General features: G+C 31.1%; 8 protein-coding genes across 8 annotated transcripts in view; 5 read left to right on the top strand and 3 right to left on the bottom strand.

Moving 5' to 3' along the window:
• Nucleotides 1–5,269, top strand: part of LOC139425392 (zinc finger protein 888-like) — a 5,350-nt gene extending 81 nt beyond the window's left edge. The window contains exon 1 of the mRNA XM_071180107.1: nt 1–5,269. This exon is cut by the window's left edge and continues 81 nt beyond it. Coding sequence (XP_071036208.1) covers nt 558–1,973 — 1,416 coding nt within the window. The 5' untranslated portion in view covers nt 1–557 and the 3' untranslated portion in view covers nt 1,974–5,269.
• A 3,820-nt stretch (nt 5,270–9,089) lies between these two features.
• On the top strand, nt 9,090–9,875 carry LOC107437894 (zinc finger protein 708-like). Its single transcript, XM_071180395.1, has one exon. It carries the CDS (start codon nt 9,090–9,092, stop codon nt 9,873–9,875), a length of 786 nt encoding a protein of 261 aa, XP_071036496.1.
• A 5,179-nt stretch (nt 9,876–15,054) lies between these two features.
• LOC107437893 (zinc finger protein 888-like) lies at nt 15,055–19,308 on the top strand. Its single transcript, XM_071180110.1, has one exon. The coding sequence runs from the start codon at nt 15,861–15,863 to the stop codon at nt 17,181–17,183; it is 1,323 nt and encodes a 440-aa protein (XP_071036211.1). The 5' UTR covers nt 15,055–15,860; the 3' UTR covers nt 17,184–19,308.
• Nucleotides 17,663–19,308, top strand: LOC107437892 (zinc finger protein 665-like). Its single transcript, XM_016050026.4, has one exon. It carries the CDS (start codon nt 17,663–17,665, stop codon nt 19,061–19,063), a length of 1,401 nt encoding a protein of 466 aa, XP_015905512.2. The 3' UTR covers nt 19,064–19,308.
• Nucleotides 19,309–23,474: 4,166 nt separating this feature from the next.
• LOC107437889 (malonate--CoA ligase ACSF3, mitochondrial) lies at nt 23,475–26,631 on the bottom strand. The gene has a single exon (XM_016050024.4). The coding sequence runs from the start codon at nt 26,278–26,280 to the stop codon at nt 24,604–24,606; it is 1,677 nt and encodes a 558-aa protein (XP_015905510.2). The 5' UTR covers nt 26,281–26,631; the 3' UTR covers nt 23,475–24,603.
• Nucleotides 26,632–26,780: 149 nt separating this feature from the next.
• On the top strand, nt 26,781–27,843 carry LOC107437891 (homologous-pairing protein 2 homolog). The gene has a single exon (XM_016050025.4). It carries the CDS (start codon nt 26,962–26,964, stop codon nt 27,556–27,558), a length of 597 nt encoding a protein of 198 aa, XP_015905511.2. The 5' UTR covers nt 26,781–26,961; the 3' UTR covers nt 27,559–27,843.
• Nucleotides 27,844–39,619: 11,776 nt separating this feature from the next.
• On the bottom strand, nt 39,620–67,075 carry LOC107437887 (pancreatic lipase-related protein 2). The gene is made up of 10 exons (XM_043041547.2): nt 66,759–67,075; nt 63,055–63,326; nt 62,513–62,659; nt 61,826–61,934; nt 60,176–60,292; nt 58,899–59,015; nt 57,200–57,460; nt 55,669–55,792; nt 49,472–49,657; nt 39,620–39,780 (listed from the first exon to the last, which is right to left on the bottom strand). The coding sequence occupies exons 1-10, from the start codon at nt 66,874–66,876 to the stop codon at nt 39,678–39,680; spliced, it is 1,554 nt and encodes a 517-aa protein (XP_042897481.1). The 5' UTR covers nt 66,877–67,075; the 3' UTR covers nt 39,620–39,677.
• Nucleotides 40,894–42,110, bottom strand: LOC107437888 (uncharacterized). The gene has a single exon (XM_016050023.3). It carries the CDS (start codon nt 41,972–41,974, stop codon nt 40,991–40,993), a length of 984 nt encoding a protein of 327 aa, XP_015905509.2. The 5' UTR covers nt 41,975–42,110; the 3' UTR covers nt 40,894–40,990.
• Nucleotides 67,076–72,089: the final 5,014 nt, after the last annotated feature.

The following is a 72,089-nucleotide window of genomic DNA, read 5'->3' as shown; positions in this document are numbered from 1 at the left end:
CTTGTTATTGTTTACATTAGGCCACCCATCCATACGCTTTTGTCACTAATCTACACAAGCTACAAGCAAATACAGTTAATGTCATTGCTGTTAGAAGACTTGTTTACATGCATTCCGAAGATCCGTCTGTATTTCTGGGGTTTTGTTTTGAAACGATCTCGATAACAATTGATAAATCCATATATTATAATGGTGATATTATTTATTTGAAACCTTTTTTATCTGATGTTATCTAAAACATTTATTTAAAATGTCTTACTTTCTCCATTCAATACTGGAGAAAATAATAGTACCATATTAGTTCCTACAAATAAGCATTTGCTAGTAATAATCTAAATAAACACATTCCTTTTTATTCTAAAAATAATCCAAAATGGTTCTCTGAGTGTGATTAAACTTGCTCATAGTGGAAAAAGTCTTTATGCGGAGTGTGTGCTTCAATTTCGCAAAGTTTTATTCAGGGGGGAAAAAAGAGAAAGAAATATAAAAAAAGCATTAAAATTTACATACAGAAATATAAAACGATTCATTCTGAAGAATAGACATAATAGTGCAGTATGTTTAACGAAACATTCACGTGTGGTGAGAGTTCAAATAAACATTCTCTTGTTTGTAACAAAGATAAAAAGAATTCATGCTGGAAGTGCAATAAAACATTCAAACGGAAAGCCAGTTTAACGAAACACTATCTTATTCATACAGGAGATAAACGATTTTCTTGTAGTGTGTGCAGTAAAATATTCACACAAAAATCCAGTTTAATTACTCACTATCTTACTCATACCGGAGAAAAACCTTTTTCATGCAGTGTATGTGATAAAACATTCACACGGAAAGCTTATTTAAATAAGCACTATGTTACACATACCGGGGAAAAACCTTATTCTTGCAGTGAGTGTGATAAAGCATTCACTCAGAAAAGAGGTTTAGATATTCATCTTCTTACTCATACTGGAGAAAAACCTCATACATGCAATGTATGTGATAAAACTTTTGCTCTGAAAACTAATTTGAACAGACACCACCTAGTTCATATTGGGGAAAAACTTTATTCATGCAGTGTATGCAATAAGACATTCTCACAGAAAATACAAGCAACTAAACATGCTCTTGTTCATGCTGAAGAAACTCCTTATTCCTGCAATATAGAGGATAAAACATTCTCAAATCAAAGAAGTTTAAATGAACACCATGCTACTAAAGAAAAGCCTCATTCATGTGGACAGTGTGATAAATCTTTTACAAAAAAATCTAATTTAATGAGACATTATCTCATTCATACTGGAGAAAAACCTCATTCTTGTAGTATTTGTGGTAAATCTTTCACAGAGAAAAGAAGTTTGAATGAACATTATCTTGTTCATACTGGAGAGAAACCCTATCCATGTAATGTGTGTGATAAATCTTTTAAGAAAAACTCTCATTTAATTCGACATTATACTATTCATACTGGCGAAAAGTCTTTTTCGTGCAGTATGTGTAATAAAACATTCTCTCAGAAAATCAATTTAAATAAACACTATATTGTTCATACTGGTGAAAAACCTTACTCATGCAGCTTTTGTGATAAAACATTCACACAGAAAAGTAGTTTAAATAAACATATTCGTGTTCATACTGAAGAGAAACCTTATTCATGCAACATTTGTGGTAAATCTTTCGCAGAAGAGAGAAATTTAAATGAACACTATATTGATCATGCTAAAAATAAACCTTATTCGTGCAATGTGTGTGATAAATCTTTTATGAAAAAATCTGAACTAATTAGACATGAACGTGTTCATACTGGAGAAAAGCCTTATCCATGCACTATTTGCAGTAAAAAATTCTCTCAGAAAAGTGCTTTAAAAAAGCACTATTTTGTTCATACTGGAGAAAAACCCTATCCATGCAGTATATGCGATAAAGCGTTCACTCAGATAGGTCATTTAAGGTCACACTCTCTTATTCATGCAGTATCTGCGGCTTATTGAAATCACATTCATTTTGCAGATATTTGATTTCATAAAGTGACTGATTTTGCAAACTTGTATATATCTACACTTACAAAAAAAAAGGATTTCAAAATTCAATGAAAGCTAAATTGATTGTTATTTTATTGTAATTGTTTATATTTGCACTTGACATTTTAATTAAACCTTAACTACTTCTTTTGATTATTGAATGGTCTAAAAATATCAGCATATTGTTTGCTTATTAATAGTATTTTAACTAAAAATTTAATAATATTATTTATTTGTTTTTGTAATTTTCATTTAATAAAGTTTTTGTAACTGTCATTGAGGGTCAAAGAGAAATTGAAATATGTTACAAATTTATCTATATGTTACAATATGTTACAAATCTTGTCATTTTGACTGTCTGCTAGCTAACAAATTAAACTTAAATTAATTTTAAAATATAAACTTAATGTTTATTCTTGCTGAATAACAGTGAAACCTCTCGAAAGCATTCTCAGGGGTTACCTCCATTGACTTCAAAATTTTGTCGAAGGTACATTATTTTTACAATGGATTTTAATTTCATTCTGTGTCAGTTCCATGGTGTGGAAATGCCATTAGTGTTGGCATCGTGAAAACTGGATTGATGAATAAAATTTAGCTTCAATAAAAATTATCCTTACTGATATAATTTAGGAAAAAATAAATTTACTAATTATGAATATAAGAACTATTGTGAATAAATGAACAATTGTGTTTTTTTGTTTAAGTTTGCATTTAATTTATATCATAAAAATTAGTTATCTTTAAAAAAGGAGAAGAGGTTTGTTTGAGATGCTAGTTTTTTCTAAAATATAACTTTTTTTTTTTCTTACTTAACTTTTAATTTTAAAAATTAATCATTGATGTCATCGTCTTTAGTGCAGTCTGACTGCTACACAAGATTGTAGTTCTCTTTCAGATATCGACAAAATGAGCTCTCTAAAAAAGAACCTCACACAAATACTTTGAATACATTTTAACTTACTTTTTTGTTTTGTTACTATTTCTTGTTTTGATATTTTTTCTGACGCTCGGTGACTGAGTGGTAGTGGTCCTGGGTTCGATCCTCCGGCCGGGCAAGTTTGACTCAGTTTTTCATCCCTTTAGTGGGTCGATAAATGAGTACCAAGCATGCTTGGGAACTAAACACTGGGGGTTCTGCGTATGGCTGACCACCTGACCGGAACACCTGCTCCTGTACCCCAGAGCCCAAGCTCAGGAAAACTGAGATGGGTACAGTAGGCAATGGCTCTCCATAGGCTGTCGCGCCTCTGAGTTTAGTTTAGATATTTTATCTGGCCTCCTTATTAGACATTTTCCTTATTTGGTGCAGAGGTTTGCCCGGTTGCTGGGAGTGGTTTTAATGGTCCCTCGTAAAGGTTTTTTTTAAACACAAAGTCTATGGAAAAAATTCTGTGCCTACCAAAAATGGTAGTAAATGGAGGTGGTCTTTCCTGGAGGTTTTACTGTATAACATAACCGTGAATTGGTTTAAAATTGCTCGCACATATTCTGGTTTCACTTTTTTTTTTTTAAATAAGTAACAGAATGCATATAGTTTTTCTCATTGAATATATAAGGCATTCAATCTATTCTTTAGTTTTTTACATTTGAAATATTTTTTACCCTTCTGTGGCTGCTTCATTCTATATTTAACTGTATTTAGTAAATGATTATAATTGACATTAAGTAACTTTCATTAATTCATGCACAGTTTTTGCTTGAATTTTTTCACAGTTCTCTTTCTTGTTTCATTTTTTTTCCAACTTTGCTTCTTAAATTTTACATACTAGGTAATGAAACTTATAACCTCCTTATGGGTTTCAGTCTAGAATTATTTGTATGCTACACATCTTTCAAAATGAAAAAAAAAGAAAATTCCAATCAAGAAAAAAAAACATGATTTTTTGAACATAGGATGTCCAAAATATTGATTTTATAAAACAACAGTAAATATTTTATTTATGAACGTTTTTAGCGTGTATTGATATAATGATTCTGCTCTTGCAGATTTGATTTTAAAAAGCAAAATATTTTATAAATTAGTGATTTTATAAGCGGCAGTCACTGAACTTGATCAAAGGTTATTTTTGCACTATATTATGAGTCTTCTCACAGAAAAAGACTTGAAATATTGTATTTTTAACATCCAAAAACGTCATTCATATTGGAAGGAAGCTTTACTCGTGCAGTATGTGCAATAAAACATTTTCAGAGAAATCTTATTTATATGAATTCTCCCTTATTCATATTGAAATCAATTATTTATTAAATATCTATAATTATAATGTTACATATTATAATTTATTATCAAATATATGTAATTATAAACTTTCTTAATGTTTGGTAATTTTTTTTAACATTCTATATCTTTATTTAATTATGGCACAAAGTTTTAACCGTATAATTTTAAATACAATTCATATTGTGTCTACGTGTAAGTTGATAACTCAGATTGTAAAATGATGAATTTATTTGTGAAATGTGTAACTTTATACTTTTATTGTTGAAATATTTATGATTGAAACTATGAAAAGTTTGCTGTTTTTTTAAGAGAATTTCTATTTCATATATTGTTAACTGAAGTTTTACAATTTTATAGAGGCAGAGTTTTGCTCTGGTTAGGTTTGTGAGATTTATTATCCATAGGACCGTTCTCGCTGCATGCAAAATTTTTGCCTGCAGGGAGAATGGTTCCTAGCCTAAAAGAAACTTTATTGTATAAAATTGCAATAACATTCTAATACCTTGTTGACCAAGCTTAGAATTTTTTCTTTTTAAAAAAGTCTTGAGCCATGCAGATTGTTATTTTTTGGACATTTTATGAAATGGCCATAGTGCTCAGCTTTTATTTCTGATGGCCGTCTGCATGAATCTTATATTAGGCAAAATCTCAGTGATTGAGTTCTTATACTAGAAAAAAAAATAATTTCAAGTTAATAATTATATAATAATTGTCTTGTTGGGTAGAAGACATCTGATCAAATTTTTAGTGTTTTATTCCAATGGAAAGGTAATTGGTATGTACTAAGGTATTCTATATTGTCAATTGAACCAATACACTCTTGCCACAAAGTGTGGAGTCGTTTACTCCTATGTCATTCCATAGTATTTGACTTCTCAGCTTTGAAAAAATAATGTTTTAATATGATATAATGTGTTTTAAAGCTAGAAATCTCTTCTATTAAAGTTTATTGTCTGAATATTTTTATTCTTAATTGAGAAAGATTACAGCATAATTCATCCCATTTAAAAAAAGCCAAAATAATAAAATATTAAAACCATTACTGTCATGTCCTGGATTTTAATTAAAAAAAATTTTTGTTAAAAAGCTTTGTTGATTGATTCACATCACTACTCGCACCAAGTTATTCAGATCAGTGATTTGAATCAAGCAATTTGGATCTGTGACTTGAGTAAAATAATTCAAGTCTCTAATAAGTGAATCGGATCACTAATTCAAAACAGGCGAATTGGATGATTAATTTGAATTAAGTAATTCAATTAATTTGTTCGTAAATTCGTTTAAATCAATAAATTTGGATCAGTAAATCAAATTAGGTGATCCAGATCACTGATTCAAATCACTTTTTCAAATCAAAAGCATCAGTAGAGTGATGCAAATCACTGATCTGATTGAAACAATTATCTATCTTATATTAATATATGGTAGTGAAACCTCTACTTCGGTGAATAAAGATAAAAATAACTTATTAATTTAAAAGAAAAACTTTATAAAAAATAAATTTAGCTTATTCAAATTTACAATTCACAGTGAAGAAGAATTCGAGATAATAGTGAACTTGGCTCTTTAATTAACAAAAATATCTTTAATTGATTTATAAAAATTAAGGTGCCTGGCTTGGCTGTGCAGAAAGAGTTAATGAAAATATAAGGCTGAGAAAATCCAATTATAAAAATCAAGGCATATGGTATGGCTGTACAGAAAGAGTTAATGAAAATATAAGACTGAGAAAATGCAATGAACTCAAGATCCGAAACGAGATAGTTACATGATGTTACAAAAGATGAAAACCACATAAAAAATTACCATCTGGGAACCCAAGGCTATGTACAAGAAGGTTCAGAACAACACTGCTTAGCAAGCCAAGGCTCACAATGGGCTGTAACGCCATAAAAGAAGAAGTAAAACTACTACTTTTACAAAATCAGATAGTTAAGCTATGAAATATTTTTTAACTCTAACTAAAATTTTGAAAGTACCGAAAAGGGGCTATAACCTCAGACATCCAGCGAAAAAGAAAATTCAATTTCCATTAGCTAAGAATCCTATTTTGGCTATACTTGTGTAAATTATCACCGTCAGTTACTGTTTGGGAGGTATATACATCGTGGAGGGTATAACATGCTTACGGAGTCTTCCAAATTCATATGTTTTTTGTTTCTTTTACATTTAAATTAAAAGAACTTGTTATATTATATAAACACTACAAATATAATAATATTGAATGGTGCATTTCCTCTAGCTTAAGCTTAAAAATGAATCGGAAGTTTTACGACAAATTTTAACCCCTAGCGCCATCTGTGCTTAGCTTTACATGGTCTTTCATCATCCATCCATACAAAACAAGCCACTCACGCAAAAATTGTTCCGAAAAGCTACGCGCCGCTAGTATACTTCACTCGTGGGGCTAGTAGTTGGTGTAGTCCTAATTCCATCCATTTTCCAATGGATGGTGTTTTCTACACTTGAGAACGCTGCAAGCTCCATACCGCCTATACTTCCGGGTTACTGTTTACGGTGTATTTTAAAGCCATTTGGCTCACAACGTGATCATTGTGCTATGAGATTCTTGCGAAAAGATCTTTGAGATTTGATTACTTAATACTTGTGTTTACACTGCTAACAATAATTGTGTTAACAATGCTAAAGGTGCTAGCACTAATGTAACATGGTGCACAGCTTGCAAGAAGAACAAACAGTAATAAACAAATGGAAAGAGACCAAATCAGGACTGCCAAAAAAGCGAGTTATTCAAAATCTAGCAACCATGTCACCTTTTTTAATAATAAATAACTGAAACAAATTTTCACTCCAAACTCCCCAGAATTACATAATAACATTAATATCATATGAAATACGGCAGATTAGAGCTCAGAAATTATCTAATTTATTTATTTTATTGAAAACAAAATTATTCGTTTGAAAACATCGCCTATCAGAATAACATGTAGTAAGCAGCTGCAAACTTTTTAACCGGAACTAGAGTAGGTGCCGAGCTCGAGATTGTTTACATTCCTACTGAAAGCACCATCCATAATAGAAGTAAGTTAAATAATTTATGAGCTCAAATCTGCCGTATTTCGTAAGATATTGATGTTATTAAGTAATTCTGATGAGTTCCATGAAGTCAAAATTTATTTTAGTTTTTTTTATTGTTGTTGTTATTGTTCATTTACGTCGCACTAGAGTTGCACAATGGGCTATTGGCGACGGTCTGGGAAACATCCCTGAGAATGATCCGAAGATACGCCATCACAATTTTGATCCTCTGCAGAGGGGATGGCACTCCCGCTTCGGTAGCCCGACGACCTGCACGCGAAGTCGAGCACTTTACGGTACCACAGTTTAACGAGGACCAATACCGCACACCCTCGGTCCCTACGCAGACTGATCCAAGTGGTCACCCACCCGCACACTGACCGCAGCCAGTGATGCTTGACTTCGGTGATCTGATGGGAACCGCGTCTGAACGATCAGTCCACTGCGGGACAAACATTTTTGAGATGTATTGTTAATAAAGGTGGAATGGTTGCTAGACTTTGAATAACTCGCTTTTTTAGCTGTCCTGATTTGGCTTCTTTTCATTGGTTTATTACTGTTAGTTCCTTTGCAAGCTGTGCACCATCTTACGTTAGTGTTAGCACCTTTTGCATTGTAAACATAAGTATTGTTAACATTGTAAACACAAGTAATAAGTAATCAAATAACTCGTTTGAAAGAATCTCAAAACACAATGATCACGTTGTGAGCCAAATGGCTTTAAAATACACCAGTAACCCGGAAGTATAGGCGGAACTGTAGAAAACACCATCCATATCGCCTCCTAGAATGAGCAGTTGCAAACTTTCTAACCGGAACTAGAGCAGGTATTGCACTCGAGATTGTTATTGTTTACATTATGGGAGCCAATTTACATTTAACGCCATCCATTACTCTTTGATTGAATCACTCATCCATCAGCCTATGACAGTGGTCGGCAAACTTATTAGCCAAAGAGCCAAATATGAACATTACAGCAATTTTTAAAAAAATTGGGAGCCAAATCTGCTTCTTTCGTCAGCTTTTATTACACTAAATAAGTAGTACACTAAATAAAACTAAATTTAATACTTAATAAGTATTTATTAATGCGAACAATGTGCTTGCATCTCCTTGGAAAGTTTGAGTAAGTCAGGTTTGTATGTTGTTGTTCTTAATTTTAGGCATGGATCCAAGTTCTGATCAATAGGACGACTTCTCAGTTTACTCTTGATAATGTTCATGCTTGAAAAAGATTNCGCCCTCCGTGGATATTTGTGCCAGAGCCGCACTTAAGGAGTCAAAGAGCCACATGCGGCTCTGGAGCCGCACTTTGCCGACCACTGGCCTATGAGATTTATCTATTTAATAATCTGCCGTTGCTAAGTTTAAACCAATCCGGAAAAAGCATGGTCAGTTAAGTAATAATCTTTTGACATGCATTCTTCTTTATAAGCTAAAAGCAAATAAAGTAATTTTTGTTACTGAGGGGAGTGTTAATACTAAGCAATAAGCGTAAACAATGATTAGATAATGTTATTGACAATGTTAAATTTAATTTTAATAATATTTTTGTATCAGTTTTTGTTTCTAATTTTTGATTGATGTATTTAAATTTGTTCTTTAACTGAACTCTGAAAGATTTACTTTTATCATTTAAGATAAAACTTTCACAATTAAAACGGCATATTCAATATTTAATCTCCCCTTATTTTTTGCTGAATAATCATATATAATATCGATGACGAAAACTCCTCTACAAAAAGTTGTATTTATATTATCTATTTCATTCTTAAATAAACAGTTGTTCACACAGTGCTCGAACATACAGAAATTAATGCAATATGTGTAACAAAGCAATTACATTTAAAGGTAGTTTAATTAAGCATTCCCTTCTAAGTAATGGAGATAAATCTTATGTATGCAATGTATGTAATAAAACATTCACACGAAACAACAGTTTAAAAAGACACTATCTTATTCATACTGGACTTAAACCTCATGTATGCAGTGTGTGTGAAAGAACATTTACGCAGAAAACTAGTTTAAACAAACACTATCTAACTCATTCTGAAAAAAAAACTTTGACTGTTACTGCGGATAAACTGTATTCATGTAGTGTCTGTCATAAATCTTTAACGAAAAAATCTCATTTACTTAGACACTATCTTGTGCATACTGGAGAGAAGCCTTATTCATGCAGTGTGTGTAAGAAAACATTTTCACAGACAGCCAGTTTAAAAAAGCACGTTGTAATTCATACCGGTGAAAAACCTTATTCATGTGGTGTATGTAATAAAACATTTTCTCTGAAAGCTCATTTAGACAAGCACTCTTTTGTACATACTGGCGAAAAACCTTATGAATGCAGCGTATGTAATAAAACGTTCTCCCTGAAAACTAATTTGAGTAGACATTCTATTGTTCATACTGGAGAAAAGCCTTATTCGTGCAATGTATGTGATAAGACCTTCACACGCAAAACTCATTTAGATAAACACTATTTTGTTCATACAGGAGAAAAACCTTTTCCATGCAGTGTATGTGATAAAGCATTCAGACAAAAGAGAAGTTTAAATAAACACTCTCTTGTTCATACGGAAGAGAAAATTTTTCCAAGCAGTATGTGAAATAAGTTATTTGTATAGTAAAGGAGTTAAATGTTTATTATTATATTGTTATTATTTAGTTATTATATTCTTATTCTTTAGTTATATTGTTACATGTTATTAAATTTTTTTTTCAAAAAGAAAAAAATATTTGAGTTATTAAAAAGAATATAAATGACAATTCAGAAAATGTGTATTGTTACAATTATGATGAAATATGTAATTTTGTGGGGAAAATAAACCAGATTTAAACATGACGTCTAAAATCGAAGGAAAAAAGAAGGAACAGCATACCATCCATTTACATTGATTTCTAATTGGGATTACTACTGATCTATTACTGATAAATATTTAATAGTCCTCCATTAGTTTGAGTCCTGAGAAGCATTCTGCCTAAACGATTGTTGAAGTAAACTCTACTTTGCACAAATTGTAGATAAGCTTTTCTATGCAGTATACATGAGATAGAACATTTAAGAAGAAAAAAAAGTTTAAATAAACACTTTATTTTCATATTTGAGAGTATATTTGATAACTTTGTAATGAAAAAGAAACCTCAAATGAGAAAAAAGAAAGTGTATAAAAAGAAAATTGATATAGAAACAACGTAGTAAACCTACGATTGTTGAAAGTCAAAGATATGGTAAAAGAAGTCAATTTGTTCTAGTTTCGTATGTAGTAAACATTTTATTAGTTTTTATTGAAATATTAAGATTAAATGTTTACTCTTTTCGTAAGTCAGATTTAATATGACACAGAGCAGGAATTATTTGTAATTGCTTTAAAATACAAAAAAGGAAAATATTATTTTTAATTTAATCTATACTCAGAGGGGATACAAGTGTATCCTCCTTACTCCAATGCTAGCACCCATGCTGAGGTCAAAAAATGCCAACCTACATGTTGCACGATTTGTTACAGTTAGGGTGCACAACAAGTGGCCTACCAACTGTTGATGTGTGACCCGCTGGAGCTTCGGAATGAAATGAAAATTTTTTTTACTTTGTTTATTATTTAAACATTATAAATTTTCTTTAATTAAAATATTTCATTTAAATTCATATTACTCTATAAAAAAAATGCATATATTTTTTGCACTTTCGTTCTGTAAGCTTATAATGCATTATAGCCTTTTATGTTCTGTAAGCTTCTTTAAGAATTTATATTCCCCCCCCCCAATATTTATGTATATATATATATATTTCATAAATTAATTATTGTGAAAAATGGAAACAGTTTCTTATACAAAGTATCAGTTGTTTTAGTTTTAAATAAATTCAAATAATTAAAAGTGTTAAATTTTCTGCAAATATGTTATTAAATTTATTGATAAAAATATTTTGTGATTCATAATATTTATATAAACTTTGCCATGTTTGCCGCTAACATGACGAAATGGGCGTGCAGCTCTTTGTTACTCTACCTGCTGTGCAAGTGGCCCTTCAGTCAAAAAGGTTGTGCACCCCTATGTTTCAGGCTAGGGTACTGACTGTCATCCATCAAGGCATGCTCACCTTTGAGCCGATCAACATCGAATTAAAATGTGGTAACTAGTTTGAATGACCACCATTTAGCAGGGTATATATTTGAAAACATACAAGGACTGATCCAACATTCTATGCAAAACCGATTGAGATAGCACAAGAGCAACAGGACCTGTTGGATGAGACATCTCAACTGCATACTTTTTATTGTTGTTCAAAGAGTTAAAGTAAATATTGTTTGTTATAAAAATTTGATTTATTGAATAAAGATGTTCTTTGTTTGATTATCAACTTAGTAACATTAAAAAAAGAATACATTGTCTCTTTCTTTGTGATTAAAATTTATTTCACAACAAGACTGATTTAGATAGGTCAGCTAAATAAATCATGATTTATTAAAATCTGTGGATTAATAACAACAACAATTAACAATGGATGAATAGTCAATATTTAAACCAATAAAAATGGGGAAATATGCTAAATTATGAATAAAAATGGCTCTATCAACACGTCAAATTTTAACTCCATTTTTGCATTTCAACCAGTTACAGACTGATCATACAGATTGATCTTACTACAAGTTTAACCATTGGTAATTTTCTAACTTTTTATTCTGTTGTACATTTTAAGTCTTATGCACAGAGGCAGACCCTGCGATTGTTTATTATAGTTAGAGTAAGGTTTTAAATTAAAAAAAATAATCATGATGATAATAAAATTTCAATTATTTGTTATGATCATTATTATGCTAATGAAAATGTTCTATTAAAAAATTTCTTAAAAATGTGTAACTGATTTCTAAATGTGTTTCAGTTATACATTTTAACTCTCTCTATATATATATATTATAATTTTATGTTAGAATATTTTGTTGATAAGTTAATCATAGAAAAATGAATGTGATTAATTGGATTTGAAATAAAATCAACTATATTTAAAAAAAATTGAATTTAAGCAGATAGAATGTAGGTCATAATGAGAAGTTATAAATTAGAAGTACTTTTAATTGTTAACAATATGTAATGATAACCTTATATTAAAAAGGAAATTGATAAGTATAACTTTATAATTTAATGATCATTTTATATAAAATTGGAAATTATTTTTATCTGTTGAGTCTCTTAAATTTTTTAATATTTATAAATAATTGAAGTGGAAGATACAGGTAAGTGACATTTTCAGAGGTATTTATTAATCACGGAAAATAATACCACAGATTGGTCGCATCAATATTGGCTTGTTAACTGCAACGGAACTGTTTTTTTTTTTCACTTTAATTTTAACTTAACTATACCACATTAGTTTTGAGTATCCTTCCATGATTTTTATATCAAATTTAATAGGGGTAAATAAAATAAGACAAACAATTATTAGCCCTGACTTCTAAAATATCAATAAAATATTTCAGATACCACTTCTTTTCTTCTTATCCTGACTACCTGAAAATATCACTTACCATTAGGGTCTTAAAATGTTCAGTGACATCTAATGTCTTTCACTCTTTTTTATTTTATTTTATCAAATAAAGCGCGAGCTCTTAAAATTTAAATCTGGAGAAAGAAAACTTTTAATTTTTAACAACAATTGATAATTAATTATTTATCTAAAAAAATATTGAAAAAAAATCACTTAAATTTGCGATCGAAATGGGCTGCAGGTGGCGTAGAGCAGAACTCTCTACCTATGGCAACACTTCACATGCTCTCCCCATAAGCGTGTGGAAAGTCATAGAGAAAGGAAGTACGTTAGTTTCTCTCTTGATTTTCATATGGATTAAAATCTTTAAAGTTGGAAAACTATATAGAACTGAGAACTACATTAAACATAGTTCTAAAGAAAAGTATCACGGAAATTTTAAAAAATATTTTTATTAAATAAAAAGGAAAAATATTAAGAAAAGGGAAAATATCGTAGTACATTCCTATACAACTAAAAAGAGGAGGAGAAGGGCATGAAACCGGTCTCTCCCCAGATGGCGTATTCGAGTGCTGCGATCGCCAATAACTTTCGAAAAAAAGAATTATATTTAAAAAGAAACCTGTCATAAAGGAAAATAACCGTTTCATTTAGCATGTCAAATTGATACTCTGTAATTGCCTTTCGCCAGGCAGTAGATCAGCACGCATGGTAATTTTTACTGCAGTTGAAAATTCTTGAACTAATAATTGAATATTAATTAATTTTTTTATCTCCTTGCACTTCTTTTGCATTAATGCAAAAGCAATTGCATTATACTTCTTATGCATTATTTCTATAGAAAAAAAACATCAGAAGGTTTTTCTATGACTCCGACTACCCCCTCTACTCACAAAGCATATGTAGTAAAAAACCAACTGCCAATGACCTTTTTTTTTTTTTTTTTTGGTGGTTAAACAAAAGAAGGATTGATGAATGATACATTAAACAGCTTTAAAATGTAAACAACAATGTTTAAAACAGGTTAATTAAATTTTTGAGGACTTAGTATGAATGGTGTTTTCAATATAAATGTAAACAACAATCTCGAACTCTTGACTTGCCTTACTTCCGGTTTGAAAGTATACAGCTGGTTACTACAGCTTATTCTGCTAGGTGATATTTTAAAAGAGATAATTTTGTTTGAAAAAATAAATAAATGATTTAATTTCTGAGTTAAAATCTGCTGTATTTCATAAGATATTATTAATATTTTGTAATTCTGGTGTGTTTGTTGATTTCGAAATAACTCGCTTTTCTGGCAGTTTTGATTTGGCAGTATTAATATATTTGTTTTTGGTGCAATCCATTATTGTCCGAGCAGCAAGGTTAATTTCATTTTTCAAAATATCATTTAGGTTTCAAATCATTTCAAATCAAAATATCATTTAGGTTAGGTTAAAATATCATTAGGAAGTTGGTATATTGTTATAATGTTGGTATAGTGTTAATTAAGAAAAACAATGATTTAAAAAAGAAATCAATTTCAAATATATATTAATGAAATTCGATAAATTTTTTAGTTCCAATTTAACAAAATAAAGTAAAATTTAATTTATTATTATTTATTTTAATTTTAAATATGCTTTCTTAAATGTTAAGATGTATAAATACTTTTATACATGAATAAATAAAAAATATACGAGAAAAAAATTTAATCTAAGGGCTCCAAAAATTTTAACGACCTAGGGCCCTGCGTACGCTTAATCCGCCCCTGACGACAGATCTTCAAATGACGATTCTTATTATGATTTTTCTTTTAAACACGTCCCGCAGTGGACTGATCGTTAAGACACGGTTCCCAGCAGATCACCGAAGTCAAGCATCACTGGCTGCGGTCAGTGTGCGGGTGGGTGACCACTTGGATCAATCTGCGTAGGGACCGAGGGTGTGCGGTATTGGTCCTCGTTAAACTGTTCTACCGTAAAGTGCACGACTTCGCGTGCAGGTCATTGGGCTACCGAAGCAGGGGTGCCATCCCCTCTGCAGAGGATCAAAATTGTGATGGCTTGTCTTCGGATCATCCTCAGGGATGCTTCCCAGACCATCGCCAATAGCTCATTGTGCAGCTCTAGTGCGACGTAAATTAACTACAACAACAATCTTTTAAACACAAATAATAAATCAGTTAACAAATACATGAATGCAAGAAATACTATACTCAAGATAGTCTCATAACACAATGATAATGTGGTGAGTCAAATGGCTTCAGAACACACAACAAACAATGATCCGGAAGTATAGGCGGCCAAGCTCTCTGGTGTAGAAAACACAATCCATAAATCAGTTCTTCTACGTAAGCTAAAAGCAGCAAAGCTATCATACTGGTAAAATTCCTAAGTAATGAGCATGGACCCTTATACTCTAGACTCCATGGTAATAAGTAAATAAATTTCGTATTTGCTCTGAATGAATTTTGTTAGTGATATCATTTCTTTTTTAATTAAATCATTTTTTAATCAGTCTTTGTTTGTAATTATTGACTGATGCACATTCATTCTTAATGTTGAGGATATCTCATCTATCATCTTCAGGTTAGACCAAAAACTTTTCTACAATTGAGCTTACTCTCTTCTTTTAATTCTATAGCAAAAAAATATTACCTCAATGGATTCTCGAACAAACGTATGCAAGCAAATGTAATTTAAATTAAATTATTACTGTTTAATCTGACAATAAACAGTATTCATGTTCTGAGTGGATAAGAACTTGATTTTCACGAAGTGTTTGCAATAATTTCACTAAAAGATTATTTTGCAATAATTTCACTAAAGGATTATTTTAAAACAAATCACTTTAAAGTTTAAAAGAATGTCGAAATTCAACAAATATCATCATGTCAGCGGTAGAAAAGTGGTTTAAACTATACATCTGTATCTGTATAAACTGTAATCTTTAAACTGTAGAGAAGCCTTGCTTATGCTATATATGTGAAAAGTCTTAAACAAAAAATTTTATTTAAACAAGCACTCTCCCTTTTGCTACAGTGATAATTCTGAGGCATTCATACATGTATCAAGCTTAACAAATTGTATTTTATTCTAAAGAACATCCTTATTCATGCTATATGTGTGATAAAACATTTGCATTGAACGCCAGTTTAAATTCCCATGATCTTATTGATACTGTTTATGAACCTTATGTATGCAGTATATGTGATAAAACATTTTTACATGAAGAAAATTTTAAGAAACATTCTCTTGTTCATACTGAAAAGAAGATTTATTCTTGCAGTGTGTGTAATAAAACTTTCTCTGAGAAAATTTATTTGAATGAACACTCACTTGTTCATTCTGGTAAAAAAACGTATGCATGTCATGTATGTAATAAAACATTCACACAGAAAAGTACTTTAAATGAACACTCTCTTATTCATACTCAAGAAAAGTTTCATTCATGCAGTGTGTGTAATAAATCTTTTATAAAAAAATTTAACTTAACTAGACACTTTCTTGTTCATACTAGAGAAAAATCTTATTCATGTAGTGTATGTGAGAAGACATTCTCACAGAAAATTCAATTAGTAAAGCACTCTCTTGTTCATGCTGGCAAAAAACCATATGCATGCACTGTGTGTGATAAAACATTCATACACCAAAGAAGTTTAAATGAACACTCTCTGATTCATACGAAAGAGAGACCTCATTCATGCAGAGTGTGTAATAAGTCTTTTACAAAAAAATCTAGTTTAATTCGACACTGTCTTATCCATACGGGCGAAAAGCCTCATTTTTGTAATGTTTGTAATAAATCCTTCACAGAGAAACGAAGTCTAAATGAACATTATCTTGTTCATACTGGAGAAAAGCCTTATAAATGCAGTGTATGTGATAAAACATTTTCTCAGAGAACTAATTTAAACACACACTCTCTTATTCATACTGGACAAAAACCTTATTCATGCAGTGCATGTGATAAGACATTTACACGAAAAAGTAGTTTAAGTGAGCACTCTCTTGTTCATACCAGAGAAAAACCTTATCCGTGCAATGTATGTGGCAAAACATTCACCCAAAAAGGTAGTTTAATTAAACACTCTCTTATTCATTCTGAAGAGAAACCTTATTCATGTAGTATTTGTAATAAATCTTTTACTGAGAAAAGAAGTTTAACTGTACATAATAGTGTTCATACAGGAGAAAAGCCTTATAGATGCAGTGTATGTAATAAGACTTTCTCTCAGAAAAGTAATTTAAAAACACACTCCCTTGTTCATACAGGAGAAAAACCTTATTCTTGTAGTGTATGTGCTAAGAAATTCTCCCTTAAAGATCATTTAACTAAACACTTTCTTGTTCATACAGGAGAAAAACCTTATTCTTGCAGAGTATGTGATAAAAGTTTCTCGCAGAAAAGAAGTTTAAATAAGCACTCTCTTCTTCATAGTTGAGAAAAATCTTACGTACTGTGTAGGTGATAAATCTTTACATAGAAAAAGAGATTCAATTAGCATATTTATGATGAGCATAATAATATTTATAAAGGAGAGAGTTAACGTTATTTTTGTACCTCAGTCTCGGTGAGTTAACATCACAATATCAGCTTGTCATAGTCATGATAATCTTTGTAATTTAATATAGTGGATATCTTAGATATTATAAAAGCTAAGTGTGAATGAACTTTCACATCCAAAATTACATTCTTTTCTCCTTCAAAACCAAATTAAAAAAATTATGCTCATTAGTTTCTTGTAGTAAACATTTCGGAATAAACATATTTTAAATATTATACTAAAGAACAAAATTTATATTCCGATTGTGGTTTATCTTTTATTCAGAAAATCCTTGTGCAATAATCTTAAAGCAAGGTTTTTTTTACAGGGAATAAAAAAAAATTGTTCACAATAGATAGAAATTTTATTAACACAATATGTGCGATAAAATAATCACAGTACAAGCAAGTTTAAATCAACAATCTATAACTCGTACTTTAGATAAACCATATAAATGTAGTGTATGTGATAAAACATTCTTACATAACGGAAATTTGAATGAACACTCTCGAATACATACTCGAGAGAAGCCTTATTATTGCAACGTGTGTGATAAAACATTCAGACAGAAATCAAATTTCAATCGACACTCCATTTTTCATACTAAAGAAAAACCTTTCTCATGTAATGTATGTAAAAAAGCATTCATGGAGAGAAGTCATTTGAATGAACATTCTCTTGTTCATACGAAAGAAAAGCTTTATTCATGCAGTGTGTGTAATATGTCTTATACAAAAAGATTTCATTTAAAAAGGCATAGTCTTGCTCATAATCAAGAGAGACCTTATTCATGCAGTGTTTGTAAGAAAACATTCAAACTTTCAGACACTTTAAAAAGACATTATCTTATTCATTCTGGGGAAAAGCTATATTCATGCGGTGTGTGTGAAAAAAAATTTGCTAAGAAATGTCATTTAATTAGGCACTCTCTTATTCATACTGGAGAAAGACCTTATTCATGCAGTGTTTGTGAAAGAACTTTCACACAGACAGCTAGCTTAAAAAAACATTACCTTGTTCATACCGGAGAGAAGCCTTATTCGTGCAGTGTGTGTAATAAAATGTTCTCACTGAAAACTAATTTAGACAAACATTCTCTCGTTCATACTGGAGAAAAACCTTATTCATGCAGTGTATGCGATAAGAATTTCACATCAAAAAGAAATTTAAATGAACACCTTCTTGTTCATACTGGTGAAAAGCTTTATTCATGCAATGTATGTTTTAAAACATTTAAACACAAAAGAAATTTAACTACTCACTCCCTTGTTCATACTGAAGAAAAACCATATTTGTGCAGTGTATGTGATAAAGCATTCACAGAGAAACGAACTTTAACTGAACATTCTTTCATTCATACGGGAGAAAAACCTTATCCATGCAATGTATGTGATAAAGCATTCAGACAAAAAAGAACTTTAAATAAACACTCTCTTGTTCATGCTTTGGAAAAGCCATATTCATGCAGTGTGTGTAATAAAACGTTCACACTGGAAACTCATTTAAATAAACACTGCCTTCTTCATACTGAACCTCATTCATGCAGTGTATGTAATAAGACATTCACTAGGAAAAGAACTTTGAAAGAACACTTTCGTATTCATACCGGAGAAAAACCTTATTCATGCAGTTTATGTGATAAGACATTCACACACAAAAGAAATTTAACAGCACACGCTATTTCTCATACTGGAATAAAGCCTTTCTCGTGTGATGTATGTGATAAAACATTCACCCAGAAAAAAAGTTTAATTAAGCATTCTCGTCTTCATACTTGAAGGAAATCTTATTGTTATGCAATCTTTCTGTTTTTATGCAGTTTGTATCACAAATTCTCTGTCAGAAGAAGAGTTTAAAGGAAAAATATTGTTGATATTAGAGAAGAATCTTTTTAATGCAGTGTTGAACAACAATTGCAAACTATTCATTTAAATAAACATTTACTTATGTCATATTCAATAGAGACCTTTTTCATCTAATGTATTTAAGTAAATCTTGTGCAAATAAATTCTATTTTAAAAAACATGTGTGATTCTTACTAAAAAGGTCAGTTTTTTAATAAAAAAAGACACCAGAAGCTGGATAATAAAATTTCTAAGAAATTTTTAAAATAAAATAGATTTAAGTGTAAGTGTCTGTTTTAAAAGAGACTGATGAGCAACATCAGTTTTTAAATAGAAACCTACGTAATTTAAACATTTACAGTACATTGTTTTAGTGGTCACCTTAGACAGGTGGTCAATTTATACAGAGGAATAGTCATTGTGTGTCAGCCAGGTAGCTGAGCTGTTAGCGCGCTTGTTTGCGGGTTTGAATCCTGCTCTGGTCATGGAGTTTCTCTATGTGTTGTCTTCTGTTGTGTGTGAATATGATCAACCCTATAAACAGGTTTGGGGCAGTGTGGCGTGACTTTGGTTCACAGGTGCCCACTGGGAAACGTGAAATGAGTAACAATTCCAGCATCTTCTAAGTTGAATAATGTTCAGTGCCTGCCATTTGAAAAAAAAAAAATTTTTCATTGTGTTTTTCTATCATTTCTTATATTATGTTACTCTATTTTTTATATTACTAATCACAATAAAAATTAATGCATTTAAATTTTTAACATGATTTTAAAATTTTCTTTATTAATTTGTCCCGTATATCATAAATGAAATTAATAATCAGAATATACATACTAGAATTTGTAGAATAAATTGAATTTGGAACTGATTAGAAAACAAATAAATATGCATAAAGAAAGTAAATAAATATGCATATTTTGTTAGTAATCTATGAAAGATATTTATTATATATAATTTCTTAAAAGACAGTGCAGATGATATATGTAGTTAAAAACTTAACATTATATTCAACTATATTTTGTTATGTCTGCTTACAAACTGATGGTTAGTTTCTAATAGTATTTAACAAATCCATGCAAATTCTAATACATGATTACATAGAAAATCTCATAAAATAATTTTTGTTGAACAATTTACAAAAGGTTTAAAATTGGATTTAATATCACACATATACAAATTCGAATTACTGTTTCAGTGATCAATATAAAAGACAGACAGGTGGTGGTCCAGTTACACTTTTTTATGCAATATGATTCTTGATAATAGAGGTTAACTTACAAAGGTTGTCAGCTTTAACTATATGTATGTGAATAAATAACTTTTTATTTTTCTTGAAACATTTATGGCCTAGGTCTAAGAATTTTTATTATTATTTCTTTTTTAATATATTATTGCCACATATAGAAGCATTTCCATTTAAAGCCTTGTGAACTGAAGTTGTAGAATTCTACATATCTGAACTCATAGTTTAACTTATTTTTCTAAAACTAGTTCATCTTTATTGTTAATCAAGGACAAGCATAATTTTTAAGTGACCTAAGTTAAAATTTACTGTGGGCCCTATCCTTAAAACACAAAAAGTGTAATTTTTAGTTTTTGTCCTTTTTTAAACAGAAATTAAAAAAAATATTAAGTAAATATTTTAACTTGTTTATTTTTGCCTGTTTTTCTGTAATTTATAATGATCTGTTTTGTATCAGTTTGAATCATGTATTTGTATGCATGATAAAACAGTTAAAACACAGTCTTACACAGAATACTATAAAACAGTTAAAACACAGTCTTACGATTAATTTTTAATAATAGATATAAAAGTTAATAATATAAAAGTTAAGTTTAATAATATAAAAGTTAACTAAATATATACTATAAATCCCAGTGTGTAAGTCGACCCCCTACTTTTGATTACGTGATAGCAAATTTCTAGTGTGTCAGGTGTATTAATCAACTAAAATTAAACATTTTTGAAATTTCAAGAATTATTAAGAAGANTTACGATTAATTTTTAATAATAGATTTCAAACTTAATTATGTTTATAAAAGTTAACTAAATATATACTATAAATCCCAGTGTGTAAGTCGACCCCCTACTTTTGATTACGTGATAGCAAATTTCTAGTGTGTCAGGTGTATTAATCAACTAAAATTAAACATTTTTGAAATTTCAAGAATTATTAAGAAGAAAAAACTTTCTTCAAGTTAAAAAATATATCACATCGTTCTCTCTGTATATGATACATTCACTCTCAAATTAAGATGTTATGAGGCACCCCTTCAAATAAAGCAAGATAATTTTTTTCTGAACGCAATTTAAAGTAATGATTCTATAAGATATTTTTATATGTAAAGAAAATCTGATGAGAGAAAATTCAAATTTAATAGTATCATCAAACTTATTAAAAATGGTTTGGAACGGGTTAAATTGATACAGATTTATTCATACCTATCTCATTGCTTATAATTTATCAATATTTCAGTCCGACTTTATTACCATTGTACGAGTAGATTCCCTGATTTTAGTAAAATTTTGGGGGATTAAATACCGGTCAACTTATAACACCGGGATATAGGTACTAAAGTTCTTAAATTATTTTTTTAAAAGTTAAAAAAAAATTATGTAATATACATTTTTTAAAGTAAATAAATTCACAAATCCCTCTTCACTTTCTTTGAAAGTTTGATGAGAAAGTTGTGTATTGAAGGAGAAATTTTTTTTCAAATTTGTCCAAATGTCAAGAGTCTGATTTAAAATTCATACGACATAAAATTTAACCTCTTATTCTTCTTTTTACCCTCCAAAACAAAAGTATCAAATTTGAAATAACATTTTGAATATTATAACAATTTAATATTTTATTTTAATAGACAAAAAAATGATTTTCTTTTAATAAATAAGATTTGTCTATTTTCATTGCTAAAAGTGTCAGGAAAATACATGTATAGTTTGTCTATGGTAAGAACTCCCCCTGCTATTAAGTCTGAGGCTATGGAAACAAGAATAGCACATTTCAGGGAGGGTCGCGTCTCTTTACTCTTGAGCTAACACAGTAGACCGAAGATAAAGATTCCCTTTCTCTCGTCGACCCGAGCCAAAACCTGTCCTAAACAGTGACCCCACACCCCTACTTGAAATAGTTATACCTCATTGCCATATTCACCACCACGGGTCCAGACGAATGGCTAGGGGAGTTTTTATTTTAGACAAACTATATATGATCGTGTATATATATGTATGATCATGCCTATATACAGTGTTTTCACTACAGCGTGAGAATCTCGCATATTTTTTCCTTTTCTCGCATTAAAAAATTATTACCGCGAGAAATTCGCGCATTCTATAAATCAATTTCAAAACTCACGAATTTCTCGCATTTTGGAAAAGGCTTCGAATTACGCCATTTAGAATGAAATCTGTTTCACTTTTCTTCCTGGATCCTTAATTATTTTCAACATCTGCCCCATTATCTAGCTTCCCTATTTACCAGTACTGTTCATAACCTTTTCGAACTACAGAACACAAACACGGAACCCTTTTCAGAACACATTTCTCTGCAACCTCTTGTTTACCGTAGGTAAGGTTTCTTCATGTAAGACGTTCAAATTTTTTATGCACTTATGTAAGATGGACAAATACCTTGTAAAGGCAAAATCTTCTATGATGATGCACCAAAAATATTCAATGCTTTAAAAAATAGAAGACGTTAAAAATGTATTATAATTAAAGAAATGATTTTTTTTCAAGAGTTTTTGTGTTTTTTTAGTTTTTAGAAATCTCACTTAACTTTTTGAAATCTCACCCTGTTTTTGAGAAAGGGTGAGAAATTCTCACCCATTTTTTTTCTGTGATGAAAGCACTGCTATATATATATATATATGAATAGTCTACCTTTTTACCTGATCTGTTCCTCAATAGCATATTATGTGTCTGAACTATCTGGTTTATGTCAATGTTTAATAAAAATTTTTTTTTTCATTATGATTCCAAAGGATTACCATATTGAAATTTGGCACGAAAATTGCTAAAAAGAATTAAATAAAATATTTTTTTGGAAAAAAAATTATAAAAATTTCATTAAAATGTAATTTTTAAAAAAAATTTATTTTAATGCATATTTTATAAAATATCTTCAAAAACTGAACAAAATGACATAAAATTTAACTCTCTGGGGCCAAATAGTTCTCAAGTCACAGCTGTTTGAAATGTATGAAATTTTTTAAAAAAAGTGAGAATTTTTGTATTTTTTATCGAATCTGTTAGTTTTATCTCTGAGTCAAAAGTTTAAAAGACGACATTTTGACCATTGGTTGATTTGGCATGGTATATATGTATGCACACACACAGAAAAAAATTGGAAAGATTTCTTTATTTATCTCCAACATCAAAATGTGGTAAAATCACATGCTTCAACAATAAAACTTAATTGACAAAAATAGAAATTATTCATTCAAAATTAAACAAACAAAAACTGACTAGTTTAAATAAGAAGTAAAATTTAAATAAATATATATTTTAAAAATAATTGAGTACAAATTTCATTTTTAAATAATCTCATTGTCTGATTAACAAAAACATGAACACAAGAAAAAAGTAAGATTTTTGAACACTTATATTTTAGACTTATTTTCTACTAAATTTATAACCTAAATTTAGATAAAAATATTGTTTTTTAGATAAAAATATTTTTAGATAAAAATATTGTTTTTATCTAAAAAGTCAATTTATGAATTTTTTACATGAAAAGATTTTTCATTTAAAAACTATGTAATAAACAAGAAACATGATGAATGTTTAAGACCTAAACAGATTCAGAAAATTTCTTTTAAAAATTTTGATTGATCTGCAAAACCGAAAAGATTTTTGAGAATCTTTCAAGAAAGACAGCACCACATCATCTTAAGCAAACTTTTTATAATAAACTCCTTACATAAAAAAAGTAAATAAAAATAAATAGTAATATGAAGTTTGAACAGAAAAATAACCAGATTAAGGCATCAAATGCATTAAAAAAGATTATTAAAATAATTTCGTGCAAAATTTTGATGTTAAATAACTAGTATATAAAATGGCTTTCAGTTGAGAATTTAAGAACATAAAATCTATCAATAATTAAATATTGTCAAAATGGACCTTTCCTCGAAACAAGCATATAAAATACAACTGATGATTGATTCTCGGTGATTAACTTTATAAAAAATAATTGTTCTTTATTATACAATAAAAAAATATACTATAAGCAAATATTTAAAAAAAATTAAGTACAAGTAATATGAAAAACTACCATTGCAAACAAATCAATGGTTATTTTTCAAAAGTTATAAACACATCTATATGTTTCAAACAACAAATCTGAGGTAATCAATAAAATCTCAATTAAAAATTACACTAAACTGAAACAAGAATTTTTGTTAACTCTTGTTTGTTCGTTTTTTCTATGGCACGGAAAAGTAATAAGAATTTTTGACTCTTTATTACATTAAAGTGAATCAAAAACTTTTCTCAGTTCTTTTTTATTAACTTTTCCCATAACATTCCGTGGAATTTCTTTCACATTTTTTATGACAGTTGGAACAGCATATCCTGCTATGTAACTCTTGCACCAAGCTCGGAGCTCATCATTTGCAATGTGTTTTCCTTCATTAAACATCAGAACAGCTGCTACCCTTTCACCCCAAACATCATCATCAATACCTAAAACAGTGCATTCTTTAATATCAGGGTGACGAAGCAAACAAGATTCCACTTCCAAAGCACTTATCTTGTATCCACCACTTTTGATAATATCAACAGATGTTCTTCCAAGTATCTTAAAACCTCCTTTTTCGTAACATGCTGTATCACCCGTCTGAAACCAACCGTCTTTTGTAAAAGATTCAGCAGTGGCTTCTGGTCTATTATAATACTCGTTAAAAACATTAGGACCTCTTATCATAAGCTCACCAGATTTCCCTTCGCAACCAGGTTGTATTTTAACCTCTTTATCATTTCCTATAACTAAGTCACTTGATTCAGAAGCTTCACCAGGTTTAACAATTTTAACCTCCACTTCAGGCAAAGGATTACCTACACTACCAGGCATTCTTAAACCTCTCAGAGGATTAGAAGTGGCCATACCAATTTCAGACATTCCGAATCTTTCGAGCAGAGTATGACCGGTGATACTTTCCCAGCGTTGAAAAACTGGTACGGGAAGCGAAGAAGAACCAGATGACATTAATCTCATTGTTTTTAAACACTTGTCTCTGGAAGAGCTTTCATTATAACCACTGTTATTGTATTCTTGAAGTAATTTAGCATACATGGTTGGGACTGCAAAAAACAGGTTAACACGAGGTTTTGTACTATCCAGGTTAAGAAAATACTTCCATGCTTCAGGTGCATCAAATTTAGGTTGCATAACTAGTGTACCTCCAGATCTTAAAGGACAGAGAAAACCATTCATTATACCATGAATATGGTGCAAAGGAAGAGAAAGCAAAATTGAATCTTTGGAATCAATCTCCCAGCTCTTGACAACAGCAGATATCTGTGAGAATAGGTTACCATGAGTTAAAACAACTCCTTTTGGACGACCTGTGGTACCACTAGTATAAATAATAAGTGCTCTTTTATTTTGGAAAGAAGAATCCCACGAAAAAAATTCTGATTTTAACAAATCTGATTTACTAACGGAAGATGTTGATGCAAACACATCTCTATCAACACAAAGAAAAGAGGATTTTAATTTTGTTGCTATATTTTGCATAGGATCTATATATTTTTCATTGGCAATAACTAATTTGCTTTCTGAATTTTCAACATAATATTCTAGCATAGCGGCTGGATGACTTGGGCATAAGGGGACAGCAGCATTACCAGTGATCCAGCATGCTAAAAACACTGATACATATGTAGCATCACTAGTGCAAAGGAAAGAAACACGCTCACCAGATTGAGCAGGTAATATTTTTTTGATCTTTTGTGCTATTAAATAGCTTGCAGATAAAATGTCATTGTATTTATAGGCTCCATGAGTATCATAAACAGCAACGTTTTGGGAATGTTCAAATAAGCTCTCATAAAATGGTTTAAAATTTTGTTTCGAGTAACGTCTGTAAGTGGAAAGAATTCTGTCTTTTCCACTACATGAAAAATAGCGAAGAAATGTGCTCATTTTTAATTCAAATGAATTATTTGAATACAAAATAATCCTTTTAATAATACAACGAAAGAGGTATTTAAATATTGATAAGATCTTATCAGCGACCGATATACTTATATCACAGTTTCAATAAAATATATAACAAGAAAGAGATAACTTATAAGTTAACTAAACGAAGAAAATTTATCTTATTTATTTATCTTTACAGCTTGAAATTAAAAGTAAATATTAGCATTGGCACAGGTGATTTATTTTGTTACTGAAGCAAATTCAATTAAGTAGATAAATAGAAGTTTAAATAAAATCTAAGTAGATGGCATGATAAAAATAAAAAGTAGAAATCCTGGCCAAGGCTAGCAGACGTAAGTAAATAAATAAAAAGTGAAAGTTATAGTGAAACGTTTTGAACTAAACAATTTTATACAAGAAGAAACAAAATTTTATACAAACCATACCTAAAGTAAAAATAGCTTAACAATATAATATTAACACATCATATTTCGAATCATAGTGATTATAAATGGTTTTGATGATTTATTCCAAACATTGCGATCGGTGCTGGTGAACTGAAGTAAAGGAAAGAATGAGAAACCGAAACTTTTCAAATGTTTCCCGCCTCTAAATTGAAAACATTATTCTTTCGAATCTTTTATGGATTAAATTTAAATTGTGGACTAAACATAGATTTATAAAATGAGTAAAAATCCTAACAAACAAGTTTTAGATTATATGGTTCAACAAAACAGGCCTTATAGTGCTATTGATATTTTTAATAATTTACACAAAGAAATAGGTAAAACTGTTGTTCTAAAAGCTTTAGATCATCTTGTAAGTGAAGGTAAAATCCGAGAAAAAATGTATGGCAAACAAAAGATTTACTTTGTTGATCAAAAGGAATTTTCTGAGTTTGAAAACGTTGACCTTAAGAAAATGGATTCAGACATAATCCAGCTGACTAACACTTTGAATGAACTTCAACAACAGCTTAAAGCAGCCGAAAGTTCATTAAATGGCCTGAACAAAAGTATGACTACTGAAACTGCTGAATTAAAACTAAATGAGGCTAAAAAGGAAATTCCTCAACTAATGAGTAAATTACAAAGTTTAGAATCGAATACATCTCGAATTGGTCCAGAAGAAAAAGAAACTCTGATGAAAAATAAAGTGAAATGCTCGAAAGAGTTACAGAAAAGAAAGCGTTTAGCGAGTGATATGTTAGATGCCATACTAGAAGGTTACCCAAAAGGTAAAAAACAATTGTATGAAGAAATTGGAATTGAAGTAGATTGATGATTAGAATAACTTTTATAAAATGTAATAGTTTCTGTTCATTAAAATATATTTGATGCATTTTTTATTTTTGCAAATGGAAAAGTATACTTCCCAACATTATAAATATTCTTTATATTATTCAAAGACAGATTTTATTAAATTCATTGCACTATTCAGCTATTTATGTATATACTAGAATTTACACTCACATTCATATAATGTAGAGCCCAGTCAGCTTTTGAACAGTGAGAAATTCACATGTTTTAGAAAATTAAAACTGGAGCAGATTGAAAAGAAAAAAAATATTTTAATTTAATGTATGCTGAATTAAATTATGCATTGAAAAGTTGTAATATGTGATCTAGTAATATTTGTGAAAATGTATTCATCCCGTAATTTAATACTGTGAAAAATATCAATTTCAAAACATATATATTATTAAAGAATTATTATTAATATCTTATTTTAAGGTTAGGGTTATGAATCGTTTACTTACAGTTGATACAGCAAATGAACCGCAATGGGTTAAAATATACATATATGCAGTAACAGTTTTGTTCTAAAAAACTGAGGACAATTTCTTTATCGATTTTTTCTTGAATCTCTTTAAAATTAGTTCCATATTGGTAACTATTTGTGCCAGCTGTAGTCATCATTCTTATACTTGCAAAAATTTATAAATAAAAAATATGTAATAGCTTGCTAAAGAGTGGTTACAAGTTATATTTTGTGTTTGAGTTCGTCTCTTTTCCCGTTTAGTTTCTTGCATTTTACTCTGTGATTGTCACCAGAATTTGGTGCTGGTTCTCGCACTGACACCGATTTTTAAATATTTCTGAAAAATTACTTGCTATACTTTTATTTATTAAATCTTAACAGTTTTTTTTATGCCAAACTTAATGTTAGTTCAACTGCAGATTTTTGGATATATTGATCTAACATCGTGGCATGCCAGGCTTATTTTTATTACAAAGTATTGATTTACATTAAGATAGCTTATAACATCATTTCCACATTGTGTTTATTTAAGAAAAGGAATTTTTCTAATATTTTTATATTAAAATTTGTAATTTTTAAAATTACCAGGTTTGCATTAAAGCAAATATAAATAAACGGTTGACAAATTTGAAATTTTTTAATTATACAAAGTATAATTTAAATCAAATTCATAATTGACATATTGGAACCTGTGTGCTTCAATTATGTTAATACTTAGCTTTCCTTTATACATTATAATAATTTCATTTTTATAAGTTACATTTCCGGTATGTTCTTTTTTTATAGTTGCCTTTTTCAAATAATGCTAAAATATTTAAAAATATGTTGATTGTGTAAATTATTTGTTTATATGTTAATGGCTAAAAAAAATTCTATTGTCTATTTTTCTATTTCTTGTTGAAAGGATTTTAATTAAAATTTTGTCTTCACAAAAAGATTTTTCATTTTATAAAAGTATGTTGCATTCATGATTATCAGAAATGATTGTGCTCCGGGAAAATTTTCGCTAACCGTGATCCAGAAATCCAAGGTCCAGAAGCTTCAAGAAATCGTCGATAACATGTATGAAAATTCCTGTTTGTTTTATTTATAAATATTAGAAAATTTATACTTAGGATCTCATTCATTTGTAAATATTTTTTTGGTAGAATAGTAAATGTGATTAAGAGATAAAAGTAAACTTATACATACATAATTATTCATTTAAATCCGCGTACCTGGAAAATCATGAATTTCGATATTGAACAAAATAAGTTATGAAATGTCATGATTTTAACTATTTTTTAAAAAAAAGTCATGGATTTAGGTCTCCGAATTGGTCTAATTTTTAAAATGGAATCCCCTCCCAAATTTCATGGTGTTTCGAATATCTGAATTTCTAACAAAATCCCCACTCACTGTCATTTTTTATTAAAATATGAAATGTTTTTATCATGTTCTTTAAAAATTATGGTGTTTTTTCAAAAAATGAAGGAAAAAGCATAATTTCTAGAGCGAATTATCTTTTAAACTTCTGTAATTTCAGAATTTTTATTATTATTTTTATTTTATAAATTTAAAATTCTAGCTGAAGCAAGCCAGTCATTGGCGAATTTTTTAAATTCCAAAATGAGAACAGAAAAGTCAGGAGTATTTCTGTCCTTTCCGATGAACAAGAAAAGTATCTTTAGAATGTAATACTGCAGAAAAAAATTATTTGCTTTTGTATTTTTTTCAGCTGTTTTATTGCTTCAACTCTTTCTTTACTCTGTTTTTTAAATTTAAAGTCTATAAATGTGAACATGCAGAGTATAACAGTGTTGATTATACTTATCATTTCAATTAATGTTATTATAATGCTTTTTTAAATTTATTGTTGTGTTTTTGGCCCAGAAAATAGTAACTTCCTGAAGTCATGAAAAATTGTTGGAAGTAGTCATGGAAAGTCATGGGTTTGAAAATCTAAAATGTATCAGATACCCTGTATATATAAATAATTTAAAATTTCATGTTTTGAAAATATAAAAGACATAAATTTTTTTGATATGTATTATTAATGATTTAACTCAAGACATTTTATTTTATAACCGTCGTTGAACAGTCGACCCAATTTTATGGGTTTACGACTACTAATTTTCAACTCCGTAGCCTTGTAATTTTGAAGCCAATCCAGAAGACAAGGGAACTCCGAGATCGAGTATTGGGAGAAATTTGCCTTTGTGGAGGACTTTTTTGATGGAGCTAACCTGAATTTGCGCTACATGGAGAGGAAGACCACGAGAACCTCCCATGGTTAGCCTGATGGCAAGGGAACTCTAACCCATGATCCGTCTACTACTGAGGATATTTTACGTTGGCACTGTGATTGGTGCAAGCTGGATGCGGCTTGGACAAGCAGACTGGGATTGGAACCTGGTTCCTGGGATCCGAATCTCACAATCACCCTTGCTAAAGTGCAAAAAAGGAAATTAACATTAAGGGGACCAAACTTTTAACTGCTCTCTTGACTAAACTATTGGGACTACAATTTTTAGATTGCGGCTACCCCCCCCCTATTTTGAGGGTCAAAAATCCAAGTAAGTAAAAAAAAATTATAATAATAATGTACGTTTATTCAGAAAGTTAGATTTTTTGTTTGATTTCGTAACTTAATATTTCTCCCTCATTTATTTGCATATTTGAAGTTACTCTCAGAAACCATTAAGATTTGCACTTAGTACGCAAAAATCTAATTTTCTCTGATCGAAACTGATTTACTCTTCATTGGATATCTGATAAATTGCCTCTCTGTTTTTGAAGTTTTAGTATGTTGAACAAAAATAACTATTATTGTATTTTTTTCAGTGATTAAGTTTTAATAAATAATAATTATTGAAACTTTTTTGCTAAAATTATTAACTGTTTTAGCTATATCAATAATTTTAAATAATATTAATTATTATTGATACATTTTAACAGATGATTTGGCGGGTAAATATAAAAAAGAAAATTCCAATTTAAATCAAATAAATCCGTTTTTTAATTCATTAGGATTTTTGCCAATCCTGTTCGTCATTAAATTTATGTTTAATTATTTATGCTATTGGTGGTAAATTTAATGATGCTAAAATGATAAACTAAAAATTTTTTTTTTCACTCTGCGTATTTGCTGCCTGCAATGTGAAATTGATCCAAAAGTAAAAAATTCATAAGCTGGGAAATCTAATGCCCTGCAAACTTAAATGAAGAAACACCCATTCAGCGTATTGCAATTTATTGTTGTTCAATTTACTAAATGCAGTATGCATCATCGAGAAAAAATGTAACGTTCCGCATCGAATTTCCAATTACTAATACGCTATGTGACTGAAAAGTCATTTATATCAGTTGAATAGTGTGATTGAAAAGTTATCATATATTATCAATTTGTAGCATCTCTATTTAATTTTAGGGTGATTGTACGATTTACGAATGTCATGCTTGCAGAGTTTAGCAACGGATTACTCAGTTAATAAAAATCAAGCAATTCTAGTTATTTTTGTGAGAAAAAAAAAAAACTGGTGTTATTTGCATTTTGCAGTTTATCCGGGATTTTTAATTTAATGCCCATTTTTGTGTAAAAGTTTTAGCAATATATTATTTTTTTGAGAAATTTTTGTATATCAAAATTTACTGTGAGAAAATAACTTCAAAAGTAAAGATACTATATATAAAAAAGAAAACATTAATTTTGAAGGAACTTTCTTTCTCCTTAATAAAAAAAACCATTAAGATACTTGTTTACAACTCTTTGTGGTATATATTTATTTAACATGACACATACTATTTACAATTAAGCCGACCTAGTGGCCGAGTGGTTAGCGTGCCTGACTGCGGAGCCGCTGGTCGCGGGTTCGAATCCTGTTCAGGGCATGGGTGTTTCTTCCTCTCCACCGCCGTGGCTTCGCCACAGGTGCCCACTGGGTAACGAGAAGAGAGTAGCAGTTCTGGCATTCCTGTGGCCAATGGGACGACCCCCAAGTGCCCGCCATTAAGAAAAAGAAGAAAAAAAAACTTTTTTTACAATTCAAATTTACGTTGCTTTACAGTACTTATCATGATGACATTTTTTTACAGCTAAAAAAATTTATAATAAAATAGCTCACGTAGAAATGGTTTAAAAAATTTCTAAATGGTTTTCCTACGATTTGCAGAAATTTTAAATACTGTGATAATTTGATCTGCTTATCACCTGGCAGCTTTTAAGGGTCATTAAATGCAAATTTAATGATTTTGTAAGAAGACTGCTCCTTATTTTCGAACATAATAAATTCATCCTGAAAAATAGTCTTTCTACAGAAGCTGTAGATGTGGGCAGTAATCAGTTTTGCACTTCTCAGTATTACACTTAGGGTTAATAACTTCATCAGTTTTGAGAATTAATCCCAGATAATTTTCTTCCTTTCCATCATATGCGATTTTTATATAGCATGAATACGAATCGCGAATGTGTGATTTTTAAATAGCTTGAATACGAATCGTCATATGTGATTATTGAATCACATGAATACGAATCGCTATGTATGATTTTTAAATCGTGTGAATTTGAATTGCGATGCGGGATTTTTAAATCGCGTGAATACGAATCGCATTGTGTGATTTATAAATCGGGTGAAAACGAATCACAAGGTATGCTTTTTAAAACGTGTGAATACGAATCACAATATGTGATTTTTAAATCGTGTTAATGCAAATTAAAATGCTTAGGGTACGTGTCATTAAACTTGCACATGTTCATGGGACTTACGAATTAAGCATGTGTATTGAATTATTTTTCTGCAAAAGGGCCACATGTTTCATAAAAATTTACTAATCCCGTTTTTTTTTTTAAAAAAAAATTCTTTTTAGAAAGCCTTTCAAAGGTATCGATTTGCTTGAAAAATTAATCACGATTTTTTTGAAAATACCTATTTTGCTTCGAAGATTTTTGTGAAAGTATCTATTTTACGGCGACAATTTTTGTAAAGGTAACGATGTCGTTGGGATGATTTTTCTGATACCTGTAAATGGTTGCAAAATCCACCTGTATTAGGTGGATTTTGACACTTTAATTTTTATTAACTTTCATTGGTTTAAAAAATTTTCAACATTTAATAGCTTTAAGTGTTACGGACATGACACAATATGTTATGTGTGCTATAGCCAGTTTTTAATTCTTAAAAAAAAAAAAAAAAAAAAACGAATTTTGAAAAGTTAATAAGAATTGGACTTTGGGCAAATGACATCTAGAGTTATTTTAACAAAAATTATTAGGATTGCTACATTTAAAAAAAAAAAAAAAAAGATTTAATCATTTAAAATCTGTGGTGGAATTGCATTTGTGTAAAGATAAAAAGTTTAAATTCTGACTTAAGTTATATTACCCTAGTTCTGTCTAAATGTAGGTAAATTCTGACTCAAGTCATATTACCCTAGTTCTGACTAACAGGTATCAAAGGACGAGTTAATTGATTTAAAATTGAAAAAATATTTTTTTTTTCTCTATGATGGATGGAAATGGATTTGTGGTGACATTTTAGCTAAATTGTTCAAAAATTAAATGTTCAAAACAAATTTCATAGCTTATGGCTTAGATTGTGGGATTGACTGGCGCATCTTTCTCTAGTTTGATGGGCATTTAATCAGTTTTAGATTCTGGTTATTTTTTATTTAATTATATTGTCACCCATGAATATCAAAGCTTCTTCCTAATAAAATCTTCTAAAAAAATATCCGACAAATTTCTAGTTTTTTTTTTTCTTTAAATTATTTTAAATATCCTACCTTATTAATACTACTTTTCGACAATTCTTTATTCTTCATAATTATTCCTTATTCCTATGATCTCTTATAATCACCTTTAAATTATTAACATAACGTAATTGTTAATCTTATAGCAAAATTTTTGTTTGAAATGTACTGAGACTCCTTGTAATTCATACCAACATGGGTCATAATTGCCTGAATCAACATCGTACTTTTATTCACCGCTTCAAATAGTATAAAAACATTTTGATTAAAAGAGTTCGACACTAAAGTAAAATTAGTAAATTTAATTTTGAAGAATTTTTCTTATTATTAAGACTGGCATATATTTTTTAGGAACCATATTCCACTCTAATTAATGGATCCTTTGAAGTAAGATTAAGCGAAATTTGCTTTTTTAGATACATTTTTCTTTATAAACACAATTTTATAAAATATTAATAACAATTAATATTGATTCGTAATAATATTATTTATGCGCCAATAACAGTATGGCGATTTTTTCCGGACCTTTTTAACTTATAAGAATCGAAATAGATGTATAAAAAAAAATTTTTTTTTTACCGTTTTTCTCAATGAAATTAGTTAATTACAGCTTTATAATATTTTCAGTTCTGGGGGAAACAAATTTCATTGTATCCTGCGCAGTTATTAATATTACTGAATTCCAGGCATGTATAGTAAAAAGAGATATTTTAAATTTGAATGTTTTTGATAGAAATTTAAGTCAGCACTAAGGAATAGCCGCGATAGCTCAGGGGATAGAGTGTTCGCTTTCCAATGAGGTGGATTAAATACGCTATCAAAATAGTTTTACCGCTCTCCATCTCGCCTTCTTCCCTAGTGTTTCGACGGTTGCACAGAGGATAGAGCCTTCACCTCCCATTTAGGTCACCCAGGTTAGAATCCCATTCGATACGAATGGCTGTCGATACGAATTCCGCATCCGGCTTGCACCGACCACAGTGCTGACGTGAAATATTCTCAGTGGTAGACGGAGCCTGGGTTAGAGTCTCCTTGCCATCAGGCTAACCGTGGGAGGTTCTCGTGGTCTCCATTTCAATGTGACGCAAATGCGGGTTCGTTCCGTCAAAGAGTCCTCCACAAAGGCAAATTTTTCCCAATACTTGATCCAGAAGTTCCCTTGTTTTCTGGATTGGGTTCAGAATTACAAGGCTACGTGCTTGAACATTAGTAGTCGTAAACTCAAAAATTGGGTCAGCTGTTCAACGACGGCTATAAATTAAAATGAAACACTAAGGAACAGAATTATGCATAATCGATTATAAATAAATATATGTTTATTTATAATCGATATTTATATATTTCGCATTTTTTGGACACTTTTGCTAGTTTAGGGCTTTTTTTTTAGTTTTGGGGGAAAAAATTCCATTTGAGGACATTTTTTGAAATCTTCATAAGTACTAACTCATTTTTACAACTTTCACCCATTTTAACTTCTTTAGGCCATTCCACTGACAAATAATTTGAGTTATAGTTGGTTTACAACTGGTACAGTGTTTAAAAAAAGCTAATCTAAATCTTCCACTTGCGGAAATTGGTTTTCTGAGTTCGGTTTGAAAGTGTATCTAATTTTTTTTTTTTTTTTTTTAAATTTGTATTTAACATTAATTTCAAAACATAATTACAATTTAATTTCATTTTATCTTAATATAACTGTTCAAATAAAATTTAATGCTATATGAAATTTTAGGAAAAAATGATTAAATTGAAATTCTGTTGTTGTTGTTGCTTATCCTCTTCTGGCCTGACGAGGTCAGACCAGATCTATGAACCCGTTGACCTGAAGAAAATCAAACACCAAAAGAGGAGTAGAGTAAATGTCTTCCCAGAGAAGACCAAGACAGTTCAGGATGTGAACGGCGGAAGCCCGGTGTAGATGGCATTTAAGGCAGAGGGGGTAGGTTTTAGTTCCCTCAGAAAATAGTAAACCTTTAAGATGGCGGGTAGCTAGGCGGGAGATGGTGGCGTAGACTCTCCTTTCAAAGGGAAGGGTCAAAGAAGCTCCAGGCTTCTTTCCCTTGTACCAATGGTGGGTGGGGGGAATCAACCAGTCTCTGAGAAGCTGGGATTTCTTCAGGGAGTAAAGTTAAAGATAGGTAAGATCAGAATAGGTAGGGTGCGGTTGGCTGCAACCCTCTTTAGCTAGGCTGTCCGCTAAGTCATTACCATAGATACCGACGTGAGAAGGAACCCACTGCAGGTGAATATTATGTTGGAGGGACATGAGTTTTAGGTTGTTTACGATGGAAATACTGGTTTTGTCGCCAATTTGGGTCCGGTTGTTGAGATGTTGCAGGGAGCTGCGGCTATCAGAGAATATCGAAAGGTCTTTAAAATAAAGGTCATTTTGCATAACAAATTCCAGACCCCTGTTGATAGCCAGAAGCTCACTTCAGAAAACGGAGCAGAAGTCGCTGGCAGAGAGAAAATTTTTCATCAGGAGTCTCGATGTAGACTCCGCTACCAGCACGACTATCGATTTTGCTGCCGTCAGTGAAAAACTTTGCTTCTTGTTTTGGAATAGAGTGAATAATTTCGAGAGCCAGTTGCTTTAGATGGTCGGGCAGGAATTCCTTCTTATTGACAGGAGCGGGAAGGTTGAAATGGAAGAAAACTTCTGGAAGATCTTCAGAAGGGTTCAAAGAACTGTGAAGGGAGTGCGGCTCTACATTATCGACAAGGAGGTTTTGAAAAACTATTTGGCTAAATGGACTGTTTTTCTTGAGCCTTTGGGAGAAAATCCAATTACTGAGGTATTCGGAAGTCTTGTTATGTTGTCCAAAGCTGAGGAGCTTGCTATAATATTTTACCAGGCTGGCTTGTCTTCTGGTATGAAGAGGCAAAAGGTTAGCTTCATAACGTGCAATGTTGGCTGGGCAACTCTGTTTCAAACCTGTGATAATGCGGGCAGCACTAAGTTGGACCTGTTCAAGTTTATTTAGATTGGTCTCAGAGGCACAGCAGAAAATTGGTGAACCGTATTCGAGAATAGGCCTTATGAGAGCCAGAAAGGTAGTTCTCAGAGTGGTCGCAATTGAAATTCTTGTTTAACCGTTTGAGTGCTGAACAGTTTTCTTATATATATGCTAATAGTGCGGAATGAAATACGTAGTAATTTTTTTGGAGAACAATAGAAATGGTTATAACTAACACTAATAATTATGTTTATTAACGCTGATTGTTATGTTAATTACGAAAATTATATTAACCAAAAGCAGCGTCTCCGCATTTTCGGTACAAAACAAGAGAAGCGCTATCGCGCTTCGCCGCACTCAAACGGTTAATTACAAAGGATTATATTTTCATTTTAAAGGCATTTTTTTTGCAGCTTTTAAGGGCGTATTTAGTTTTTTTTTTTTTTTTTTAGATCATCAAAATCTGGGCTCTATTTATTGCTATTTCACGTGAAAAAGTGATTACAAGTAGTCACTTTTATGTAAGGAATAACGGTAGATAATTTTAATACCATTGAAAAATTGCTACTATTCTGTTTCGAAGGGCCGTAAAAAACTATTAACAAAGTATCGATATTACCCACACAATTAATTAAGCATAATTGTAAATAGTCATGTGCTGGCTGATTTTTTTACAACGCCCCGAAACGAAATAGTGCTGAAAAGTTTTGAATATGAACTGTTTAGTCTTTTCATAATTTGTGAGGTATTCCCTCGTTTTCAAGCATCACTTACAAAAAATTTTTAACATTCAAAGCATGAAAGTTCATTTTTTGAATTTTTAAATACTACTAAGTTTTTTTTTGTTGAAGATTACCTGACCTGTTATTGTGATTACTAGATACAGGGTGTTCGCGCACGTGGAAAGTCATGAATTTTGGTATTCAACAAAATTTGTCATGAAATGTCGTGATTTTAACTATTTTTGAAAAAAAATCATGAAAAGTCATGGATTTAGGTCGCCGAAAAATCTAATTTTTAAAATGGAATTCACCCCTCCCCCAATTTCATGGTGTTCCGAATATCTGAATTCGTAACAAAATCCCCACTCAGTCATGTTTTATTAAAATATAAAATGTTTTTATCTTGTTCTTTAAAAATTATGATGTTCTTTCAAAAAGTGAAAGAAAAAACCATTTCTAGAGTGAATTGTCTTTTAAACTTCTGTGATTTCAGAATTTTTATTATTATTTTTCATTTTATCAATTTAAAATTCTAGCTGAAGCAAGCCAGTCATTGACCAATTTTTTTAAATTCCAAAATGAGAACAGAAAAATCAGGAGTATTTCTTTCCGATGAACAAGTAAAGTAGCTTTAGATTATAATTCTGCAGAAAAAAAAAGAAGAAAAACTATTTGCTTTTGTATTTTTTTCCAGCTGTTTTATTGTTTCAACTCTTTTTTCTCTCTGTTTTCTAAATTTAAAATCTATAAATATGAAGATGCAGAGCGTAACTGTTTTGGTTATACCTATCATTTCAATTAATGTTATTATAATGCTTTTTAGATTTATTGTTCTGTTTTTGTCGGGAAAAAATAATAACTTCGTTAAGTTATGAAAAATTCTTGGAATTAGTCATGGAAAGTCATGAATTTGAAAATCTAAAATGTAGCAGATACCCTGTAATACCTGTTAATATGATTACTTATGAAATGCAATATGAATAACTTACCGTCATGATTACATGTTACTCGTAATCGATTATATTTTCTTTAACTGTGGGACAGAATAGTGGAAACTCGATGTTAAAAGTTATTTTGGTTGTCGAGAACTTTTTGTTTTGAAATTTCTTTTGCATCAGCAATAAATTAGGTGGAGCTTAGTTTGTTAAATATAAGAATTTTTACTTTATTTATTTTCAATAAACATAAGATGTCTATGCTAGCGAACACATTTATCATCTCTGTGGAGTGTTGTAATAGTCTTGGGAGTAATACCATTTTCAGGTTTTGCACAGAAAGAGCGATTCTTCTTAGTTCTTGGCCTAAAATGAAATGTTTCGCATATATTATTGATCATATACTANTTTTTTTTTTTTTAACTATTTTGTATTTAACATTAATTTTAAAATATAATCACAATTTAATCTCATTTTATTATAATGTAACTGTTCAAATAAAATTTAATGCTATATGAAATTTTAGGAAAAAATTATTTAATTGAAATTCTTGTTTAATTACAAAGGAATCTATTTTCATTTTAAAGGCATTTTTGCTGCTTTTAAGGGCGTATTCAGTTTTTTTTATTTAAATCATCAAAATCTGGGCTCTATTTATTGCTATTTCAAGTGAAAAAGTGATTACAAGTAGTCTCTTTTATATAACGGAAGAATTAATTTTACTTCCATTGAGAAATTGCTACTATTCTGTTTCGAAGGGCCGTGAAAACTATTATCAAAGTATCGATATTACCCACACAATTAATTAAGCATAATTGTAAATAATCATTTGCTGGCTGATTTTTTTACAACGCCGCGAAACGGAATAGTGCTGAAAAGTATTGAATATGAACTGTTTAGTCTTTTCATAATTTGTGAGATATTCCTCCGTTTTCAAGCATCGCTTACAGAAATTTTTTAAAATTCAAAGCATGAAAGTTCATTTTTTGAATTTTTAAATATTAAGATTTTTTTTTTAAGATTACCTAACCTGTTATTGTGATTACTAGATACCTGTTATTATGATTACTTATGAAATGCAATATGAATAACTTACCGTCATGGTTACGCGTTACTCGTTAACGATTACATTTTCTTTAACTCTGGGATAGAATAGTGGAAACTAGATGTTAAAAGTTATTTTGGTTGTCGAGAACTTTTTATTTCGAAATTTTGCGTAACCAATAAATTAGGTGGAGCTTAGTTTGTTAAATATAAGAATTTTTACTTTATTTATTTTCAATAAACATAAGATGTCTATGCTAGCGAACACATTTATCATCTCTGTGGAGTGTTGTAATAGTCTTGGGAGTAATACCATTTTCAGGTTTTGCACAGAAAGAGCGATTCTTCTTAGTTCTTGGCCTAAAATGAAATGTTTCGCATATATTATTGATCATATACTACATTTATATACACATGCATATTAGTTCATAGTATAGATAAAGTATCGATCAAACAATTACAGATTTATGCTCATTGGAAAAGTGACATTCCGCACTTAAAAGATTATTTTGCTGTTTTCTGTTTGGTTCATTCAGTTGTGAGTTACAGGTTGTCAAAAATGGAAATCAACAAAGAAAAAATTCGATACATTTTAGTTCTTCTTTGATAAAGGCAAAAATGCAAGCCAGGCAGCTGAAATTATCAGTGGTGTTTATGGTCCCAATACTGTTACAGCCAATTCTGTGCAATTTTGGTTTTGTCGATTGCTTTCAAGTATTTTTGATGTTGATGTAACGCATACAGTCAAAAAGCCCGTTGTCGAAAATGTTCATAAAATCTCCGAAATGATCCATCTTTACCGGTACCCACGAGCTGAAGATCGATCATAAAACAGTTTTAAATCATTTTCACAAAGCTGGATTCAAAAAGAAGCTTGATGTTTCATTGCTGCACCAATTAACATTAAAAAAACATGATGAATCGAATTTTCATCTGCGTAGCCAAGCCTTGGCCAAACAGAATGAAATCGATCCTTTTCTAAAACGGATCACATGAGACAACATTATGCAAAAACGATCGTGGTCAAAACGCAGTGAAGCGGTTCAAACGGTGGTCAAACCAGACTAATGGCCAGTTCTGTGGGACTGAAAAGGAATCATTTATGATGTGTTACTTCCATAAACAGCCAGACAACTCCGTCACACACTTCTCTAGTGATTCACCAGAAATTCCGGGAGCTTGGCTTGATTGAGAAATTTTGATGCATCCATCACATAGTCCAGACCTGGCACCAAGCGATTACAATATTTTTCTTGCATTGCGAAAATTTCTTAGTGATAAGAAATTGTCATTAAAAGAAGATTGCAAAAATCGATTACTAGATTTTTTCGTCAATAGGAACCAAGACTTATATGAGAGAGGAATTATTAGGCTACTTGTAAAAAGCTAACAAATTATATAACAAAACCTTACATATACACACACACACACATACAAAGGCTTAAGATTAAAAATAATATGCAAAACTTTATTCCACACACAAAATAATTTTATTCTATTATTTTCCTCTTTTAATTGAAAAATTTAGGACAAAACTCGATTTATATTTAAAATCAAATCTCGTAATATATCAATCTTCCTGCAAATCTATATAATTTTTTAAATTAGTAGGTATTTGTAATTCATGAATTCCACAGGGCAACTGCCAGTTGTTGTTTAATGCTTTCCTCACTTCTAATTTGCTAGCGTGCTTTAGTGTTAAAGGATTACAAAAGCTTCTATGTATTCCTGATATAAAAGTTTCGATCTTGCGCAAAATCAGGATTATTTCCCTCTTCGCATATATCTTCCCACTCTTGTCCAGAAGATATCTGGTTTTTAAAAGTGGCATATCTCTAAGAATCAAACGTCCGCATTTAACCAGGAGTTCGCAATCGCTACGACTTCTATCATCCAGGTCTAGCAGCGCTTTCATTTCTGGATTAAATTCTTGAAAATAGTTGATTAGAAGAGATATTATATCAGCGCAAAGTCTGGTACTTGGACATGGAAGAGACCGGAACATCCACTGTTGTCTAACTTTTTCACCATAACCATCGAGATACGAATACAAGGCACCATACCTGAGCAGACAATGCATCAATTTGGGTGATTTGAAATAAAGTGCTAATTCAACTGGCGCAAAGAAATTTATATTACTACATGACGGTAGGCAGACCAATCGGTACCCACGGAATAGTGATTTCTGTTTGTTTGTATGGTCCAACATGAATTCGAAAATGGACTTGTTAGGAAACGCAGACGCGCTCAAGTTTAATATAAAAAAAGTGTTGCCATCGTTTTCTATCAGAGATTGGAGTAATTGGACGATAAAATCGCTGTTTTCTTCTTTTGATTTATAAGATTCTTCAATTATGTAATATAATATCCAGCTCAAGCTTACTAAATTGCTAGCTGGGTCTGCAAACGTTGTTCGGAGATTTCTATAAAGCTGGAAAATCGTCTGCAGTTCTGTGGAATTTAAAGTTTTATCTTGGTTGCTAGATATGAAATCTTCAATATCGGACACTAAATTTTGTCTCATGTGGTTTAATTCAAATATTTCATTATCCATTTTATGAAATTGTTATGGAGAAGTAAATTTATAGTACTTTTCATTCGATTTTGTTTTTGTCATACGACAATGTTATTTCGTTTATGTTTAAATTTTATGATTTGTATTTACATCTTGTTTGCTTAAGCTAACTTAATTTTTATACACACATATAAGCTCACCGGGCAAAAAATTAGTCAACTTAGTACGCAAGCACCGATGAATCGTTAGGTTTTGTTAGATGACGCGGTGGTCAAGTGCATGCACACTGCTTCAATGTGATGAAACACAAGTAGCTCTGAGGGAGATATTTTTGTTTGAAGCGGAAATGGTGTGTAAATACGGGTAAGAGTAAAGATGTGATAGAGTGGCAAAAAGGGGCAATTGTGTTTGGTCGTGCCAATGGTCATATGGTGAATGAAGTTGCTGGATTTGTTGGCGTTTCAAAGCGGACTGTTCAACGTGTGTACAAAGCAGTGGTGTAATACACGTGGTCACGAAACACGTCGTCAGAATTGTGGTCGGAAAAAGATCCTGCATGAAAGTGACCGGAGACGTGTTTCACGACTTGTCAATCAAAATTGCTTCCAAACTGGACAGGAATTGCTTCAGTTAGTAAATGAAGATGAGAAAACATTGCGAAGGGAACTGCATTCAATGAACACTTGGAGTCGAACATGTTGTAAGAAGCCATTGCTCACACGGGAACTTAAAGCTGCGCGACTTCAGTGGGCTAGCAGTCACCAAACGTGGACAGTTGCTGACTGGCGGAATGTAATATGGTCTAACAAATGACGTTTTTGCCTTTATTCAAAAGACGCACGTCGTCGAGTACAACGAAGAGCAGATGAAGCATTTCATCCTGATGTGTGCAAGCTCAGATTCAAGCCGGAGGTGGGTCTGTCATATTTTGGGGGCGTTTTTCTTATGGATTGGGCTCCCTCACTGAGGTGGCCACTAATATGATCCAACATATTTATTTGAACTTTCTGGACAATTAGATGTTGCCTTCCAGTCAACATATTCATAAAGTGTGTGTTGTGGATGCCCCTATTTTTCAAGATGACAACAACAAAGTTCATGGGGCTGGAAGAATATGTGTCTGGTTTTATGAACACTCAGACACTCAATTACCTCTCTGCTGGCTTGCAAAATCACCTGACTTGAACCTCATTGAAAATTTGTGGGACATGTTGGAAAAACGGGTAAAATGCCGAAGTCAGAATCCTCGCAATTTGGTGAATTTGCTCTATCAAATCCTCAACGAGTGGCTCAAACTGGATTCGGCGTACCAGCAAAACCTCGTGGACTCGCTTCCTAACCGAATCCGGGCGGTTATCAAATCCAGAGGCAATGTTACACGTTATTAAATGATATTTTTCATGATTTCCCTAAAGGTGACTGCTTTTTTGTCCGGTGTGCTTATAAATTTCAAGCGAAATTAAAATGAGAGAAGAGTTAAACTGAAAGAGCCTTTTTGCAGATCGGACGAGATAGCAAAAACTATTTGTGGCGACCTTGGCTTACCACAGGCTGTAGTGCCTCGAAAGAAGAAAATAGGACACTAAGATGATGTTATGAACTAGTAATGAAGAAAATAGGACGCTAAGATGATGTTATGAACTAGTAAAGTGGAAGCTATGTGAAATCATATGTTTAGTTTCTTGATAGTTGCTCTTTTTATAACGCATTATTATTAACATTTTGTATATAGAAGGAACAAATAAAAAAAATTGAAGTTAAAGTTAAATTTATTAGCAGGTAAAGTTAAATTTATTAACTTTACTTGAACCAGATAAATATAAAAGGTGATTTTCAATAATATGTATAATCTGTTAATAAAGAAAAAAAGCTGTTTGTTTAATAAACAAATGGCTTTCTATACAAATACTAGGACTGGAAACATCGTTAAATATCGAACTAACGCATGCATCAACGCACCAATAAAGCGTTGCCTGCGGTTTATTTTTTATTTCTTCTTAACCGAAGTATATTTTTCATATGTGAAGTATATATATGTATGAATTTTCGTAGTGGATAAAGTAAGGCTGGCATAATATTAATTTTATAATTACACCATACGCAGTTCACGTGAGTTATAAAAGGCAAACAAAATCATTCAGTTTAAAGGGAAGAAAAAAGTTCAACCATCAATTTCCAATAGTTAGCTCAGATCAGTGAGATTTAGTCAGACAGATAAAATTTAAAAGCAGCCTTTAACAAATTATTTTTATACAGATTAGATTAAAAAATAATAATAAAAAAAAAACTGAAAATGTCTGAAAAAGAAGAAAGCTCAGAAAATAAAGAAAGCGAAGCCTCGGCGAATTGGAAATTACATGATACTTATGATCCTGGCGTCAGTTTCACTAGAATTGTGACTCGCTCTCAAACAGCCTTCTGTAGACTGGATAACTCGGAGTCGGACCTTGAACTGTTTTGTGATCCAGAAAGACATCAACCCCCAGATAAGCCCCATTTGATGGAAACATTGAAAGGAAAGTATGGTGCTATACCGAACACCATCATCACCAGCAGTACTGCAAAACATTTGAGTAAATCGGAGGACTTGATAAAAGCAGTAGATGAATACAAGACACCACCCAAAATAGATGAAGAAAAAGAAGATAAATCTAAGGATGAGAGAGCTAGGGGATGATTTTGGGAAGAAAAATCAACGTAATCATTTAATGGAATCCGTTATTCTAAGATTATATTGTTTTCGAAAATCGTTTTGTTTAAGTAGTGAAATCCTATGGTACTTTTCCATTTCTTTGGAGCAAATAAACTCATCTAGTTTATTTATTTAATTTTCTTTTAATAGTCTTAACCTAAAAAATATTTTTATGAAAAAAAATAACGGTTCCATTTACGTGAGCCTTTTGACTTTGCATTGGCGATTTTATCGCCATCGCCGGTGAAATTAAAAAGCACAAATCTTTTTTCTAAGTATTTAAAATAAACAATTTCGTAAGTGAACGTTTTATTTTTAAATGCTTTAGTTAAGTTTTCAGGAGTTTTTTTTAGATTATGAAAGTTATTTGTTCAATTAATTTGTTTAGTAGTATTTTATTATTTTTATTTCGTTAGTTTTTATTTGGATTTTCTTATACGACTACGACAGTATGTAATTTGCTGAAAATTTAAGACACTAATTAAGTTAGTTAATTGTAAAATATTATATCTGATCTATGTAGATTACGTCTGGTGTAAATTCTTTAAAAATAAATTCAATTAATTAATTTATTTTTGTCAGTCTTTACACTTTAAGTGTCAATTAAAGAGGACTGTGGTGATTTAGTATCGTCACTTTAAAACTATAAATGACGATTTATGTTTCACATGATTTAAGCTCATAATTCTGGTAACTTTTTAAATTTTTTTAAGGAAATATTAATTAGTAGATAAACTATTGGAGAAAATTTATTGTATAAAAGTCTAATATCTAAGCATTTTGGCATATTAAATCGCTGAAAAAATGTTTTGAATTCCCAAACTTGTTTATCAAAGAGAACGTGATTTTTTAGACTTGTGATAATGATGCTCATTTTATATTTGTGTCTAGAGTTTTTTATTATTGGCTAATGGTGTAATTCCAGACTAAACAATTAAATGTTTAAAAAAGCTGTTTATTAGTTAAAACTATAATTAATACTCTGATCTTGTGGCCCTGTTAATTTAATAAATTTTATTAGCCAATATAATATATTCCAGTGATTGTATGTACCTTGAAAAACATTTTGTTTTCTTTTCATTCCTGGTGTCGAAACCACCAGGAATATGAGGAATAAGTTGGAACTAAAATAAGTTCGCCCAAATTTCCAGCTCAAATAAGAAAACAAGTTTTTTTCCCTCACATTTTTAGTGTTATTTAAATTCATTCATTAAATTAATAGCGTCAGTACAAGGAGACACATTATCGATCAATTGACCAGTAAGGAACAACATGTAGTTCTCAAAAATAACTACTTGTGGTGTTACTTATTTTATAATCCTTTAAACGGGTAAAGCGATGTTAGAAATTATCCTTACCGGTGTCATTAAATTAATAAGTTTATAAAAACACGTTGCCTCACATAATCCTATATCAGGGGTCTGTCTAGGTTTTTCTGAGAGGTGCCTATTTTGTGAAAATTTAGACATAATTTGTGAAAAATTAAAAACTATATTAAAAATTCAACACAAAAATATGGATTTATCGTTTCTTAAGGAATACAAAAATAAAATTATAAGAAAAAGTATTTTGTGAAACTACTGTTTTTTCTTAAGTTGAATTTGTGAAGGTACCGCTAAACGGTAGTAAATTCGGCCTAGNATAATGATGCTCATTTTATATTTGTGTCTAGAGTTTTTTATTATTGGCTAATGGTGTAATTCCAGACTAAACAATTAAATGTTTAAAAAATGTTTATTAGTTAAAACTATAATTAATACTCTGATCTTGTGACCCTGTTACTTTAATAAATTTTATTAGCCAATATAATATATTCCAGCGATTGTATGTACCTTGAAAAACATTTTGTTTTCTTTTCATTCCTGGTGTCAAAACCACCAGGAATATGAGGAATAAGTTGGAACTAAAATAAGTTCGCCCAAATTTCCAGTTCAAATAAGAAAACAAGTTTTTTTTCCCTCACATTTTTAGTGTTATTTAAATTCATTCATTAAATTAATAGCGTTAGTACAAAGAGACACATTATCGATCAATTGACCAGTATGAACAACATGTAGTTCTCAAAAATAACTACTTGTGGTGTTACTTATTTTATAATCCTTTAAACGGGTAAAGCGATGTTAGAAATTATCCTTACCGGTGTCATTAAATTAATAAGTTTATAAAAACACGTTGCCTCACATAATCCTACATCAGGGGTCTGTCTAGGTTTTTCTGAGAGGTACCTATTTTGTGAAAATTTAGACATAATTTGTGAAAAATTAAAAACTATATTAAAAATTCAACATAAAAATATGGATTTATCGTTTCTCAAGGAATACAAAAATAAAATTATAAGAAAAAGTATTTTGTGAAACTACTGTTTTTTCTTAAGTTGAATTTGTGAAGGTACCGCTAAACGGTAGTAAATTCGGCCTAGACAGACCCCTGACATGTTGTTAATTCCTAACAATAAAAATCTATCACAATTGTAATTCTTAAAAATTTAATAATTAATAACGGTACTAATATTTTTATAATTATTTTTTCCGAACTTAGTGTCGCTGTACTGCAAACTCCTTTTAACAGATATTCCCGCTAAATTTGTATTTCGTATGTAACCTCCATTTTATTTTATTTGTTTTGTTATTTGATGCACTTTTCGGTGACTTAATATTAGATTTGCTATACACAGAGTTAGTGGAAGTGATGCAATGGCTTATAGCTAACACTAGATTGTTAAGGTTTAGCGTAAGGTTTTTTTAATAAATTGATATTTGGCACGTACCTTCAATTTTAATTTTATAATCAGGGCAATTCCATATGTGACGGAATGACATTTTGACTTGCATGATGACAATTAATTGAAGTTTCTATGCATCTAATTTCAAANAAAAAGTATTCATCCCAATGCAATTAGATGAGAAATTTAAAGTGTAGAAATTACTTGTAAGGAGTAACTGTTTTTCAAGGGCAGAATAAAACCCTCTCCATTCTGCGTTTCGAGAATTTGCTTTACAGCTTAATAACTAGATGCAAGGAGAAGAAGATTTACAGGGATTGAATACAGCTCATTACGACTCGATCAAATTTTTTTTTTTTACTGTTCGTAATTACATGTAAAGAGTAACAGCTTTACTGAGATAGACTTTAATAAATTGGTTGCATTTAGAGGAAAAATTTAATTTGCTGTTTAGTAATGACCTGTTTGGAAAATGGCTTTTGCAAGGGCAATATATAACACAGAAGATTTAGAGTTGAATTTGAACATCTGAAGTGTATTATTTCGTAATAAAATATATAAAAAATTTTCTTTAGTAAAATTCAATGAAATTTTAATTTTTCAAGTAATTTAAAAATTATAAATGACAGTTCATAATAATATAGCGCATTTTTTATATTAAACCTAAGTCAGCTTCAAGGATTTACAAAAATACGCGATATATATATGGGTGATTCTCACGAAATATGACAATTCACTGTCCCTTGCTCCAAGATCTAATACTAAAATAACTTTTTTTTAAAAAAAAAATTATTATATTGCTTTGCTGTTAGCATTTTAAAATGACTTTGCACTAGCATTGACTATTTTGTATAGTTAAAATATTTAATTGAACTTCGAAATTCCATTTTCCTGGCATGTCCCAAACAATGTTTCCAATAATAACTAGCATCAAAACTTCCCATATATTTTTCAATATCTAATTTTTTTTTATCTCAACCGGTGTAAGCATTTCCAGAATATACGCAGAGGGTATTGTTTACAAAAACTTCGTTCAAAAATTTTTTTTCTGTCAATAATTTCTTTGTCCCAAGAAAATCTGTCATTTTTCTGGCTACTCTTATTTAGTGGTTTACAACCAAAATAAATAGAGTCAGCAATCAATATCTTAAGTTAATAGATTTATTAGGTACCCTCCTATATGAACATGTCTTGTTGCAGGAATAAAGAATCAATTTTCTGGTTCAAAATCTATTTCAAAATTTTTTTCAAGATGAGTAGGTTTTTGTGTTGTCATTTTCCTGGCTTCTTGAANAATTCAATGAAATTTTAATTTTTCTAGTAATTTAAAAATTATAAATGACAATTCATAATAATGTAGTGCATTTTTTATATTAAACCTAAGTCAGCTTCAAGGATTTACAAAAATACGCCATTTATATATTTATGAATTAAAAAATTACAATGAATGTTTTGCTGTACTTTTCTTATTGTCTAATTGTTAAAGTAATGATTTTAAAGTTTTTAGCGAAAAATAAACCTATTATTGCATTTGAAGAAAAATTGAAATTTTTACTTTTATAAAAAAAAGCTATTTTTTATATAATTTTTTTTTTTATTAATCAACATTACACAATGGATTCCACTTGCTGTAATAAGAGTAAAAACAATTTTATATTTTACATGGATTATAATTAAAGAATAAAAATGACATGACAAATTAATTAATTATAAGCATTTTTTAAATGGCACTATAAAGATTCGGTTTGAGTGTGAAAAAATATTCCTGATTTTTTCAAATATTTCTGTCAATATTTTGAATTATTTTTTTTGTAATTCTCCAATATGTTCTGGTATCACGGCTACATCTTTTTAAAAAAATGAACTATTAAATTACTAAACGATATAATTGTTTTAATATTATATTTGCTCGTTTTATTTTTAAAATAAAATTTTAACTTTGAAATATTTTTGACTTTCTGATTTTACTCATGCTTTATTGGGGAATAAAATTTACTTTTAAAGTGTCGAGATCGTTAAAAGTCAGTTAACTAATTTAATTCTCTCATTAAATTATTGAATTTTTTTCACATATTTATTTTACAGGATCATTTGAGGATATAAATATATGCTGTTTACTTACGATTTTTCGATGACATTCATTGGAATAACAGTGACATATTCAACGTATAGTTTAGGTTTGAAGATCATTTTGATTGGATTGTTAGATGAGCTGAACCACTTCAAAGTAACACTCTTGATTTCACCCAAATCTCTCTCTGTTGTTACCAAATATTGGTATCTTGCACCATGGAAAAATTCGGTTGCTCTGTCAATAAAGAAATTAAAATTATAATTAATTCAAGTAGTAATTCAAAAATGAAGTAAAGCTTATTATGCCGGATTAAAGTAAAAGGGAAGGGTATCAAAATATACAGTTTGCTACATTCTGCTAAAAAGAAACTAGCTTAGTTATTGTCATCAAATGTCAACAAATGGCTGAGAAACTATGAAACATTGTTTTCTGTCTGCTACCAGACCATTCCATTAAAAATATTTACAAAGGTATTAGTTAATTTTGTTCTCAGAAAACGTTAGATAAGCAAATGGCGGTAAGTTTGTAAACATTATTCTCCAGTTTTTTTATTTTATTTTATTTATTTATTTTATTATTTTTTTTTTTAAATAATATGTTATCGCTGGTTTCAAAATAACAGATTTGTTTTTTCCCTCGTGTAGCAAATTATTTTATGATACTGAAAATAATTGCCATCTCAGAATTGTTCAGGAAACGAGGAAATTTAAATTAATATTAACTTTTACATGTATATATCTGTCATGGGAGGGAGAAAGTACTGGGAGGAGATATATAAGGAAATAGAACACCATTAGAAGCAAGAGAGTTCTAGAAGGTAATGAAGAACGCTGGAGGGTAGTTCTCTCCCAGAACTCACACTTGCGATGAAACGGAGAACTTGTTGATGATAATACTAAAATACTAAGGAGTTGGATGATTTCAAAAGGACTCGTGTAGGAAAAGATACTTTAGAGGGAATAGAGGAAGATATAATCAGGACTCCACAAGACGAGGAACTAGAACCACCATTCTTGGATGAAGTTGAAAGAGCAATAAATAAACTAAATAACAACAGTTCGACAGGACCGGATGACATCAATGACAAGCTCCTGAACATAAAGGAGCCTAAACTTATCAAAGAAATACACGCCATTATAGTTCATGTGTATGGCGATTGGTTAAAATGCCCATTGAATGGGAAGATAGTTCCATCTGTCCAATGTACAGAAAAAGGAGGCAGACTGGACTTTAAGAACTATAGAGGAATTACTCTCTTGAACCTATCATACAGATATTGACTAACATCCTGGCCGAAAGACTTGTCCCTTATAGTACCTGCAAAGTAATTGGAAAATAACAGTGTGGATTTCAAAAAGTCTGAACAATGACAGATCAAATACACAGCATTACTTGAGAAGACCAGAGAATATAAGATAGATACATTTCATCTCTTTATTGACTTTAGAATAGCTTATGATAGCATCAATACACAGAAATTGTATCAGACAATGTCAGAGTAGGGAATCTCTAACAAACTGGTTAACCTCATATGAATGACATTTAATAGAGTAAAATGTAGAGTGAAGTTGTAATCAGAAGTATCAGATGCCTTTTATACTGAAACAGGGTCACTCCCTGTCATGTTATATGTTTAATTCAGCACTGAAGAAGACATTTAGAAACTCGTGTACAAATGCAGCACACATTTTTTTGTTAAATTTGCACAACTGCTAGCATTTGCGGACGATATTAGAAGAACTAGGGCAGCTACTGTAGAGGTTTTCTGCGCACTCGAGGGAGCAGCAAAAAACATACAGTTGTCAGTCAGCGATGAAAAAACTTAATTCATGGCAATAACAAACAGAATCACAAATCTGCAACCACTGAAAACTAATGAATATGATTTTGAAAAATTAGCTCAATTTAAGTATTTAAGCACTATAGTAAATACTAATAATGACATAAAAATTGAAATAAGAAATTGAAATGCATTGAGAAACCACTTCAAATCTAAATACATAAGTTGGGAAACAAAAATACAGTTGTACGAGACACTAGTGAGAGCAGTAGTTTTATATGGTTGCGAATGCTGGGTTATTAGTAAAGCGAACAAAGAAAAACTGGTGACTTTCGAGAGAAAAATATTAAGAAATTTTTTTTTGGCTCAGTAATAGAAAACGGAACCTAGAGAATTGGCTAAAACCATGAATTACAATCAAAATCAAAATACAAAGAATCTAACAAAGTAAAAATGATCAAGCTTTCTCAAATAAGGTGGGTAAGACATGTATTTCGATAAGCCATGTAAATCCTATTTAAAAAATAACCTTCCAAACGCCAGAGGGAAAAAGAAAAAGAGGAAAACCTAGAACAAGATGGTTGGATAGAGTAGAGAAGTAGTTAAAGGACTTGGGACTTAACAGATTGAGAAATATAGCATAGAATAGATCTAGATTGGGTAACCTGACTGAGACGGCCTTGACTGCTAACAAACTGCAGTGCCTCAGAAGAAGAAATATGTCACGAGCAATTTTCTTCCTAATCAATTTAAAATTGATTAGAAAGAATCGCTTAATTTGAAAAAAGTAAATAATTATTTTTTTCTTAATTTAGCGCATATTTTTATAAATATTTGGTAACATTTGTTTGAAAATTGACTCGTTATTTCTATAGCAGATCCAAAAATGCTACTGGTACATCAATTGGCAGTCATAAATCTCTAGGATACGGATGTTATTTTATGACAAAGTTTCTACTCGACTCCCAAGTGAATGGCAGTCTTTTGACTGTTATAGAAAGTATTAAAGCAAATTTTTAAAATTATTTTCCAAAATGTCTCTTTTTATTAAACTGACATTAAATTTTGTATTGTGAAAAATGCATTTTACCTCGAAAATGTTTCCCTTTTTGTTAAAACTTAAGCCCTTTTCTACGTTGCTCACGATTTGTATTGACTTGTAATCAAACTCAGTTCACCTTATTTACACTAACCTCCCTTAAGATATATTTTTAGATTCATTGTCTCTAATGAGGTAAAAAATCAAACTCATTGGGTAGCTTAAATTAATATTTTATTTTTTATTAATATCAATAAACATTATCGAAATCTGTCAAATTATTATAGAAGAAGACGGGACTTAAAACATCGAAACTTGTTAGTTTGCCTAAGGAAAAAGAAAGAAGTTGAAATGTGATTATTAGAAGCACCTACTGTCTCATCACGCTATCAAAATAGCTTTACCGCTCTCCATCTCGCCTTCTTCCCTAGTGTTTCGACTGTGGCCCAGAGGATAAAGCCTTCACCTCCCATTTAGATATTATTTAGATGTTATTCCCATTTAGATATCCAGGTTTGAATCCTAGCGATAGCTGATCGATTAGAATTCTGCTCCCAGCTCGCACTGACAGTGATGCTGACGTAAATTATCCTCAGTGGTGGACGGATAACGGGTTAGAATCCTCTTGCCATTGGTTTAACCGTGAGAGATTTTCGTGGTTTTCCTATCCATGTAACGCAAATGTGAGGTTAGTTCCATTGAATTGTTCTCCACAAAGGATAGCTAGCTGCTTGATCTAGGAGTTTCCTAGTCTTCTGGGTTGGACTCAAAATTACAAAGCTATGAATTGAAACATAGATAGTAGTAAATTAAAAAAAGCTGCTGGACGCTAGTTATAAAATCAATTCTCGATAGCATTATTGTTTATTTATCGTTTAAATATGTGTGACCCGTAATATGCATACTTTTTTTTAAAATTTAATTTTAAACAAGGATTCTAAATATATGTATTTATGAGCAGTACTTATGGAACATTCTGGAAAACTTTTCGAAGAAATTAATTTATTAGCATCATATGAAAAACCAAAATAATTTCGACATAAGCGCATATATGAGCTTGTTAAAACACAATTGCTTATAATACCAATGGATTAACATGACGATTTTAACTTTTTGTTATCGTTATTACTAGCTGAATGCCCATTCTTAAGGGTTAAGAAAAGTCAAGACTAACGTTTTAACTTCCATTTTGCTTTTGCTTACGTGACGTAAGAAATCAAAAATAAATAATTTATTGAAGAACGTGTAATGTGTTTGTAACATTGCCTAATGCTAAACCTTAGAAAAAAATTTATTTTTCAAGCAATCCTCATGAACGGATTAATTTAAATACACTGCTCAAAACAATTAAAAGTATTGAGATTATTGGTTGATCTTGCACCCGGAGAATTGTTTGAATGATTCATACGTTAAAGCCAGACATAGTAGGCTATATGAGATACAAATGACATTTGTATGGCAGAAAAAATGCGTTTTATTGAGCATTTGGGTACAAAAGAAAGAAAAAAAACTTAATTTGTGCATATGAGAAAAACAAATGAAAAAAAAAAAGACGTTTCCTTAAAAGAAAATCGTTTTTAATAGGGTGTATGGTTTCCCCAGACGGCCAGCAACGTTGAACACCTTTTAGGCATCGTGTCAATAAGTTTATTAATGAGGGACTGGGGTATTCTGGCTACTTCTCCAGAACAGCTCTTTCCAGTTCTTGGAGAGTTTGTGAGGCCGGCAGTCGTTCAGCAAATCATCTGCTTAGAATGACCCAAACATGGGTTCATGTTCGGAGAACACGTTGGTCAATTCATTCGTATGATTCCTTCCTCCATAAGGAAATCATTGATCATGTTAGCACGATGTGGCGTGCAATTGTCGTCCATTAACATGAAGTCATCTCCAATTGCTGCAGCGTAAGGGACTACTATAGGTATCAGGATATCATTCCTGTTTCGCGATCGGTCAGAGTTCCACTTCGAATGATATAGAGATCGGTGCGCAGATAAATGGAGATGATGCCAGCGTAAGCCATCATTCCCCCACCTCCAAATCTTAGACTTTCGTGCACTAACGCAGGATTGTTTTTAGTGCCACGTTGCCTTCAGATGAAAATGCGCTTATTTTTAGGTTGAACAAAAAAATGGACTCGTCAGAGAAAATAATTTTGCGTTATTAATTTCTTCTCCAGTTCACATGCTCTGTTGCCCATTCCCTGAGAGCGCGACGGTGCCTTGCTGTTAACGTGATTCATATCATTGGTCGGCGAGCATGTAGACCTACAGCGTGAAGGTGGTTTTGGACAGTTTGTGTCGAAACTGTGGGGCCAGTAGTCGAGCTAAGGTATTGTTGATGAAGAGTGGCATTCATATTTCGGTGTCTCCGAGCCGTTAGCGTTAACGGTCTTCATCGGGCGTTATTGCACGTTTCCGCCTTTGTCCTGATCTTCGGCCTGCATTTCCAATCTTCAAAAAACTGTTTCAGATCCTGGAAATCACACTTTGTGATGCTCCAATCGCTTCTGCTACTTCGGCTTGTGCTCCCGTCCCCCGCTAACGGGCCGACAACTCTCCAAGCTTCTGATTCCGTTAAATGACTTCGTTGAGACATCGCACTCATCGAAACAACGCGCTTACTGAACGTCGATCATTCTTTTCCGCTTTGTCTTACATTAATTTTTGTAGTACATTTACGTCGCACTAGAGCTGCACAATGGGCTATTGGCGACGGTCTGGGAAACATCCCGGAGGATGATCCGAAGACATGTCATCACAATTTTGATCCTCTGCTGAGGGGATGGCACCCCGTTTCTGTAGCCCGTCGACCTGCACGCGAAGTTGAGCACTTTACGGTAGAACAGTTTAACGAGGACCAATACCACCCACCCTCCGTCACTACATAGACTAATCCAAGCGGTCACCCACCCGCACACTGACCGCAGCCAGTGATGCTTGACTTCGGTGATCTGCTGGGAACCGTGTTTTAACGATCAGTCCACTGCGGGACCTTTGTCTTACATTAAGTTGAAAACCAAATCAAATTAGCTGCCGCTGAAGCGTCGTTTTCGTCATCAAACTCAAAATTTGCATACTGCAAAGCACTTGTGACTCTCTTCCATTTAATGCAAAAATAAATAAATAAAGCTTATACCGTTATTTTATACAAGACTTACAATATCCTTTAATTGTTTTTAGCAGTGTATTTAAACGAGTTTTAGTACAGGGGGATAAAAATTTTCCTTGCACCCGTTGTTTAAATTTCAGCACGCTGTACAAAGAGTTCTAGAGTTACGCTCACTTCTCTTTTCCGCATTATTATAGTTTAATTTTAAAGTACCTCTTAAAAATATTTATTTTTTTATTATGAGCAGTTTGAAAAATTATGGCTTGTAAATAGTGTTAGAAAATTAATTCTTCTTAGGCGCAAATTTCTACTTACTTTTGCTGTATATGAGCCAGTTCATCACCTTTGGATCCAACAAGGGTGATATCCATGGTACCTTCCACATCTTTATAGGATGCTTTTGGCCTATAGAGCTTCACTGTTACTTGATAATGGTAAACTGTGTAATAAAAACAATATTATTACTACTATTTTATTTTGATGTTTAAAAACAATTATAAAAAAATAACAATTGCTTTTTAGATATTAAATCGGTAAAAATTAAACATTCTTCTGACTTTTCTTATTTTAAAAAATAAAGTTAATAACATTTTGAAAAATTTGTAAGATAGAATTTTTTTTTTAAATGATGAATCGAAGAATACCTAAATCAATCATTAAAAATTAACAGTCTGTTTTTTGAAAATGCTAGGCTGTTATTCTAATCGTCTCCGTTTATAATAGTTAAGTAAAGTAAAACAAACTGCATCATTAAGTTGAACAACCCAAATCCGTGAATTTTACGCTTTCTTAATATGGAAAGAAATGAGAAAAATAACTACTGAAGAAGGTGGGACGGAAAATATTCAAATCTGTTTGATTACCTATGGCAAAGAGAGGAGTTTAAAGGTGATAATTTAAAACACATCCATTCAAACTAGTTTTGGTGTGTTTAGTCCCGTTTTCTGCAGTAGTGATTCACTAGGTTTTCAAAACGTTTTCAGTATATATATATATTTTTTAAGTTCCTTCACTGCCAACCGGCCTGTGTAGGGGGCAGGGAACTGTCTTTGCATCAGAAAGGTCCTGGGTTCGAATCCCGGGCAAAGCATGGATGTTTCTTTCTCTCTCTATGTGTTCTATGTCCTTTCTCCTTTGCGTGTAAATGTGACCCGCCCTATAAACGGGTTGTTCTTGTGTGAATAGCGTGGCAGAAGTCGAATTCCTGGCCATAGATGGCGCCACTGAAAAACAGGAACAACCGCACCCCCGCTGCCTAAAACAGGCATACGACAAAAAAAAAGCTTCCTTCACTTAAATTTTGGTTTGAGATTTCTAATATGTATGTTCAATGGGGTTTTTTACAACGGTTGTAGAACTATTTAAAGGGCAGTCATTACAGGACATCCTGTATTTTTGCATTGATATGGTCGGTTGTTCAATTTGTTAATTTATTTACTTGTATACAAGAAATTTTTAATTTAAATAGAATCGTAAGACTGCCTTTTTTCAATTTCGAGCTTTCAATAATGAAGCATAAAAATTCCAGGCATAAATTTTTGGTGATATTTCTTTAATATTTTTTTATATGATTAATAATCTCCCAGTTTATTCCACTACATTTTTAGTTATGTGCAAAACTACTAACCAAAATATGCAAATTGGGCGCATCAATAAATAAAATGTTCGTTTGAGAGACGCAAGTTATTTTGTCATTAATTCTTAATTAACAGGGATGATGAAAAAAAAAGAAAGAAAAAAAAACCTCGCAGAGAGAGTGGTATTTTGAGAACACCCTGTATAGCTTTCTCATTCAGTTCAATGAGCACAATTTATAATAATATAAAGAATGTAGCCAAATATTTACGCCAAAAGGGAGATTTGCCGGATGTTTGGAGATACATATTTCGTTGAACTGAGGAATTTCTGAATTCATAGTACTCATCTGCCCTGATTCCCATGATGGCGCATCTCTTGGTGTCTGGTCCACATTCAGCGCATTTACCAGCTAAAAAGTCGTTCCATGAGGTGCATTCATACCCTACTGGTACAACTTTTCTGTAGTTAATGGAATGATAGAAGAAATCAAGAGATCGTTGATGGTTGCAACTTACGAAACGTCTGGCGCCTGAAATAAAAGCACGATCAATAAAAATCAAAATGGTTTATTGATTAATAAGACATGCATTGTTACGCATACTTAGATGCATAGTGTTAACGTAAAGGATTCATCCGATTCTAAAGGACTGATTATTTACGTTGCCACATACACAAAAACAGGTGATACATTCAAAGATACATATACCTCAACAAGTGTCTAGTACGTTCTTCAAGCATTCCCAAGTAACCCAGCTCTGTCTTAGCTTTTATTTTTGTCATATGACAGTATGCATCTTTTAAAAAAAATTTGTTTTCCAAAATAAGAAATAGTTTCTGTTAGACACAAATGGTAAGAGACCCAAATATTGTGTTCAATCTTTCAATTCGTATTAGTCTTGTAGGTGACTCTGGTTTGATTTCACTCAGTTCAGCTTAAAAAATATATCGCTGGTGAGTTTTTAATTCTAGATATACAGCTTGAAATGGGTATTTAAGAAAATTGACTAGCTAATTAAGAAAATGGGCATTTCATTTTTGAAATTTATTTTATTAATATTGTTCTTTATTTGAAGAATAAATTAATGAATTCAAATTAATTATTAATTTGATATCGTTCATTTGCATAAATCACTTGGTGCATTTTTAATTGGTATTAGTTAAGTCTTCTTTTTTTTTTAAAGGAGAGACTTTAACAACTGTTGTTTTCGTACCAAAGGTGGTATATTTCGATGTTATTGTTTACGGTTAAAGAAACACATTTATGTCATTACATAAGCTAGTATGATTTCACATATTAGACTTTTTACAAGCATCTTAGTCTCTTATTCTTTAATTTTACTTCAAAATTATAGTAAATACATAGTAAGACTTCTTCCTATATTCGCAAAGCACGAATTTCTTTCTGCACTGGTACTAACTTTCTTTCTACACTGGTTCCAATTTGTGCGCTTAACATCATTTAGTTTTCATATCATGTTTCCCGAGACAAAATTAACCAAGAGATTAAGATCTGGACAGTATGAGGGTCATTCATCGTTAGGCAAAGCGCAAAAAAATAACATATCGCTGATAATAATAATGTTATTTTCTGTATATATTTGTAAGATATACATATTGTTCTCCCAAAATTTCTTTTTCAATAGACTTTCGTACAACTCACTTATCAATAGAAAACATAGGAACTTTTACCCTCTTTGGTAAATTATTCTTAAACGATATTTGAAGATGCGTTTTTGAAATTTAGGTGCCGAGTTTTAATCATGTGGTGTATCTTTCATTATAGTCACTGTTGATAAATTTGAGGATTATCGGTGACAAAACGTAAGCAATGGATAAGGATGGTGATTATATATTTATGGTGATGGAGTCTTATATATTTATTATCATTTTTAAAATTTGGAGGGTTTTCTTTGTGATTTTTGCTGGAATTCGAAATGGTCAGTTTTAATGAAAGTATTTAGACTTACCTTCGTTTAATCCATCTGTGATGAATGACTTGAACTTATCAGCTTTACAACCGGGCTGTTTACGTCCATTATTGGGAAAGAAATCTACGTGTCCGACGCTATGGCTCATTCCAAAACCTAAAAATGTAAATTATAATTGAGCTTGCAGAAACACCCTTCCTTCTTTAAACGAGAGTTGAAACTTTAACGCTCACACAACGCTATTGTGGAGAGACCTCATTTATTTTTGCTACCTACCTACTAACACTTGTACAAATGAACTCTCTTTTCTATCATAATCATCAGAAGATTTTACTGATCCTGTAAATAATGTGGTGCACCATGTACTTAACCATAATGTTTCATGTTAGCCTCGCGTTTATTTTTGTTACCTTCCTACCTAAACCTCAGATCAAATTAACTATCTTTTCCATCATAATCATCAGAAGATTATGCTGATCTTAATAATGATGCAATGACGATGAACCATGTATTTAACCATAATATGTTACGTTAACCTCGCGTTTATTTTTGTTACCTTCCTACCTGAACCTCAGAACAAATGAACTCTCTTTTCCATCGTGATCAGCAGAAGATTATACTTATCCTGCAAATGATGTGGTACACCATGTACTTAACCATAATGTTTCATGTTAACCTCGCGTTTATTTTTTTTACCTTCCTACCTAAACCTCTGATCAAATCAACTCTCTTTTACATCGTGATCATTAGAAGATTATGCTGATCTTGAAAATGATGCGATGAACCATGTATTTAACCATAATATGTCACGTTAACCTCGTGATTATTTTTGTTACTTTCCTACCTAAACCTCAGAACAAATGAACTCTCTTTTACATCGTGATCAGCAAAAGATTATACTGATCCTGCAAATGATGTGGTGCACCATGTTGCACCGAAACGTGCAGAGCCATCTTTTTGTCAGAGTTAACTTAATCTCAAAAAATTTAAAACTTATTTTGAATGTTCAAGTAGCTAATAAATAAAAACCCGGAATATTCGAAAGTTTCTCACAGGTAAATGAATGAAAGAGGACGAAGTATGTATTTTCATAAAGAATGTTTAGATTTTTTCTTCCTTGATCCTGTTTTTCATTTATTTATTTAAAAAATTTTCACTTTTAAAAATTTGAATGAAGTCTAAAGTTTATTCTGAGAATTCTACTTCGTGTTGAATCCCTCTGATTTTCCTTAATAGGAAAAATAAATTATTATAAAAAAATTACTGTTGATTTGAAATTATGTTGTTATACTCATAGAAGGATTTTAAAAACTCACCAATGAACATAATGTCTGTGGCATCTGAATGTATGACATCTACATAATCTGCGTCAGAAGGATCAAGTCTCACACTTGTTGGCATATTCTGGAAGTATGGTTCAGCTGGATCACAACCTAAAACAAAAAAGAACTTACTAATCTGTAGTTATTTACCTAAGCTAAGTCATATAACCTACGGTTAACTCTCACAAATGGTAATGAAGAACGATGGCGAGAAATGCATTATAACTATCATTTTAAAATATTGCCAAATAGAAACTGAATTGCTGAATTTCGATTAAAAAGCTTTAATAAATTTTATTCATTGCTCATATCGATAAAAGACGATTGATAACGTTTTAAAAGGTTCTAAAAACACGATGATTTTTCAAATTAAAAAAGAAAAAAACGCATGCTTAAGAAATATCAAAAGACTTGAAATTTATTTATGAAATTAGAAAATATTAATATGAAAATTTATTTATGAAATTTATTTATGAAATTTAATAAATCCTAAACTTTAGCAAAAAAATCAGTTTTTTTTTTTCAAGCAAGATTATTAATTTTTGGGGTAAAAATGTTCCATAATCACTCTAGTTAATAAGTGTTTTTTTAATTTTTTTTTTAGATTTTTTGCTAAACAAAGCAACACATTTCAGAGAGAGAAAAGATACGTTTTTTAAATCTGATGAACAACATTGAGGTTAATCAGAGAAAAATTGATGCAAATCAGTTTAGTTTAGTAGTGAAACTGTGTGTGTTTCATATGGCTTTATTCGGAATTCAATACAGAAAATTTGACAGCTCACTGCATCACAAAGGAACAGAAAAATAACAAAGAAACAATTCAAAAATTTAGGTAAAGTGAACAAAAAAGAACAATAAACATTTGAATCAATAAACATTTCAACAATATAATATTTTAATCATTAATATGAAAAAGGTAAAGTTAGTGACAATTCCTGAGAGTTCATGCGTCCCAATACAATTTTGTGACATTCCCACTATTCTGGGAGTTCCTATCTAGTCCCTTGCACAATAAGAGGTGATCAGAGTTTTAATACATCTGTGTCACAAATTGGGCATGCTTTGCCGGGAAGAATTTTTATGTTATATAAATGTTCTGATAAGCAATCGTGGCCTGTTTTAAGCCTAAAATGGGTTACTGCTTCCTTACGGGGTTGGTAACAGAGAAATTTCCAACTGTCTTGAATATTTTCCCATATTTTACCTTTTGATTTTATAGTTAAATCATAATTATTTATCTCGTTGAGTTTTTTCATAACGTATTTTTTAAGAGTATCAGGTGTGACGGTTGTTATTTCTTGGGGCATAGTTGTTCCGTTTTTTGCCAGATAATCTGCGTTCTCATTGCCTTCGATACCAATATGTGAAGGGATCCACTGCATAACTATAGTTTTATTCATTTCCTTGAGGAGGTATATATCGAGCTGAATTTCGTTTAACAGCTTAGTTTTAAAACATTGGTTTTTTGTGATTGCTGGAATTGCAGAGATGGGGTCTACCAATAGAACCACCTCATGAAACTAATTTTCATTTGACTGAAATTCACCATTTATTTTTCATTGGTTGAAAAAAAACCTTGTTGTAGAGTTAATTTACTCTATTTATGTACAGTTAAAGTATAAAATAATACCGCTCTATTACCTGTGATTCTTCCAAGTGTCTTCAAGATGGCCCCAGCATAACCGGCTACATGTGATCCAAGACTGTGACCAATGATGTGACAGTTTTCTCTCTTAATGCCTGCATATTTCTGCATTAAAAGAAAGAGAAAAATAATTTTATTTTATATCTGTGTGTGGGGCTATTGAAATTTTATCAATCGTGATTGTGTTTTAAATCTTATCATCCAAAATTTTTTTTTCTCTTTAAGAGTATGCGTGTGCAGAGAGAAAAACTGTGCTAATGATTTTTTACAGTGCTATTATCAGGATATTGCATTGTTTTTTACAAAGTAAGTATGCACTGAACAAGTATGTATGCAAGTAAGTATGTACTGATAATAACAATCATGTTTAAAATGTTTTTTTTTATTTTTAAACTTACATCTTTGGAGATATTTTGCAAACATGGAGATGGCATGATTGATATTCCAGGTACCATACCTCATTCATTGTGATTATTGATAGTGAAGTTTTCTAGTGATATTCACAACAGTGTTTTATATTTATTTTTAATCTTTTTTTAAATTTAATTTTGTTCTCTACTTACATTATTTCTTGTATTAAGAAATTTTCAAATGTTGAATTGACTTTCAGATAACTTAGTATTTAAATTGGTTTCATAACCAAAAATTTAAATAATGAATATTAACTCTTTTTTTTCTCTTACTTCTAAAGCTTTGATGATTAAGGCGATTTCTGCTCCTACTACTCTAGTATTTGACGTAGCTTGGTAATAAGGAGGTTTGTTACCACCACTCCAGTCTACAACAATGATGTTATAATCACCATGCATAAGAAATTCGTCTTTCATTGCCTATGAATTAAAAAAAACACATATGTATCAATGAAATCTTTTATTTAATATTATTTAAGTCATATATATACATTGAATTAGCTTCAGAGATGTCCAAGCTGACCTCATTTGAAGTTACCTTACTTTGTTTGCCATCATACACCAATCGATTAATTGATTGACAATAGGAGTGGACGGAGAAAAACTGCCTTGCAACCTATCGAAGCAGAAGTGAATGTGGAAAATCGCATTGTTGCCTACAACAACCAGTGTGACTGGTGTGAGAAAAAATTCCTTATTATCTGGATTAGCATCCAGAAGACGCATACATTTGATGCACAACTGAAGAGTAACTGATTCAGTTCAGCCTCGTAGATTGGACATCTCTATTCTATGAAGAGAATTAGCATACTTACCAACATCCATGGTCCATACAATTCACTATCCATGAAACCATGCACAATGAACTTAGTGGGATTGTCTTTATTCAAGTTCGATTCAGTAAAGGATTCTTTATCACTGGCCACAAGCACGTGCGATTCTTTGGCATTTTTTCTGGTGTACAGAAGTGATCTAGCGTTAATAGTTGCCCTGTCATGTGGGAGGACATTAACGGGTCTGTGCAACAAACTCTTGAAGTCATCTGTTATGGCGAAGCAACCCAGCTCCTTCATACACACTTCCTTTTCTTTGTAACAAAAAAAGAAATAAAAATGCCAATTATTATATACATGATTTTTTAACCAAATTTATGTCATTGAATGTTTGTTCTTTTAATCATATACATTGTCAAACTGCTTGTCAAGGATTCAGATTAAACTTTTTCTGCAAATGACGGCGACATAAATATTCCAATTTATAAAAAGTAACATTGTGGATTTATATCCTTTCTACCTTTAACGCGCAATAACCCCTGATAAAAATAATGTGGATAAGTTCTGGTACACCTACATATCTTAGCAATAATTTAAGTTTTTCTTTTTACTTACATGCTATTTACTTGTAAATGCAAAGAGCTTCTTCAATGTTTTTCACATTCGATGGTATACTTTTATTTATCTAAAATACTACCTTTTTGAGGTTATGTTTTAGTGAGGTTTTTGTGTATATTTTTTTCCAGTTGAATGTACATAGTTAATACAAAATACAACTTTTAATCACCTAAAATTATTTTTTAAGTGACATCACTGGGTTCAGATATAGTTATGATTGCTACCAAACTTAGTGATTTCCTTAAAATTAATAATTATTATCTTCATCATTTTTTATGTACTAGCTTATCCTTTTAAACGTTTTGATAAAAAATACTAAATCAAAATAAAAAAATAATAATAACAAAGTTTCGTCATACAAATACCAAGCCATTCAATAGGAACTCTTCCGCCACATTGTCATGAAACCCGTTAAACTTCTTAACATTAGAAGAGGTCCGACATCTCGTTATTTGGTTTTTGAGCTTCTTCCGTAAGGGTAATTCCTATGTAACATATGTGACAACCTTCTTTCATTTTATGTAAGTTTTTTTTTTTTTTTTTTTTTTTTTTTTTTTTTTTTTTTTTTACATGATTGCCAACGGAAAGGAAGAAATTTTAGCCTTTTTTCTATTTTTATTATTTTTTTAGCCTTTTATATAAATAGATTATTAGCTATAGTTATTTGGAAGACACTATAATCCATGTAATCTATCAGTCGAAAGAAATATGACTAAAAATTCATCATGGCTTTGTATAATATAGATTCAATTGATATTTTAACAGCAAGAGAAGGCTTTAAAATGTTGATTTCTCCTAAAAATGCATGTTTAGCATCTAATTACAACTGTAATTATCAATCAATTATCTATTTTTTTTAAAAATAATTCGATGAAATTCTCAAAAACTACGGACATTTTGATTTAGTAAATTCTAAAATAAACATGTTATTTGTATCATTTAAGAATTTTAAAGCAATATTTTAGAGTTTTTTTCTTTTTTCAATATCAAAAAAACAATCGTATCAATATTTTATGTAGATACATCTGTTTCTTGTTGATCGGAAACATGGCAGCTGGGGCAGGTGATAAGATTTTCCTATCATCTTAGACATCATTTTAAATGACGTCACAAATTTTTCTTTGCAATATATGAAAAAAGAAGAAGAAAAAAACGACTGCCATATTAAAAACAAAAACATTCATAATGTAACGCACCAAGTATTTTTTATGTTGGGTAGTTCTAGCAGCACCTTTTTAAAAATAGGTATACTGAATTTTCAAACCGAGTAGCTAATATGAATCTAACTCTAAGTAATAATCTGTCATATACTACGCTTATGCATATTTACGTACAGTGTGCAAAAAAAGGAAAATCTCTGAATAACTTTTGAACTAATGATTGGATTTTCGCGCACTAAGATTTGGGGGCCTAACTTTAAATGTACTAATTTGTTAGTGCAGGCGATATTTTAAGCTACGAAATTAGACATAAAACATTCTTTCTATTAATAATTATATTGTTTTTCCCCCGGATTTGGATTTTTCACCCTCTAATTGTGGGGCAGGGGGTAGTCACAATCTACACAATACGGTCCTAATAGTTTGGTCAGGAGAGAGCTAGAATGTTTTGGCTTTTTAATGCTAATTTTGCATTTTGTGCTTTTCGCTATATCTTTAGAACTTTTTGAGCAAATCAAAAACTTTTTGCAAACAATTATGAAATTAATTTATCCAATGATAATTCCATGCAAAACACAATTTTAAGTAACTATTTACTATTTTTTATTTTATTTATTAATCGTTGGGAAAATGTTGATCTATAAGGTATACATTTTTTACATCATTTTAAAGAATGTAATTGCGTGACAATATGCAAAATTTAAACAAAATTGATCGAAAACATCGAATTGAAATTTGAACGAAATTTAATAACTATTTAACCGGATTTCGTCTAAATTTTGTATTTTACATAATCTTTTTTTTTAGTGTACAGAAAAAAAATGCATTGTAAATTATGCAAAATTTAGAGGAATATTTTAATATTAAGTTTACCCACATATTTACATTAGGAGACAGCAACCTTATTATACATACACAAGTTTTACAGTATTTTTGATATTCTTAAGAAGTCTACAAAATAATGTATAACAGTGCATTATTTTTATTATTAAATAACATCCGTTATTAAATACCGTGTTAGAAAAATAACGAATCTATTGAAGACAGCTTTTTGAAATTGTTCTCTATTTTTCATTTTTAACCTCTTTTTTTGTAGATAAAATAGACTTTTATGGGATGCTAAACTATTCTACAGCGTTAGCTTTTCAGGCGCGTAAAATTTGGAATCACATTTTAACATTTATTAATCTAGATTTTTCTGATTTTTTCTACACTATATTAGAAAAATTTTACTCTTTCTTCTAGAATAAGTTTTTTCGTTACTAGAGAACTTCATTAATGTAACATTGGGAATAACCACCTGAAAGTATGTACTGAAATAAAATTATTAATTCTACCTTATATAAATAAAGAAGAATTATATAAGGTAAAAATAATAATATTTATTAATATTAGCTTAACATTTTTTTTTAAAATAAAGAACGTGTTAAAATAGTTTTTAAATTTTCGAAAAACTTACATACTCTAGATGCATAGTTTTGGTTTGCACGTTTTCGTTATCAAAAAAATGTTTTGATGCGTATTGTTTTATTTATAAATAGTACTATGAAGTGAGAAAAAGATCAAATGTTTTTTTTTCCTCGTATTTTTGGATTCTATAAATGGCAGTTTTCCAAAATCATTATTTAGTTTCCGTTTGTTTTGCTGTTGAATTAAATAAAGCATTTTAAGGTAAGTTACTGGAATTTAAAATTTTTTTTACACCATTAGGTTTCATGTTGCCTAAAATTTGAAACCACGTTTCAACATTTTATTGAAATTCTAATGTATATAAAGACAACTTAATATTTGCAAATGTTGTGTAACAACAAACATAATTTATTGTCTCTATTTTTTCATGAAAAAATTAAAATTAAAGTCAGTTTATAGACTTCTTTGTAAAAACAGGTGTTTCAAATTAGAAACCATTTTACATTAAAAATACAATTGTGTTATTATACTATGTAATAGAAACTATAGATGTCTTACTTCCCCAAGCATCGACATCGATATCCAAACCTCTTTGAGCCGTATCATTGCCACCAATTGGACTTCCATACGTCACCGATGCACACCAAATGAAACACAACGCCAAAAATATGGTCATTTTTTAGCTCTTCGGTGGGGACACCAGCTAAAAGATCAGTTTATTCTACAAACGTTACTTAAGTAACTTTTTTTATATTATCAGATAAACCAGAGCAAACGATAGAGGACAAAATGATTACGCTCTAGCTTGACGAGATAAAATATTCTGAAAAATGACACCTGTTAATTGGCTCACTGAATTAAAATAGTTTGAAGCCTTAGTTGTATCTTTGGTACTTATATATTTTCAGTAATTTTGGTAACAGATGTTTATATCAAAGGATTACGTACATTTTTTATTTACTTTTAACTTTTTGATGAAGCCTATTTGAAATAAAAGATTAGTAATCAGAAATAAGGTGATAAATTGAGTTGTTTATTACATTGATCTCTGCCTTACTGATTAATAATGTGTTGATCTCTAATTCACGGAAAAAGTGAAATCTGCTATATAAAATGCGTCAAATTATCTCAATATTTCATAATTTTTAATTATGTTAACATAACGTGAGGGAAACGGACAACCCTAGGTATAATTTTATCCTGGCTCAATAAGAGAGCAAAAAATTGGCACAGAAAAAGCCCTATAAGAAGATTATTTATAGTTTGTCTTTAGGAAGAACTTCCTTTGTCATAAAGTCTAGGGCTGTGTGTTGCAATGGAAACAAGAAATACCTCATTTTAGACAGGAGAGTTTCTCTCTCCCCTGATTTCCTTTTTCTTTTCTAATCCCTGACAAAACCTCTCTTACCCCTTTGTATCACCGCGTTACATATCTGCAACATACATGAAAATTCAATCCTATAATGAGGTGGATTTACCTGTAAAATCGAACTAAATTCAGGTAAAGAAAATATTGTAAACTCGGGGGAACCAAGTCTTGGTGCAGCTGCCAATATTACAATGCGTTTAGCAAGAATTGTTCCACGACATAATTGCAGGATATTTCAATCTTCTTCCAACAATCCCCTTGATTGTATATTTGGCTAAGGAGGGATTGGAAAATGTGGTGTGAGACCTTGTTACCATAAAAACAACAATTTCAAGATTTTTCACATGAAGTTTTAAATATATTGGAATTTTTGTGCTATTTTTCACGATATTGGAGATGTTCAACAAATGCTTTTTATCAATAAATTTTTAATTTTAAGGTCTTAATTTTTTCATTATTTTTTACACGCTTAATATGATGTATTCTAACATTTGCGTAAATATTTCTTAAATCAGAGTTGTTGAGTTACAAAGGGTTTAATATTGACTTAAACCTTCTAATTTAATCAAACCTTGTAACCATATTCACCGCCACTGCTCCAGATGAATGGCGAGGGGAGTTCATTCCGCAGATAGGCTATGGATTGCTAGGGTAAATGGTGGAGGGAATATATAGACTAAAACGGGCAAAACTATATGAACTCGATATGGGCTGTGTAATGGCTATAAAATATGGATCGGAAGATTCTAAATATGCTTATCTAAAAAATTATTGGTCGATAATTTCTCCTCTAACCATTATTTAACAAAGATTTAACCTATGATGGCCCGAGTTATGCTTCTGTTTGAGGTTTGATGAATTTTTGCGATTACTTTTCCATTATCAAAAGTTATACTGTTAGTTAGTACAGGAAATAAATAATCTGTCTGTGGTAAATTCATAACAGTGACCGAATAAGCAAATAAAAATAAAAACCTATGTTGACCTAATCTGACCGTACGAAGGATATAAATGATCTTGTTTCAATAACTTGCAGATAAATACAGTTAGAATGTCAGATTTTTTAAGTTATCTCGTGCTAATTTTTGCAGTAGAAGTTAACTCCTTTCTGCATCCAATCTCATCTGTAACAATCTCCTCATTTCTCCTTTCTGTAACAATGTATAATTTCCCAATCACTTCGAAATTAAAATTTAATAAAACTCTTCTTATATTGTTGTTGCTGGCCCACACGGTTAGCGGAGCTAAACCAAGTCCATGACTCCAGAGACTCTGATGAGCAAGTCTGTAACAAAAAGTGGATCTGAAAAGAGGTCCACTTTAGAGATATTTAGGCATTGAAGTATATGTTCAGGAGTAGCTTGTTGGTCGTTACACTTAGTGCAAACAGGGAAAACTTTTGAACCATTACTGAACAACATAGTTCTTAGGTGACCGCTTCGAAATCTTGATATAACCGTCTGATCCCGCCTGCTGCACTGAAGGGTCAGGCTGCCACCTGAGCGGTTGCACTGATACCAATGATGAACAGGAGGGGCCACAGGATCACGAAGCCTGTTAAAACGGGAGTGGAACTCCGAGAAAGTCAGAGATGCCGAAGAATGCAGGGGCAGATCAGTTCCGCTCTTAGCCAAGGAGTCTGTAATCTCATTACCCTCAACATCGACATGAGATGGGATCCATTGCAAGTGTATATTATGGGAGAAAGAAAGGGTCTTCAGCTTGTTTAAAATTGAAACTCCATCACTGTCACCCACCCCATGCCAATCCGAAAGGTGTTGGATTGCACTCCTACTATCGCTCAAAATCCAGATGTCATTTGATCCTGGAAAAGTAAGCACAGCGCCCAATCCAGCATCTATAGCGATCAGCTCGCTGCGAAAGACAGAGCAGTGATCAGGATTTCCCAACTTGATATGGTAAGAGCCGTGGTTGGATCTGACGAAGACACCACTGCCAGAACAAGAATCGGCATTCCTACTGCCATCTGTATAAATAAGAGTTGCCTCGCTCGGAATGCTGTTGATCAATTCAAGAGCAATTTGTCTCAGATACTCAGGAACGTCAGAAGATTTCTGACATGTACAGGAAGAAATGGGTGGAAATACACTCTCTGGAGTCCCTCGCTTGGATCAACACAAGAGTTCAGATAGTGCGGCTCAACATTTTCTGAAGTCAAATTATCACCGATCCCTAGACTGAAAGGGCTGTTTCTCTTGAGCCTTTGGTTTCTCTTATATTAAAGACTTGCATTATCAAACATGATGGAATGAATATGAATATGATATAGAATCGTTTGTGGTAATAAAAAAATGAATAAAAAACATTTCTTGGAAAAAAAATGAAAAGCGCTTAATCAATTTTACTTAAAATGAGTGGACTACTTTGCATGTTTTGATATGTCAGCGAAATTCATTATTTTTACTATAGTTAATCTGCAATATGCAAATCTACAAAATTGAAATCAACCAAAATAAAGAAGTCTCATTGTCATCATGTCACAGATTTTGATGAACATTTTTTGTAGAAAAACTCATTAATAAAAAGGGCTAGAATAATTTTTTCGGAATATTTGGACGAAAATTACGATAAGAGGGCTATTTAGAAATTCGACTCGAATTTAAAAAAAAAAATGGCGTTGCAACGAATGATGGCTCGTATATTAAAAATGTCTATATCTTTTTTATTTAAGCGAATGAGCCGATTTTTTTAAAATTTTGATGTCATTAGAAAGAAAAAAGTAAACTCTATGTAATTAAACTATTAAAATGCTGAAAATATTTACATAAGTTTTTATAAAATTTAATTTAAATATCTTTTGGGGAAATTTTTTTAGCATATTTCAAGAATTTTTTACTGGTTAATAACAGCTTTTATCATCTTATCTTTTCCCAAAATATCATATTTTTTCAACAGACAAAGAAAATCAAGAGGATGTTTTTTGTCTTTATAAATTTAAAAAGTAGTTTTTAGCTAAATTAATTCAAAATTTTTATTGCACAAAGTTTCTTTACCTCAATTTTTTTCTCGTAATGTTAAATCATTTTGATTGATTCGTTATTCTCTCTTTATTAATTTTAATTGATTTGACAGATTGATTTTTGACCTCTTGTTTTTTCAAAAATAATAATGTCATCGTTTCAATATAAAAGAAATCATGATGGTATTTTGTGATTTTGTTCAGAAAAGAAATTTAAGAGTTGTTTTTAGTCAAAATTATTCAAGGTTTTAACAGCACAAAATTAAAGTTTTTTGACCTCAATTGTTTTTGTGTAATATTAAATGTTATACTTTTGAACGTAAAAGAGCTCCAGAAAGTTTTTTTTTTGTCTTACTTTCAGTTATTAAAAAAAATAAAAAGTAGCTTTTTGTCCAAATATTTTTAAAACTTTTTTGGGTGAAATAGCAAAGTTCCCCGAAATCAATCAAATAAAAAAACTCATTCTTGATTTTCTGATAGTGAAAAGTAAGACATTTGACTATAAAAAAAATGAGATCAAGAAACTTCGATTTTGATTCTCCTTAAAATAATAAATCGCAATCGCCGGCGACACTGCTTTGGATATTCAGCTTATTTTCACATTCTGTTTTGCTGTGTTACGGCTTATTCGGCTTAAATTATAACGACTTAGAAACGTGAATATAGAAGGAGGTGTAGAAAACTGTACAAAGAGTACTATGAAATATAAAAAAAATTATATTCGATAAATAGATAGAGAATTATTAACTGCTAAATTTGCAGAAAAATCTCGATGCAGGCTATCTTGCAGGCCGCAGCAATGAAACTACAAACTTGAAATTCCACATGCTGGAAGAACCAGGTTTGTTTATGAACTTAACAGAAATTCCTCTGGAGAAATGTATCCGAGATAGTGGATTGGACCAAAGAGGCACTCTCTGGAATAGGTCTTTCCAGGTTTTGTCTTACGCTGATGACATCGGCATAATTGGAAGGTCAGAAAGGGATGTCAGAGAGCCTTTTCGAGCTCTCGAAGCTGCTGCCACAAATATGGGCCTTGCTAGTAATGAAGAAAAGACAAAATTCATACAATTTTCATCCTCTACTGTAAATTACAGTGCCCTTTTATGTATTAATGGTTAAAACTTTGATAGGGTTAACGAATTCAAATAACTTGGCAGTGTTGTTAATGATTAAAACATTCTTAGAGCAGAAATCAACAATAGAGTTCAAATGGCTAATAAGTGTTTCTTTGGACTGAGGAGACAGCTAAGATCGAATCTTCTCCGCCGAGAAACAAAGTTAAGACTCTATAAGGCACTCATACTACCTCTGTGCTACTTTATGGAAGTGAAACTTGGACCCTAAATTCAGATATACAGCGAACACTAGACGCCTTTGAAAGAAGTATCCTCAGAGCCATCTTTGGCGCAATTCAAGAAAGGGGATGCTGGTGAACCAGATATAATTTCGAGCTCTACCTTCTCTACAAGCAGCCCCAAATTTCACAAATAATTCGCAGTAATAGGCTGAGATGGCTGGGCCATCTATGGAGAAGCCC

Source organism: Parasteatoda tepidariorum, chromosome 4 (genome assembly GCF_043381705.1).
Source record: "Parasteatoda tepidariorum isolate YZ-2023 chromosome 4, CAS_Ptep_4.0, whole genome shotgun sequence".
In the NCBI taxonomy this organism is placed as follows: Eukaryota; Metazoa; Arthropoda; class Arachnida; order Araneae; family Theridiidae; genus Parasteatoda; species Parasteatoda tepidariorum.
Note: the sequence above shows the minus strand (reverse complement) of the source record. Positions and strands in the feature narration are given on the sequence as shown.

Excerpts from the sequence above, each read along its gene's own strand:
- LOC107437892 (XM_016050026.4), top strand. The coding sequence starts at position 17,663 with ATGTGCGATAAAATAATCACAGTACAAGCAAGTTTAAATCAACAATCT.
- LOC107437891 (XM_016050025.4), top strand. The coding sequence starts at position 26,962 with ATGAGTAAAAATCCTAACAAACAAGTTTTAGATTATATGGTTCAACAA.
- LOC107437893 (XM_071180110.1), top strand. The coding sequence starts at position 15,861 with ATGTGTGATAAAACATTTGCATTGAACGCCAGTTTAAATTCCCATGAT.
- LOC107437894 (XM_071180395.1), top strand. The coding sequence starts at position 9,090 with ATGTGTAACAAAGCAATTACATTTAAAGGTAGTTTAATTAAGCATTCC.
- LOC107437887 (XM_043041547.2), bottom strand. The coding sequence starts at position 66,876 with ATGACCATATTTTTGGCGTTGTGTTTCATTTGGTGTGCATCGGTGACG. Across the intron at positions 59,016-60,175 it reads CACAGACATTATGTTCATTG|GTTTTGGAATGAGCCATAGC; the intron begins GTGAGTTTTTAA and ends TTACATTTTTAG. Across the intron at positions 57,461-58,898 it reads CACAGATGGATTAAACGAAG|GCGCCAGACGTTTCGTAAGT; the intron begins GTAAGTCTAAAT and ends CTTTTATTTCAG.
- LOC107437888 (XM_016050023.3), bottom strand. The coding sequence starts at position 41,974 with ATGGATAATGAAATATTTGAATTAAACCACATGAGACAAAATTTAGTG.
- LOC107437889 (XM_016050024.4), bottom strand. The coding sequence starts at position 26,280 with ATGAGCACATTTCTTCGCTATTTTTCATGTAGTGGAAAAGACAGAATT.